Here is a 72089-nt window from a genome sequence, read left to right as displayed (position 1 = left end):
ATCATAGTAAGCATATTCCTTACATCCACAACGAAATCTTCCACTGCCCATAACCTCAAGCAAATCTGACCAAGCCCACCTCACACTCCGATGACCTCTTTTTTAGAGCTTTGCGGGCTATTCCCTTTATACAGAACATATTGTGCATCCCCACTCAATGTGGGACAAAAGATTGTAAAATTCAAGCTCCCATAAAAGTGTTTTACGATGCGTACAAGTTATTCTAGTGCTCGACATCCTTCTCTAATCCTGACAAGGTTTTCTTGACATCGTATTACAAATTCCACCCATGCAGAGCACATTCCGGCATCACATTATCATCTCCATCCCCTGCTGTGGTACATTTCAGTGAATAGCGTATAAACTTCTGACCTCGACAAATTTGAAATCTTGCACCTGCTGTTTTATAACTCTGGCAACATTTTTTTCATAAAACCTCCAGCATTTTTGCTTGATGCCACGTGGCCTGTGATTCAGTGGCCATGTCCACGGTCCTCCAGCAATTTTCCATGCAGTCAGTGCCAACTTAGTAGTACACAAGGACCAAGTCAAAGTGCCATGCTGTCTACCACACAATCATATATGCAACCAAAGACACGTCAGTAGGAATCCCTATCAGCGATGCATCATCCCTCAATGACACGTCAGCAGCTTGATGCAGGAGCATCTAGAGGTATAAGGGCAATCCTATGTCACCCAAAAAAATTGTACCTAGACATAGTTTCTATTTCATGTGTTTTCATTTATGGATACCCATTTGGGTCAAATAAAGGTTCCAACTCTCACAGTTCCACTATCAGTGTTCTGGGTTAGAGTATTTAAGTACCTTGGGATACGTGTAAATGCCAAAAAAATAGGACTATGTCATTGAGCCATAATTATGGTGAATTAGAAGGTGTAAATTGGAGGGAGGATTAAAATTGTAATTTAGAACATTCTAGAAAAAAATCAGGTCAAAGGGTTGCATGGTTTGAAAGTTATCACAATTTTTTGGTTTCTAGAGACCTCCTAAGGATGCTTCAAAGTCAGGTTTGAGGCATTAAATGACCTCGTACAGGGCCGAAAAATGGGCAATGAACGAAGCTGGTCCATAAGGCTATAGAGCACTCTGAGAGCTTTCCAAAAATGTAAACGGTTTGTCGATTGGAGCTACGATTCAAAAGTTATACCTCTCGGAAGTTCGAATACCATTTCTAGATTCTTCTAATTTTGCACCGACTTCTAAAGCGACTTCTGGAGCCTTCTATTTTGGTGGTGGATGCCAATTAGCACTTTCTAGAATGTATTCCTAATCCTTAACCCTTTGGGGTCTATTCAAGGACATTTCTAGCATTGTAAAAGGCAGTTCAGAGTGGAGTTTGAGAGAAGGTGCTGGGAGAAGAAATTATCTCCAGATTTATGCTATTGTAAGCCCATAAGGCATGTTTTGGAGTTTGTTCTCTCTACATTAAGTGTACTAGCATATTCTCATAGTTAATAAAGTTTTCCCTTTCTTGTTGTGTCCATTCTGTGCTTGGGTGGTGTCTCCATCACAGCTTGACACGTAGGCATATTGCCACGTTAGCAGGCCCAGTGTTCGAACACGTGTCATAATGTTGTACTATCGTACAGCCACGTTAGCCCCAGTGGTTGTTTTTTGCTGATGTCAACCGAGCATAGGAAAAAATTTGATGACCACCTAATCGTCATTCCTAGGCCTTTTTCAACTACAACGATAGTCGTTTGACTGTCAAATTTAATCAAACAATTTTCCTACCAGATCCCTCTCTAGATTTCTTTTTGATTTGGTAGCCTGACTTTGCGAGCCCATAACTTGGCCATCCAGACTTTGATTCAGGTGTGATTTTTTTTTGAAATTGGGTAGAATTTCCTGAACTTTCTAGTGGCGGTGTTCTTTTCTGGTTTTAGTGCAAGGATTTTGTAGAAATTTCATTTTTGGCAACTATACCTACATAATCCTACATTTTGCAACTTCAAACACTCTGTACAGGCACATCTGGTCACTTTTTTAGGTTCTATTTTTTTGAAAGTGCATTACTTTTTGTCTAGTTTCTAGATCTGTAGTTAGATTCTAGGGTCATTGTAAAGCTTTGAGTGCTTTTTAGAATTGTTGTACATCTAAGCTATAATGCTTAGTGACAGATTTGGGCCTCAAAAGATAGTTGCAAAAGAAAAATCAGAAAGTCCACTTTGTTCATTTTGACAAGTGGCCCATTCTACATGCACTACTTATAAAATGTCAAATCATCTTTTTTTTTTTTTTGGGGGGGGGGGTTGGGGGGTGTTCTTTGATTCTTTGGAGGTTACATTGATTAGTCCATCATGGAAGAGGAAAATTTGATTTATTTGACCCTAGACAACTATTAGGAATGGAGTCAAATTGTTATCAAATTTCTCAATCAGCACAATGCACTACCATATGTGAGAGGACTTGAATACGATCCTAAGACTTCTTCCCTCATTGGTACTATTCTCTTTCTATATACAAATTATGAGGTTTTGGATTCACTTACTGACCTTAACAAATCTGATCATTATGATAATTGGATGTATCTTTGGAAGACATATGGAGATCCAAACATTCCTCCATTCTCAAAAGATCGCATACCTCTAGTTGCAACTGACTCCTCTTCAGATGAGATCACACCTCCAGCTGTTGTTGCTCCTACTGATCTTGTTCTAGCCACAGATGCTTCATATTCGGTGCAATAGGACCCTTTATGTCTTCCTACTTTACCTTCATGCAGTGACTTCCTACCAAACATTGCAGGCTTGTTTATGGAGTCTCACATTGCAGATGTGGGAGACACTATTGATGATATTCATCTTCTCTTTGAAGTGAATACTTCATCCTTTGCCGCAGTGATAGATTCATGTACTTCTGCATAGTAGGGTACACTTTGTCTTCCAGGTGATGACTTCTTGTCTGATATTTCAGCTTTGTTCTTGGAGTTACACACAATAGATTTGGAAGACTTATTTGATGATCTACCACTTCTCTTTGATGAGGATGATCCTTCTATAATTGTTGTGAGGGCCCACTCTGACCCTCATGTCCATTCTCTACATGATCAATCTTTCTGGGCTGATGTGATTGTGGATACCTATGTATAGCATCTGTAGGACGTCTCTTTGTCATTTGAGAAGACTATTGGTTTTTTGAAATAGGTTGTACATCACTCCTTGTTTGATCTACACTTCTTCTCAGCAATTTTGGAGGAAGCCACTATTAGCATCGACACAAGGACACTTGAACAAGTTCAAGAGATACTGTTCATCTTAGAGATTCCTTCTCCATACAGGGGATGCATCTCTTTTGTATCCTTACATTTGTTTCTTCCAAAGGGGAGGAACATCATTCAATGGTCATGGATCAACTTCTACATTGGATCATTTCTCATTGGTCGACACACTACCTTTAGGGGGGGGGGGACTACCTCATCTCCTTCTTCTCCTTTTTTTTGGGGGGGGGGGGGGGGGGGGGGACTTTTTCCTCTTAAGGATTTTTTGTCCTCCTTCAATTTTTCACTTGTATATACTCGATGTATGTCATAATAGGGGGGTCTTGATTACTCCATCCATCCATGCATCCCTTTTCATCTCTCTTTTTGGGGGAGGGTTTTTCCCATGAGGTTTTCCCTCTTTCTCTGCTTTATGAGAGATTGCATTGCATTTCATTATGTACATGGGTACCTAACATGGTCTAGTAGTTGGGACCCATCTTGCATTTCATCCTAGTTTTCATAAGCTTAAGGGCATTCCCCTAAGTTGCACTTAAGGGGGGGTGTTGGTGTAAATAAGTATTTACTATTTACACTTACTTAAGTTTACTTAGGTTAATGCGTATTTTTTATTATTTATTAGCCACCTAGGAGTATGCGTACTCTTGTGAGTTTTCATGTTGACAACACAAGAGTCCACACCTTTTTTATGCACATGGTGTCTACAACACAGGAGTTAGCACACTAATTAAGCACATGGTGTCTATAACCTTGTCATTCTTATCCACTCATCTAGAATGATGGATAAGGCACGTGCTTAGTTTTCATGATGCTTATCTTATCTCCTAGTTCTTTCTAGAGACATTCTAGGTGCTTCTTGAGAGGCCTTTATATACAATCACTCTTAGTGTGTACATTTATCATATACTGAATAGAGCAATGTATTAGGACATACTCTGATTAATTGATCATATCCATTTTTGGTCTACAATTGTGCTTGTGTTTGAGTTCTTAGTTCTTGGGTGAATTTTTCCCTAAGGAAAATTCTTACACCAAGCATAATGTGAAACAAAAACCATGATCATGATACAATGCAATACAACAGGTTACTTATCAAACACTCTATGGGATAACTATGTAGGGACTTTAGTGGAGTGTAATCACTTGGTATCAAAAAGTCCAAGCTATATGTGGTATGGATGAACTACATTAGGAGGCCATATACATGGCATGGTTCAACTCCAATAGGAGGCTACATACCATGCCCTTGCACCAACTTCTATAAAAGGCTAGAGACATACAACCACTTCACCCTTGCAAAGGCTCCCTTAGGATTATCATAGATATACATATGTTTACTTATCTTATCATTAAGGTTTAATTACCTTATATATTAGTTTCAATTATTACTTGATTAAACATCTTCACATTACCTTATTGACCACTTCCAGGTCAAGGCACACAAGAGAAGATACTCCACACGTCACCCTATATGCCCATGCTCATCATGTAATGAGTGCCCATGGGCAATGCAAATTCTCAACCCAACTCAAAATGCACAATACCTTGACTGAATTATGTTTGGTAGCTTGGGTCTCCTAAGATCTCATCATACGCATGTGCACGTGTTCATGTGTGGACACAACCAACTTCGTGACTATAATCACATATTACCAAAGAAAGTTTTGGACAAGAGTGCTGATAAATAACAAGTACAAATACATTTAACTAGGCATATAGATTTGACACAAATCCCAATGAATGAAAAGTAAAACTGTGGTCAAATTGGGAACCTAACATACATTCCAAATCCTTGACCAAAACATGCACCAAGAAATACCCAAGAAATATGGGTGACACACAAAATGAGGTGACATAAAAATTGCTCAAAATTAAAGTTGTCAAAATCGAACAAAATTGGAAACCCACTTCCCAAAATGGGGTCAAACACCCAAATCATAAATAAATTTTGAGCTACAAGATCATATGCAAATTTCAATAGCCTATCTCTTCAAAAATTCAAATTAAAACCACATAAAACCTTCAAATGTTCATACCTATCCAACCAAGTCAAAGAAAAGCATGGAAATGAAGGGGAACACTAGTTCTCATCCTCCCAACATTTAGCAACAAGAAACGAAAGCTAGAATGAAGAAAAACTTTAAAAACAAGAAGGCCCTACCTCGTAGCCAAAAGGGAAAAATGGGAAATGCAATAAAAAAAATAAAGACAACACCGAATTTGATGAAATGCTTGGCAAATAGAGATTTCTCCTCCACAAATCCAACGAAACCGACCTCGCAGAAATCCTCCAAGCCAAAATCACACAACGAGAAAATGAAGATTTTGCCACAAGAGGGTTTTAACGATTTCCTCTCCAAAACATAAAATGGAAAGTGAATCCTCAACATCAAAGTTCTAATTCATCGATATAAGAAAGTTTTCAAAGTGACTTAAAACTTAAGTTATTAAAATAACTTAATAACCATTGGCCTCTTTTTCCAAATAAATTAGGAAATTCCAATTGCTTGGAATTAAACTACGACAAATCAGCTAGTAAATAAAATAAATTACAACAATATAAAATTTTCCTTTGGATTAAATCACAATAAATTAAAATTTTCCATAGTCAACTGCAGAGTCCTAAATGCACAACATGCTCGTAGGTCTAGACATACATGCTTAAGGAATCCAATTTTTACCAATTAATGAGAGGGATTATTAATTTATTTAAAATAGATACGTCACCCATACAAGGATGATATTGATTTAATATGAACGGTCAAACCACTAACTCCATGTACCATTACTAGGGATATAAGTCCCATACGACAAAAAAACAACATCAAGCGTAGATGCACAATATATGTAGCTGAAGCAACAACTGCACAAAATCACGTAATAGAGAATTTAATTAAATTCATTAAATATATATTTAAATAACCCATTAAAAATCATTACAAAAGTTGACTATAAGAACAAGATAATATTCATAGTGCATTCACATTTGCAATAAATCCAACAATATCCATCATATGATCATAAATAGAAAACCATGTCCAAATACAAAATAACCAAATATCATAATAAGGCATCATGTGATATCACAAGCAACATCATCTAGTTATGATCTGACTAAACAATATAACATCTAACAACTATCAACTATGATACTGGCAAACCAAAATAATTAAAAGTCATCAAAGCATCTCAAATGCAAATATATAGGTACACATAAAAGTAGATCATTAATCAAAATAGGTCATTGAACATAATGCAAACATAAGGGGCACCAAATCCTCCCCCACTAGGAATAGGCTTAGTTATGGAAGCCTATAAAAATATAAGGGTACAAATCTTTCACTATGTGGCATCCTCCCAAGTAGTTGAATTCTCATCACTTAGATCCCATTGGACCCTTACCTTCACCATATCCCAACCTCTGAGGGTTAACCTTTGATGCTATAGAAGATACCTGGGCTCTAAGTAAAGTTGTGCATCCTCTACATATAAGGCATCCCAATCCAATATATGGGTCACATCATGAATATACTATCTCAAAAGATAAACATGAAAAACATCATGGATGCATGATAGGTTAGGTGACAAGGTTGGGCGATAAGAAACAAGACCAATCCACTCTAGTATCTTAAAAGGTCCAATAAAATGTGGTGCTAACTTAGAGCCTTTCCCATAATAGATGGGGCTATTGTGCGATCAAACTCTCAAAAACACCCGGTCACCAACTAAAAAGTGACGATCCAACCTATGAGCATCTGCATACTTCTTTTGTCAATCCTGGGATGTAATCAAATGCTCTTTAATATGAACAACATATTGCTTCATATCTTGAAGAATTTTATGACCCAAAACTACTTAGTCCTCCAAATGATGCCAACTCAAAGGGGTATGACATGGTCTAATGTACAAGGCTTGAAATTGTGACATGCAAAGAAAACTATGATACCCATTGTTTGAAGAAAACTCCACTAAGTACATATAGTCCTCCCACTTCACTTGCTAGTCCATTAAATACATGCAAAGCATGTCCTCCAAAACCCAATTCACTCTTGAGTTTCTCCATCTGTCTCTAGGTGATAGGCCAAAATGAAATTGAGCTACATGCCCAAAGAATGCCGAAGAGATGTGAAATTGAGTTGCACACCCAAAGAATGTTGAAGAGACATCTAAAATGCTGAAGTAAACATTGCATCTCTATCTGAAATGATCCTACAAGAAATTCGATGCAACTAAACAATATCTTCTAAGAAATGATGAGCTACTGAAGCAGTTGTATAAGATGCTCTCATGGGTGAAAAGTGTGCGACCTTGGACAACTTGTCCATTGCCAGCATAATAGCATTGGGACGATGTGATGACATAGGAAACCATGTGATAAAATCTATAGATATTGTGTCCCACTTCCACTCTAGAGTGGAATGTGACTGAAAAAGACCCATAGGATGTTGATGCTCTACTTTCACCCTCTAGCAGTCAAGAAATCAACCAACAAAATTGGCAATATCGCGCCTCATCCCTGCCCAATAGTACATTAGTCCAAGGTTGGCATGCATCTTCTTGACATTGAGATGTGTGGAATATGGTACATGGTTTTCCCTTGACAAAATCAAAGAAAAAATATCCTCTAACAATTGAAAATAAATGTGCTCTGAGTTTTTCAATAGTCCATCACACTCTAAATAGTAACATGAAAACTGCCCCTAAAGGGTATGTCTAGACTCAATCTCTTCTATAGCCTCTAGATACCAAGTGTCACTAGGCAGAGCTTGTAGAATATGGCTATATAAATCCACTCCCAATGACAACATTGTTACCTTAAGCGTTCTCCTTCTCAAGGCATCTACAATAACATTCTCCTTACCATTGATGTAATAAACATAAAAATCAAACTCACACAAAAACTCCATCCAATGACACTATTGTGCATTTAGGTTTGGCTGAGTAAAAATATATCACAAGCTACGATGATTGTTTTCGAGCTCAAACCTGTGTTCCAAAAGGAAATGTGTCTAGTGCACAAGAACATACACAAGCACCACTAACTCCAAATCATGAGTGGGGTAGTTCAACTCATGGACCTTGAGCTTTCTAGACTCATATCAAATCATTTGACCATCCTACATCAACACTTCCACTACACCCTCTACTAATGCATCTATGCACACCATGGAATCACTTGCATGACTAGGCACTACAAGGATAGGTGTACTTGTCAGTTGCTCCTTAAGAGCCTCTAATACTAACTCACACTGCTTAATCGAGACATACTTCTTCACTTTCTATTGAAGAGAAGTGATAGGATGAGCCATTTGAGATAAATCCTCCATGAATCAATGATAGTAACCCACTAATCCAATGAAGCTACAAACCTTCGGAATACCAGTAGGTGTTGGCCAATCCATGATCACTTGGATCTTAGCAGGATCTACTACAATACCATCACCTATAATGATGTACCTAGAATACTTCACCTTAGACTAGAAGAACCCACACTTGCCCAAGTTTCTATACAATTGATGGTCACATAAACACTGCAAAACCTAGCATAAATGGACCTCATGTTCCTCTATAGTCTCTGAATAAACTAGTATGTCATCCAAAAATAAAAGGACAAATCAATCAAGGTATGTGTAGAACACTCTATTCATCAAACTCATGAACACTGATGGCTCATTGGTCAACCCAAAAGGTAAGATTGTGAACTCATAATGCCCATAGTATATATAAAAAGTTGCATGATGAATATCAACCTCATGGATCCAAAGTTGATGGTATCCCGAATTAAGGTCAATCTTTGAGAACACTCTCACTCCCTTTTGTTACTCCTAATTACAATAGTTTTCTCATTAGTGCAAAGCTATGTCATAATGGATTGAAGAGTTAAGTCAGTAAGAGGAAAGACAGGTTTGCAAAGAAAGTAAGAATAATAAGAAGTCATTCGGTGAATACAAGACAAAACAAGTCAGTGAACAATGTTACTAAGTAGAAAGATTACCAAACATGAAAGGTTATTGAGTAGCATCCTAACCAAGCATTTAATGATAATGAGTACAATGGTTACCAAGAACAAGATGTACCAAGTAGATGAACAAAGGAAACTAAGAGACACAAGATGAACCTAAATATTTGAGAATCTACAAAATATTAAATGATTGGAATCTACTGAGAAGGAAAATGGCTTACAGAGATCGAGGAAAATGTTAGGTAACATTTATTGGGAATGAAACCAAATTGTATATGATTCCAATGTAAGTATTGAACCAATGATATTAAAGAATACGTTTATTGGAAGGTGGAAATAAATTTGGTCCAAGCATTCTAGAAAGATCTAAATCCTAATTATGTTAAGTACAAAGGAAGCTATAGAGCAGTATATAAGTATTGATTGAACATAGGTTAGACTGAGTATGAGGAAAAATGGAGAGATGGAGCAAACAATTCTACTAAGCAATGGAGGAAAATGGATTTGTTCATTTAATTAAGTGAAAGGCGAAGAAACAATATAAAGCATAGAGGACATGATCAAGCACAAATGTAGATGCACTATACGAGTTCATACATTTGAAGGAATACATTTTGTTTACTATATTCATAAATCCCAAAGTGTGGGTAGGCCTTTGTTAGAAGCATGAATGCTGATGATACTTCTATGGGGGAGTACTGTAGAAACATGATTAGATCATTATCATGATGATATGTTACATTCCTGATAGTTTTTGTCATTGATGTCAACATAGCAATTTTCTGTGGTATCTGACAGAAGAACAATGATAAAGATCAAGTTGGTACATACAACTAGTTGAGCATTTTCACTAAGCGAGGTTAAAGGGAGATTATACTAAGTGTCTAGTATATGCAACTATCCTCAAAAGCATAAGATATTAAGTTCGGAAGAAGTTATGCAAGTTTCAATGAAGACTGTTCTGAGATAGAGTTTACAAAGGCATCTTCTAGTAAACTTGTTATATCTCTTAACAGAGTTGTTATTCTGAGAAGCTGAAGTTAAGATATGAAGAAGACATTCTAGAGATGACATAGCTAAGCTCACTCATCATAATGTTATATTTATGGAAAGTTATTCAAGTTACAAGGTGGAAGATTAATGTTATTGCTAAGTGTAAGGTGTTCTTAATGAGGTCCTATAATAATTAAATGAGAAGGTGTAATATCTGACTCAGGGAATTATTTTATGAATTCAGTATAAAGGAAGAACATTTTCCTTTATCATGGATGAGATGTACAAATGATTGCAAGAAGCATGAAGAGCAGAATGCGAAGATAAACAGAGCAGAGTGAATGTGAAGGAAACTTCATTGCTAAGGTTTTATTGTGTGATCCAAAGTTTGATACTTGGATCTAAGGTTTGTGACCTGATTTACAAGGTCTAAAAATTATTGGTCCGGTTGACAGGACAAAGGAAAGAAGTTAAAGAATAGTACAAACAATTATTCTACAACAAATTGTTGAAAGATTAGTTGAACAATGAGTTCGGCCATCTTGCCCTAGAAGTTGTTTAGATAGTGGGTCCTATCTTCTACAACTCCTAATAGGGTTGGAATCTCCAAAAAGGGATTCAAAGTCTCCTAATAGGGACTCATGTACTAAATGTTGTAATAGACTCTTACTAGGGTTCATCCTCTAACAAGGAATATTTATATTAGTACATCATCTTTTGGGTATCATTCCCACTGGCATTTTCCCTCTGATCAAGGGTTTCCCTAGTTAACATATCTAGTGTAATTGTGTATGTGCATCTTTGTATGGTTGATGTTTACTTTGATTGAAAGGTTAAGATTATTTAAGGTTGATAATTAATGTATAACTGATTCACAACCACCCCCCCCCCCCCCCCCCCCCTCTTAGTTATACTTGTGGACTATTGTTTTTAACAATTGGTATCAGAGCATCTAGTCTTTGAAGATAAAATTTAACAACTTTGGGAGATCCATGGAAAAAATATGTAGAAATGATAGTTCAGAGTTTGATGGAACAAATTATGACAGTTGGAAGGAAAAGATGAAGGCACATATACTATGTATGGGTCTAGATATTGGATCTTATTGAAAAAATTAGAAAAGACAATCATTGCTGAAAAAGATTTGGAATCTTGTACGGAGGAAGAAAGGGAACTTTTCATGTGCAACATGGGAGCTAGAGATGCACCATTGTCTGCACTTCCTAAAATTGAGTATAACCAGGTAAAATCACTTAATACTTCTCATGAGACTTGAAAAGCTTTGGAAACTAGTTTTGAAGGTGATGAATATTCTAGAAAATTGAGGTTACAAAGATGGATTTGTGCATTTCAAGATGCTAAGATGATGAAAGATGAAACTATAAGAACATTTGTAGGAAGGATATTAGAAATTACTATAGGTATCAAATCTCAAGGAGGAACCAAGCAAGATGATGAGGTGATCTGGAAGATATTGAAGAGCTTAATGCCATCATTTAAGTAAGCAGTTCAAATGATATAGTTATTAATCTCTTGTACCAAAGATTTCATAAAAGAAACATTACTTGGGAGACTTGAACCAGTTGAGAATGAGCTTAGATAATCCAGAGAATCAACTAGAACAGAAACAACTTTTGGTGACCTAAATATTTGACCTAACTTATCGAGGAGCACAAGTGCTAGAGGAGACTTTGCTAGCAGTAGCAGATCTGACAAGGACAAAAAGATAGAAGGAGTAGCCCTTTTGGTAAGATAAGAAAAGGTTGGCAAGAATTTTTTTAAATGTTGGACTTGTAATGAGTTTGGTCATTATGCATCTAAGTATCCTAAAAGAGAGAAAAGTATAAAGGAAATTTCAAACCTAGAAGAGATAGAGAGTGTTTATATGCAAATGAAGAAGATGATTCTAATGAACATACAGTAAGTGATAGTGATGATGAAATAGGATTTTTAGCTATTAAAGAAGAAAGTCTAGAGGAGATGGCTTTGGTATCATAGGTTGAAAAGAAATATGACTAGATAATTGATAGTGGTTGTTTACATCATATAACTAGTGACATGAACAAGTTTGCTGACTTCAAAAGTCACGATGGAGGCATTGTTAGCGTTGGAAACAATGCAACTTGCCATGTTAAAGGTATTGGATCTATAACTCTTGATGGTAAGACTAACACCGAGGATGTATATTTTGTTGATGGTTTAAAAAACTATCTTCTAAGTGTTGGACAACTAGTGGATAAAGGTTATCAGTTAGAGTTCATAGTTAAGACATGCATGATCATAGACAAAGATGGAAAGGTAAATGGAATAGGAAACTAGATCTAGAGGTAATGTATTTCAGTTGAATCCAACTGAAATGACATGTTTGGATGCTAAGGTAGATGATAGTTGGTTATGGCATAAGAGATTTTGTCATATAAACTTTGACAGTATTGTAAAAACTATAGTATGGTTGTAGTTAGAGATTTAAATTTCTTATGCAGCACATAAGAAATTCAAAGTGTATTAGATGGATGTCAAGTCAGCATTTCTAAATGGATAACTTGAAGAAGAGGTATACATAGAACAACTTGAAGGTTGTCCTTTAATAGATGACAAGGAGATAGTATGTAGATTGAAGAAAGCATTGTATGGCTTGAAGAAAGAACCCAAGACTTGATATGCAAGGTTGGACAAGTATTTAACAAAGCTTGGATTTGGCAAAGGTATGATAGATAGTAATCCATACTAGAAAGAAATAGATGATGGATTGATGATTTTGGTAATATTTGTTGATGATATCATATTTGGAGGAAATGATGATGAAAGTGACAAGTTTGCAGAGGAAATGAAGAAGGAATTTGAAATGAGCATGATAGGAGAAATAAAATGTTTCCTAGGATTATAGATTGTACAAGATAAAGAAGGAATCTTTATTTCTTAGACTAAGAATTTGAAAGATCTACTGAAAATGATTGGTTTGGATTGGTTTGGAAACATTTAAACCAATTGGAACACATATGGTAACTAAACACAAGTTATCTACAAAGGATGAGACATCTACTATTGACCAAAAGAAGTACAGATCTATGATTGGGGGGTTGCAATATCTAACTCAGACAAGGTCAGGTTTAGCAAATGCAGTTGGAATTGTTGTGAGATTTCAAGCTGATCCTAGCGAAGCACATTATGCAATAGTCAAAAGGATATTTAGATATCTTAAAGGAACACTAGAGTTCAGATTGTGGTCTAGCAATTCTAATGATTTTACTTTATATGCTTATACTAATGCTGATTGGGCAAGTAGTATGGATAACAGAGAGAGCACCAGTAGTGGAGCCTTCTTTCTTGGAGTAAAATTGGTTTCTTGGTTAAGCAAGAAGTAGGACTATACCTCACAAAGTACAACTGAAGTAGAATATGTTATAACAACAAACAATTGTAATTAAGTTGTTTGCATAAAGCAGATGCTGAAGGATATAAGGATAGAACTTAGTAAACCTATTGTCATACATTGTCATACGATATGGACGGGGGTGTTTCTATCTCTTTAGCTTCAACTTGATGACCATCATTTCTGAAACTAGATTGTTAGTACTTACACCATCAATGATCACATCACAACACTACCTTCTATTCTATGATATGTCCTTCCTTGGCACTGGAAACATTCAAATGCTCTATGCCCTTTTCTCCGCAGTGAAAAAATTTCCCACGGAAGCCTCCTCTTTTAGATCCTTGTCCTCTACCTCTTCCTCTTTGATCTCTATTGTTTTGATCATGGAAATGATTGGAATTGCTTCCCCTCTAGTTTTGAATGCTACTTCCCGCCTTATCCTTTTTCTTCTGATCATCATTATGGCCTCCATAAGATTGTCTGCTAAATCTTCTACCATGATCTCTTTCGCTATTCTTGTTGTCAAACTTCTTGCTCAGTTTCTCCTCAACTTTTAGGGAAAATTGGTATGCCTCCTCAATATTGTTCATTCAAACTAGACTCAGCTCATCTTGAATGCTTGGCCTTAACTCATAAAGATAACGAGCCACTTTCTCATCAGCTTCTGCATAGCTTGTTTTAATGAGAACTCGGTAGAACTCTTTGGTATACTCTTAAATAGATTTTTCCACTTGCTTCAACCCTTGCATTTTCTTCAATAGATCAAGCTCATAATCCACGAGAATGAATTGTCTCTTCAGTTTAGCTACCATCTATTCCCATCTGGTGATTTTGTCCTTTCCCTTTCTATTTTTCTCCAACTGAACCTCTTGCCACCAGATCTTTGCATGTCCCTTGAGTTCTTCCTTAAAAAACTTGACCCTATAAGGATCCTCAATATCTTCATACTTAAAGTACTCCTCCAGTTCATTAATCCAATCGATCAACTCCTCTAGCTTAAGATTTCCCAAAAATGTGGGAACCTCAAACTTAGGTCTTTTTCCAATCTTGGAGATGGCCCTAAAAAGCCTCTCTTCCTCTGGGTTTAGAACTGCCTCTACTTCATCCTCTTCCTCATCCTCACTTTCATTTTTTATAGAAATATTTATTCCTTTACGCATTTGTTCTTTCAATGCTTGCATTTGTCTTTGGAGGGCTAGGAAAACCTCAGGTGTAACACCTACATCTCTTCTGCTATGCTCTCTCCATGGAGGCATTTTTGCACTTCCGCTGAAACCCTAGTGCAAACTGCCTCACAATCGGCAATTTGTCTACACACTCAGCCCAAACCATGGTCCTAGTGTGAATTGCCTCACAATCAACGATCTACCCACACACTCAAGAACTCTAGCTCTGATACCACTTGATGAGGGGTGCTCTCCTTAAAACCATAAACTCATAATATAAACAAAGAAATAACAATAAATGCAAGAACAAAATATGGAATTCTAATTTGCCCCACAAATGTGGAATTACTAAATTCACAAGTACAATATGGTAACCCACATGGGCACCTTCATTATAGTAATTTGCAAGGCTAAGCTACGAACTACCACCCAGAGCTGTTCTACACTATTTGGGCCTTTCTTAAATAGGCAATTTTGTGCCACCCAGGAAGGTTCTAGGCATCAAAACTTAATACATAGGGCTAACAGACCCTAACAATACATATAGAGTCAGCCAAATACATCTTTGACAATTATTTTAGATATTTCGAGTAGCCCAACTTTGAAAGGCCATAACTCACAAACTATTGCTCTGATTGGCTATTATAACCACATTTCAGAAACACCAGCTCTTGATCTATAGGCTCAAAATAATGCAAGAACCCTTCCATTGAGTTTTCGTACCTCATCTGTGCACTTTAAGGCCTCCAACAGTGAGCTTGAAGATTTCTTTGCAAATATTTCCATCAAAAATCTGCAATAACTTCTCTGAAACTTACGTTGGAGCAATGCGATTTTTATGGTAGGCTTATAACTCTAAAATGAATGTTCATGTAGAAATTGAGAACATTTTGACCTCGTATGAAAAACTTACTAAAAATAACAAGTTCTCATAAATAGTAACCACCCTGTCTACTAGTCCTTATTAAAATATAAAAGACTGAAAAGAAAATATTTTTGGGTGATGCAAGATTGCTCTTACACCTAGGATGCTCCTGCATCACAATAGTGCAGACAATAGTGCCTCTCTAGCTCTCATGTTTCACATGAAAAGTTCTCTCTCATCCTTGGTACAAGTTTCAAACACACTTTCAACAATAATTCTCTTTTCTGACTTTGTCAAGATCCAATATCTCGGACCCATACACAACATATGTATTTTCATCTTTTCCTTCCAGCTATCATAATTTGTTCCATCAAACTTTGGATTATTCTTTCTAAATATGTTCGCCATGGATCTCTTAAAGTTGTTAAACTTTGTCTTCAAGGACCTGATGCTTTCATACCAATTGTTAGAAATAATAGTCCACCAAGATAACTGAAAAGGGAGGGGGAGTGAATGAGTTATCCAATTAAAACATTTATCAACCTTAATTGATCTTAACCATTCAATCAAAGTAAACAACAACTATAACAAGATGCACATGCACAATTACAAAAATTTTGTTAACTAGGGAAACCCTTGATCAAAGGGAAAACCCTAGTGGGAATGATGCCCACAAAGATATACTGATACATATATTCCTTATTAGAGGATGAACCATGTTCAGAGTCTATAAACACATTTAGTACATAAGAGTCCTTGTTAGGAGACTTTGAATCCTTGTTAGGAGATTCCAACCCTACTAGGAGTTGTGCCAATCCTATTAGGAGTTGTGCCAATCCTATTAGGAGTTGTAAAAGGTAGAAGAACCCACTATCCAAACAAATTTTGGGGCAAGACTACTGAACTTCATCGTCCAACTGATCTCTCAACTATTCCTTGTAGAATACTTGTTTGTAATGTGCTTTAATCATTTTTCCTCTATCCTATCAACTAGACCAATCATTGTTAGACCTTGTAGACTAGTTTATGAACCTTAGATCCAAATATCAAACCTTGGATCTTAGAATAAAACCTTGGCAACAAAGTTCTCTCCAACTTCGCTCTGCTTTTCTTATCTTCGCATATCAACTTTCTTTTTTTCTATTTCACTCTTCATACTTCTTGCAATCACTTATTTCATTCATACATAACAAAGGAAAATGCCCTTCCTTTATACTAAATCCATAAAACAATTTCATAAGTCGGCCATTACACCTTCTCCATTAATTATTATAGGACCTCATTAAGAATACGTTATACTTAGTGATAACATTAATCTGCCATGTTGTAACTTGAATAACTTTTCGTACGTGTAATATTATGACAAGCGAGCTTAGCCAAGTCATCTCTAACATGTCTTCTACACGTCTTTAACCTTTCTTCTTAGAATAACAAGTTTACCAAAACATGCTTCTGTAAACTCTATCTCAGAATAGTCTTTACCAAAACTTGCATAACTTCTTCCAAACTCAATATCTTATGCTTCTGAGGTTAGCTGCATATACTAGACACTTAGTAGTATCTCCCTTGAACCTCGCTTAGTGAAAATACTCAACAACCTATATGTACCAACTTGATCTTTAGCATTGTTCTTTTGTTAGATACCATAGAAAATTGCTATGTTGACATCAATGACAAATACAGTCATGAATGAAACATATAATCATGAAAATGATCTAATCATGTTTCTACAATACTCCCCCATAGGATTATCATCAACATTCATGCTTCCAATAGTTATCACCCCTTAGGATAAAAACTTATACCTCATATATTCGTATCTTATTATTTTGTCTATGTTATATTTGTATATTGACTAACTAGCCTTGTAAATACACTTTAAGTTTGTGTCTCGATTCCTTTTCCACCATCTATTTATTGACCCTTTCTCCAAAGTCCTAAAGTTACCAATTGCCAATAGTTATAAAAGAATCATCACAATATCAAATTAGGAGATGAAGTTAGAATGTGTCAAGCTATGATATTGCGAGGATCCACCATATGTCTAGCCTAGTCCAACTTAGTTTGAAGGAAAGAGTGTGTACTACAATAATGTAAGGGGTCATGATGTACTTGGTTCTTATCTTGTAGTGTTGTGACATGATGCCACATGGTATGGTGAAATAGGACACACTTTCATCAACATTTTATCTCAATATTGTAGCTATCTTCTTTGACATCTTATCAACATTTTAGGTTTGCATTAAGTTGTTCAATCTAAAATAAAAATCAATCCAAAAACCTTCTATTTAAATGCACATTGCAAAGATTCCTAGTTGCACTGCATTTGTCCAATCACACACCAAATTCTTGCATCAATAGTCTAAATTCAAATTGGCAGCCCAAATTTTAATTTCAATGGTTGTGACATATTTTCCATTGTGTAAGGGAAATAAATGAATGCAAAGCTACCTCCAATGAATCTTCTGCAAATTAATCAACTCCACACAATGCTATAACTACTCCTAGTCTTTGCATAAGCAATCCAAGTGCTTCCCATTCCCATTTATTGTTTACAAATGAATTTTACTCCAATAGATGCACAATCACACCATATCAATTGCAAAGCCATACTTAAGGTTTTTATCTCTTCTTAGTTGCAGGGACATTCATTGGGTTGCTTCATGTCCCTTCCAAGTATAAAATTACATGCCAAAGTTCAAATTTTGATTTGATTTGTATGACCTATCCTTCTACAACCTAACCATAGTATGGGTAGGGTTTGTACTTCCATGATGCAATTTGAATTATGTTAGCTCTTAAAAAAAAAGCTTGTATCATATTTTTGGATCTTTTCCCATTTCTTTATAAAATTCTATGAAATTTTTATTTTAAGTACTTCCTTGCCTTGTGTAAATAAAAAAATATTTTTAATATCTTTCGAAGTCCAAATAGTTTGTGCAAATCATCTTGCCTTTTTTTGGATGCATTTTCTCAATTTCTAGATTGCATGTTTGCATTAACACAATTAATAGATTTTGTTTGTGAATGTTTAGGTTCCTTGTAATTTCTTATTAAGCCCTAACATTCATATGGATGCATTCCTTCTTCCATTTTCCCTAAAATTTGTAAGGGTAGGTTAGCAGTAGGTTTTCACATGTTAGATTGGTTTAGCACAATATGTTAATTTTTTTAACAAGACAAGTTGCTCCAATTCAAACTAACAATTTGGGTTGGTTCAACATTGTACCATAATTAAAAGGAAGTTGACCTTCTTTGAAGATCCAACCTCACTTATGCAAGGTCACACACTTGTAGGTAGTTTACATATTTCACAAGGTTTCTTGGGGGTCAATTTCCAAGCAAGGATGCAAGCATTTATGACAAAAATAAATATATCCTCTTGTCCTATGGATAACCCTAAAGCTTATCCCCTTGCACTTGTGCCTTGTAGTGTCTAAAATAACCCTACCATTGAATCTATGTCTTACAAGCCCCTATGGATATGTCTTATCTTGCGGGAGTACCCACCCTTGCTAGAGCCCCTATCCTCCTATTAGATCAACTTTGTGAGGAACTAATAGCTCTCCTAAAAGGAATTTGTTCCTCCCTCTTATATATCAACATTTTTTCTTGGACGTTGTTATCTAGAACCTTACATGTTTAGTCAACACTCTCTTATGCACCAACCCTCCTATCCTCCTCTAGCTCCCTATACTTGATTACTCTTCAATTGGGCCAACTCTAAAGAATCACTATTGGTAAGATAATCAATCTCTTGGTATAATTTCTCTTGGGTGCCTCATATGATCCCTCTTCACAACAAATGTTTCTCTCAACTAACATATTCTCCATCTCTTGTTGGATCATATATCTCTATATTCCTTGGTAGTATCCCTCTTCATCCTTAATTTATCTCTCTTATAATAATCCATACCTCTCACATTATAGGCTATCATGATGATGTATTAGTGTATCCCTCTTCATTATTGCATCCATGTGACTTTAATCTAATCTTGTGAGAGACTCCTATAAGAATGTTACCTAACTTGTGACCATTGACCCTTGTCTGGCAGGCAAATCAAAAGTTTCCTTTAAATTTTGCCTCTAACCCTCACCTACCCTAGGTGGGGATAATGATACCTATGCTTGGACGTGTAGTAGTTCCTAAGGACCCTCATTAATATCCATAACTATGGGCTCCTATTGTAGCACCTCTACATGATTCCTTTGTCTGTATACATCACCCCTATATCCCTCAACTCTCCCTCCCTCTATTTGATGTATCCATCTTCATACACCACCCATGTCTCACTCACCATATCCTCCTTCATCCATCTTCTTAGGATATTGCGTTGCTTCCCTTTCACTCTATACAACTGCTATGACCCTCATCCTTTGCAAAGGTTAATACATCCCCACCTTCTACCTACTAATATTGCCTCCCTTTGTTGCACACTTAATGCTTTCAACTTCAATCTCCCCAATGGCATTGACTCCTCCCTCCACCACATTTCATATATTAGTGTCACTCCTAGATTTGAAGGTCCTCTTTAAGGATTCCATTTTATTGGTGCTAGAATGGTCACTGTTGTAAAATATCTCTCCTATCTTATGGGTACTATCTTATGGGTACCCAATCTCTCTAACTCTTTCCTATATGATGTGCTAGAAGCTATGCTTAGGCTCTAGAAAACCACCTCAAGACTTTGTCAAGTCTATACCTCTCCACCATAATCTCCCACAACCTTGTAATAAAAATTGGTGTAGCCATGAAGGGTATATGTATCCAATCCTTGTCCACCTAACTATCCCCATAAATGGGCAACATATGATGCCCTTCCTCAAACTATCCTCATAGTGCACTCTTGGTCCTCCCTACATGTTAACCAATGACTCATCCACCCTCATCTTGTTCTTCCCAATCATTTGCATGACTAAAATATGCTCCCACACCCATACCTATAGTAGCAATAGATATCAAAAGATCCATCCTTTATGACACACAATCTCAAACAACTCCTAGTATAATTTTGCCAACAATGTACCCCACACCATAGGTCTCCCTCTATCAAATCCATCAATCACCATAGGAAAAATCACTAGTGTAATCCTCATAATCCTTATCTAGAAAAAGGCATCCATCAGCCAATCCACACACACGGAGGTAAATCCATCTATCTATGAGTACCTAATCAATGACCTTGTCCAATGTTGATTATCCATGGCATAGTGGAATGTCATAACCACCTAACCTCTATACCTATCTATTAAACCACTACTTGTGGGACACAAATAGGTAACCTCAATACCTTGTAAGTGTCTTGAATAGTAATGTGATCTCCTTTGTTAGATTATGTAATCTTAATGTCTCACTCCTCCATCCTTCAAAAACGCAATCACCATGCCCATGTATGTCCTAATATGTGGCATCCTCACTAAGTACCCTAGCCTAATGTGGTATTTTTGCATCTGATTCTTCTCTCAAAACTAATATCTAACCCTCAATATAGATGCATGATGCTCCCAACTTACCATTATACGAATTAACCATTACAACCAAATTTACAAGACATGTCAATTATGGTTACCTCATTTCCCCCACTCATATTTCCTAACTATTTCTCCCTTTAAGTTCCTTCCTTTTTCTTCTTCATAGCATTCCCTTTATTTCTAGTGGCTTTCCCACAATTTCTCTTGTCGATGATATTATTTCTAATCCTTGCTATGATCCCATAGAATTTAACCCTCCCATATCCAACAAGAATGTATTCCAATTTATTCTTATCAACACACCTTGCGAGAATGTACTCCAATAAATCCTTACCATGTGTGACCATTACATTCTCACTAGTCCATTTATCATTCTCACTTATCCAATAATGTAGTCCAACAAACCCTTTGGATCATACCTGGAAACCTACATAGCCTACCCCATTGGTGACCATTGAGAATACGTTCCCTTCAGTTTTGTGTGCAAACCCATTGGATAGGACCTTGTATACATGCTCCTAAAAATCCCTTCTAAGATAATAAATGCATGAAATTGAAAGCAAAGGGAAGCTTTATTGATATCACATTTTGGTTCTCCTAAGATATGAATATAGAGATATATTATTTAATTCCCTAAGAGCATACACAATATGAAATTAATTTATAAGTTAAATTATTATGATGCAACCACTGCCAACAAATTTAGGCCACAAAAATCCTACCCATTAACAATGCGCCAACTAATTTTTAAAATGGAAACATGTCAAACATAGATTTAAATGTTGGCATCTTTTCCTTTATATAGTGGATTACAATATTTTGAGTAAGCGTACATCTAAACAACTGAACTCATTTGGCTAAGTAGCCATGCACAAGGGGATCTAGTTTGTCAAATTCACTTAGGGGTGGAACCTAACTCACACATCCACCCAAAGATTCAAACTTTGGTGGATGGCTTCTTATATCTTATACCATCATCCTTACTTGTTATGCTCAAGCAATTGAACTTAACCCCTTTTAATCATTGTATAATATATTAAACTAATACCCATTATACAAATCATCAAATCTAATATTATATTCCTTTTAAAACAAAAACAAAACAAAAAAACTAAAATGTGATTACCGATTTGGTCTGAAGCAACAATAAGGGTTGTAATTCTTTTTGGTTTATGCTTTTTGGTTTATTTTTATGGTACATCTGAAAATTGTGAAATAATAACATATTTTATGTTAATTCTACATTCCTTACTAGGTCTTTGTAAAGACTCATTTATTTTGACATTGCCTCGTAGTTAACAACAATCATAAAGGTGGATGAAAGTATATTCACGAGGCTTCTAAAAGATGCAAAATATCTCCTTCGTGACTTGATACGAAGGATGCTAACTAGGCACCTGATGATGCTGCTGACAGCTAGACTGTTCCCAACCTGCCTGCCAATCCTAAGGATGACTAGGGATTTCATGATTGGGATGAACCATCCCCCTCAAATGGCATTGCTTTAGTTGCCTAAGGGTTTCTTCTTATATGCTTTTTTTATTATGAATAGTTGTTGATTCTGGCTTCATTTGTGTGAACTCTCGTAGGGTGATCTTGTATCCCTCAACCTTTTTTCTTGAATTGTAAGTTTAGTATATTATTTATTAATTAGAAAAGAACTATTCATAATAAAAAAAGATGTAAAATCTAAATTTGAAAGAAATAATGTGGTGTTTGGGTTCACAACTATGAAGGAAAAGGATGATTTCAATGCTTCACTAGATGCATTCATCGGGCATCCAAAGGAAAGTAAAGAAAGTCCACTTCAGCTTTGGAGTGACTATCTATGATGAAGAAGAGCTTGAAAATATATTTCCTTCTAGGCAACAAATCTCTCTGTGCACCACACACACTAGTGCATTTAACCCTAAATTTTGATCAACTCTTTTAAATGGGTTGGTTGGTCGATTTATAAAGCAAACTTTTTTTTTCTTTATAACATGCCCATGTTGATCGTAATTGCAACCAATTATTTTGGTCTCAATTGTGACACACATGGCAGCATAAAGACAAAAAAAAGGGCAAAAATCACATTTCATTTGAGCAAGTCGGTGTCCAGGGTTCCAGAGCATTCCAACATTTCGCATGAGGGCATAGTGTCTTCAAGGGGGGTTCTCAAAGAGAGGACTCGCGTCAAGCGCATATGTTGATATAGCCTTCACCAAGGAGGACCAAATGCTGAAGAGTTGGACAATATAAATGTAGGTGTTTGGCTAGAATCAAAAAGCTTCAATGATGCTGGTTTTCCACCGGTACCAAGTTGCTTTAAAGGAATGTTTCAAATGGGACCTGACTTCGATACCAACCATTATAACAGGTAAAATTTTAGTCTATATCAATTGGGTTTTTAGCCAACTGTTGATAATTTTCTTGGATATTACAAAATAGTGGAGATTTTATACAATACGTGTTGCTATTTGTTGTATGTTTCAAAGATAGTGTATAGTCTTTCTCTAGTAGGGGTTTCCCCTACAATGTAAATATGATTGGGGTCTGGCAACTCGTGCAACTAACTTCATCCTTCACTTTTCCTTCTTGAGCTAATAAAATTGGAAGAGGGTTTTATGGCAGATTGAGGGCATCAGGTTGTGATGGTTTGAAATCTTTGCTTTTTGTGGGTTCTTCATTTGCCCTACCTGCTCTTTCATATACAGTTTAGTTTTGGTGAAAGAGAATTCAAAATTAGCTAGAGGTCTGACATCAATGCTTGGCTATAAGAAATTGAATGATAGAATTTACAAAATTACTTCAATAAGTCTAGGAATACTAAATGTGTGTCGACTACTCAAGTCTCTATCTTGGCATTTGACTCATCCTCTATTACTTTCAACTTTGCAATTTTCTTATCCAGTTCAACCAAGGTATCATCTTGAACTGACATTTTTTTCCTAGTTGCATCTAGATCATCCTTGGCATTGCTCTTAGACAATAATCTTTTCAATGAGTGTCAAAATATTATATATCCTTTTGGCATCATTTTCTTCCCTATAATTCATTTATTTTATTTTCCAACTCATCAGACTTTACACTATTTGTTCCTAATCTTCTATTCATTAACCTATATTTTTTGTTCTTTTCATTGGTGTTCCACTACTATATTTTTCATTTTAAATGTTTTCCTTGTGTTGCAGAAGCACTTGAGAGATAAAGGAACATTATGGGATCACCTGATGTTCCAATAGAAAATATAGTTTAATATGACCTATAAGGTCATTCTATAATGTAATTATAGTGATCAACTCCATATGAATGTAATTTGAGTCAAAAAAATGTTTAACAAAGGCTAATAGAGGGTTGGTGGGGTAAACTAAGAAATAGTCAGCAAAATGTGTTCCTTTTATTGTGAAACAATCATTTGGATATAATTTGCCAGTATTCATATGCAAAGGAAATTTAATTTGTTATCAACTTGACATAATAAACATAATGTAATAGACTGAAAAAATAAGTAGTTTGTGGTCAGTTCAGGGGTAGTTACAGTTGGTTGTCAATTTTAGGAGTTAGTATAAGTTTATAAAATTTGCAATGATCGATGACATGAGGAGAATGAATGCAAACCTGTTTTGAACAAATAAAGTATTGAATTTCCTACATAATTCCTATATATTGACATTTTTGACAGTCTAATTCTTTTCTCATAGTTTTGTATTGTGTTGCTAAAGATCCATTAGTATAGAGGTGGAGTATTGAATATCCATTGCTTTGGCATTTGTAGGGATTAAGACCCTGTGATATTTGCGGAGATCAAATCATTTTCCTAGGAATTGTCAAAACCTTAATATAGGTTAAGTAAGAACATTACGAAATGTATTTTAACATTATCTTACATGCAATAAGACCTAACATTTGGAAAATAATATGGGGAAAGGTATATAATATCTACCCACAAGCATGCAGGATGTCATGCACAAAGAAACATGTGCAAAAGGTGCAAGAAGGGTCTAAGAAAATCATTTTACTACTAAGAGGATGGAGACAAGAGTGAGTAGATGTGGATTTGTCCATACAAGACAATAGGGAAGCATTGTGACGGGTATCAAAAGAAGAATGTGGAGTCTAGAAGATGTCCAAATATATGTGTATATTCAAATCATGTTTGGTTCAAAGACTATTTGGAGGAGTAATCAACTACTTGTTTTGATAATAAAGAACATTCAACATTGTTCTTGGGTGAGAGATTTGTGATAGAGTAGGTTAATAAACATTGAGGTTAGTGTGGAAAAAGTCTTGAAGTTGCAAGGATTGAGTTCCCAAGGGCAAGGGGAAGAATACTATCTATGAGGATTAAAGGGCATAAGATCACAATTATTCAATATATCAACAGTTGATGCATTATCTAAAGAATTTTCTTTTGTGTGACCTTGTTTAGGATGATGATAAATATTTCTTTGAAGTGTATGACATTATGGTGGTTGCCACTACTTGTAAATCTATTCTTTGTTTAGTTAAGCCTATGCGAGATCAATCAAATGCAACTCTACTTGCCTAGTTCTCTTGACTAAGATTGCAAAATCCAATATGGCAATTGGCCATGGACAAAATGGGAGCTTGAGAAGCTTAAGCCTATGCCAAGTCAATTAGATGCAGCATCACTTCTTCTAGTTTCTTGGCTGAGATTTCAAAATTCAATAGTGCAAACAAATTGGCCATGGCCAAAGTGGGAGCTTTAGATGATTTATCCAAGTATCCATCCTTAGGTCCTCAGGATGTAGTAGATGAGGCTGCGATAGGATTTAGGGTCTGGGGTACTATGATTAAAGAAATAAGTGCTATTGTCAAGTTCAGAAGGCATAATCACCTGTACAAAATTAATATGGTCAGTGATCAATTGGAAGGCATAATCTCCATTTTCTCATTGGAATCTAGATACATGTTAACTATAGAACTTAGAAGGCATTAAGCTAGTATCTAAATTTCAAATTCATATAGGCATCAAATTTAATGAACTTTGACTACAAACCATCTTTGGGAAGGATCTCCAATAAATATATCTTAGAGAATTAGTACTGCAGTGTAATGTCCCAAGGTGATGTATTAGCTTATTTTGCCAAATTTTTGGAAATAGAATACAAATGATAACACATTTTTTTGGTTTTGATCATTGAGATCCCAATATGAGAAAGTTGAGAATATACAGTAGCTAGGATGTGAATAGTAAACAATTTATTTCACTTACCTAGTTTGAACAAGTTAAGAGTGCATGGTAGATGGGGTGTAAACAAGAAGCAATTTATTTTGCTTATTAGTGTTAAGCTGCATAGTATATAGGCTAATCTAGAGAGTCAGAGACAATTGGTGGTGCACTAAAAATGTTGAAGTTATGATAATGCAAGAAATAAACTAGAGTTGTCTCTCTCTCATTTTTTAGAAAAAGTTTGTCCACACATGCTTAGAAGAGAAATAGTTCATTAATTAGTGTGTAGTTTATAGGTAATCAACATAAATATATGGGTGGGAAAAGGCAATGAATGAGAGAAATAAGAATGTTAAATGATTACTGAAGATCATAATGATGCAGTAAACAAAATGCAATGGCCTTTCACAATTTATACACTTAGTGTATTTATATATCTTTATATACAAGTACAGACCAAAACCTGATGCTATCATAGAACTAGGCTATGGAAAGTAGGGGTTTCCCCTGTAGTAACAAAGAGCAAGCTATCACACACACACACACACACACACACACACACAGTTAGTTAGTTAGTTTCCAGCATCACCATGGATATATCTGGTTTCTTTCATCAAACAGTGGATGTTTAATATAGCCATCGACAATATACAAGTATGAATTAGTATAATAAAAGTGATGAATAAATATTGGAGAATATTATGATGCATAAAACAATTGCAGTCAAATCTCATCAAACAATTTTCCTTGTCTAAGTGTGCAGGCATGCACAATGCACACACATGATGACACAATTTTGTGAGAGATGACTGTAGTTTGTTTTATGCATCATCGCGATCTTTAATGTTCAATCAAATTTTTATTGCATTCACAAATGTCTTAATGCTTATTTATTATTGATAACTCCATTCTTATAACCAACCATTATTTGGTAAACTGCTACATTTTCGAAAACATAACTAGGCAATAGGCATAGACTTTCTTGATAGAAGACTATGCACATTACAACATTCTCATGTATTGATGAAACTTTCTTTCCTTAGGCACATGTTGTAGGTTACATTGGTTATTAGTTTTATGTATTATACATATTTATGCATAATTGTTGGTAGTTTATATTATATATTTCATAATAAGTTATCAATTGTTGATAGTCTACACATCTTATAAACCACTCATTTTTTGAGCCATTTCTCTTGTTGAAGCATTCTAAGGAAATAATGATAGACTTTCTTGAGGCAAGACTTTGCATATTATAAAATTTTCTTTTGATCTTTTAAATTTGAGCCTAAGGATTGATGACTTTGCTCTTCTTAGGTACATCAAGTAGGTTTAGTTGACTATTATGTTTATATGCACTTTTAAGGTGGTTTTGTGATACATTTTTTTAACTTATAATCATTGATAGTTTGAACATGTATGTGTAGACTATCAAATTTGGAAGCACCATGCAAAATAGATCACATAAATTTTCTAAAAATATGCATATAAAGATGTATGAGACAATCAATTATTGATCAAATAGAAGTAAGATGTCAAGAAAATTGTTATTTTAAGGACAACATTTTTAGGTAAACTTCAACAACATAATAGGCATTTGTAAAAAAAAAGTGAGGTTTTCAAGTCACTGATAAGAGAGATTCATGACATTGACTGCAATATCAGGAAGTATTGATGGCATCATTCTTAGAGTGACAACTAACACTAAAATAAAAAAGTGTATTTGAACCCTAATTGAATCTGAACACAAAAAAATTCAACAAAAATTATAAGCCTAGGGCTACAATAGGGTTTGGTATCATCTCTTGAAGTTTTTACTACTGATTGGTGAAGGGTTTTATATTGTTGAATATTATTTCTATATTGTATCAATCAAATATAGAACTTTAAATCAATCTAAAAGTAATATGCTCATCACTATTTCTGATGTTCATCAATTTTGTGTATGTGATGATCCACTTTTTATCCAAATGATGGCTTGATATAATGACCAGTCTGAAGTTTTTTTATCGCTATTTCTGATATTTAATCTTATTTCTTATGTGATGTTCTTGTTAAGATCATCCTCTCTAAGTGAGGCTATATGCACATGCAATCTTTATTTCTTACCAGTGGTGGATTACTTCCACCCTCCTTGGTTGCTGTAAGTCTCTTGGAGTCCTCAGTATGCTACTAAAATAAGGTTTGATAACTAAGTCCAAATATTCATGTTACTTTGGGTTTCAATTCAAATGTTTCAAAATTTTTCAAGAATTAATGGAAGTTTCTAAAGACAATTTGTTTATGGCCATTTAAACTCGTTCTATTTTATGTTAATATTAGGATTAAATGGAATTTATAGAAGCAAAAAGTACCATCTAACTTTGTGTTTGTTTGTTTGTTTTGAAGTGTAACTTTCATTTCTTGGAAGTTTTCCACAACATAGATCTCCTTCAACAAAATTATCTAGGCTGGGCAATTGGTAACTTCTTTTCTTTCTATGGAAGATTGTAATTGACAAAATTTAAGACCTTTATAAATACTGTAATGAAGCTTTTAATGATATGATTGCTCATTGGATAAGTGGATTATTGAAACAAAAGACCAAAATATTGTGTGTTTTCATTTGGGTGGCTTTGAAGATTAAATGTTATTTTAAAAATAACAACCTTATTTCTTAACAAGATTATGTATTTAACCATTAAAAATATCTGGAACTATATCTTGGATTATAACTAAAATTAACATTTACATCTTCTTCTATTTCAAAATTTCGAACTATAATATATGATTTTGATATCCTTCACAATTAATGAATACCATAAATTTGTCTTCAACTCAATCTGGACTATTACTATACTTTCGTTCTACTTCTTTTTACATCAACTTATCGTGGAAATTATTATCAAATATTGATGGTTTCTTTTTTATATAACTTGGATAAGTGGCATTGGTGGAAGTTAAATAATCAACAACTCTTTTCTTTGCAAAATAGAGTTCAAGCTTCATTGCATCAAAGTCTACTTAAATAATAGAAGCTAAGAAACTGAAGATAGTACCTATGCCTTTCAAAGTCAAGTTGCACTATAGAATTTGACATATAATACCAAATTGAGCATATTGATATTTTGACTAGTCACTATAATTCTTTGTATCAAAATGTGTCACAGACCTAGTAAGCATTCTATTTCTTTTAGAAAGTGAAATTCTCTTACCATATGCAACAAGACATCACCTTTGAATTGATTTCTCTAATGAATGGTCTTTAGAACCTTCTTGTTAAATTCAACCAAATCTAAGTTAATTTTTTTGGGTATTCTACTATCTTCATTACTTTTGAAGAACAAATGTTAGTTTTGTTCAAGGTTAAGTGAGTTTTATTTGCCTCCAAGTTTGTAAAATTATCATCCATGTGAAGTATGTGAAAAATACTTTGTTTGTGCTGGATGCTTCCCTATAATGTTTGGATTTTTAGGTTCTCTAAGCCATATCAAAGTGGTTGTTTGATGTTACAAGTGATTTTAGATCTCATATATTACTTAAAGCATTGACTATTCCATACACTCCTTTGGTTCTGATTGTTCCAACATAGTGACCTTCAAAATGACTAAAAAATCATGAGCTTACAAAGCAACTACACTCTATTTGTATCCTTATCACTCCAAATCATCAATAGAGTCATGATCAATCTCATCTATGAAGCATATTAAAAGCTAAGGATTTGGAGTGACTCTGTCATTTCATTATTTTCCACATCTTGTTCAAACCATATAATGCAATCTCATCTATGAAGTGTATTAAAAGCTAAGGATTTGGAGTGACTCATATACAATTCATTTTTTGTCATTCATTATATGGTTTGAAAAATTGTGGAAAAAAATCAGATTTTTATTATGAATTTTTTGTTCACCAATCTATGTTAAACTAATCGGCAAAGATTTGGTCCTCTGAGTTGCAACGATTTTGAGAAAAAAACCTAACTTTTAATCACTATATCTTAAATGAATTTTCACATTGAGGTGATCTAAGTTTGATCAATTATTATCAATTAAAGTTGGTGTCGAGTTTCCTTTTTATTATTTTGCAGATCTGTTGCTATTTATTTAATGTGCAATTATGGAGAACTTTTAAGATTATCGACTTTTGTGTTTCTGAGGTTTTCTTACAAGTAAGAAATATTACTTGATTGAAAAGTTCACAATGTCTTTTAGACTCCTGTGGGGTAGATGTTACACATCCACACCCTGGAGAAGATTCTAGTCCATCAATAGTGGCAATAGGTTTTCAATATAGATCATTGTTTGTTGTTGTTCTGGTTCACACAATTCATATGAGAAATGCTTATCTTAATATTTTGGGTTTGGTGCAAATGTTAGGGGGTTGCATCTCAAGATTGGCCTGAAGTCACAAAGAATTAACTTGGGGAAAACTTTTACAACTTCACACACCATGGATTAGGGTTGTGTTCTGAATTACTAAATGATGAAGAGGCAAAAACCCTCTAGAGCACAATTTTTGCCTTGATTATTATGCATTTTATCAACACTGAACCAACCAATGAAATTGAAAATTCTTAGACAAGTTACTACTTTCAAAATTAAAAATATGATTTTTGGAAATTCAGCTGCTACTCGAAATTTAAAGTATGATATTAGGAAATTCGAATGATTATTTCACTTTGATTCTTTGCAGGGAGCTACTAATTTCTTTTCGTAGAGAAACAAGACAAAAGCCTCTGGGAATCATATTTTATAGGTATTTTATTTCATTTTGATTGGTTTTTGTGGTGAGATTTAGTTCTGCATTTCTTATGTCTCCTTAGTGACAGCTTTGGTATTTATTTAGAGATGGTGTAAGTGAAGGACAGTTTTACCAAGTTCTACTTTATGAACTGGATGCTATTCACAAGGTCAATTTCCCAATACTCACTATAGTACTTGTTATTCAATTGAGATAGACACGGCTCATTAGTTTGTTTGTATTCTCTTTGAATTTTGTTAAAGAAGACAACTGAATGCTATATGAACTAAAAGTTCTGTGGTGTCAACAGGTTTGTGCATCTCTTGAGCCAAATTACTAGCCCCAGTGACATTTGTTGTTGTTCAAAAGCGACACCATACTAGACTATTTGCAAACAACCATGCAGATAGGCATTCTATAGATAGAAGTGGGAACATCTTGCCAAGTCTTCAGTACATAATAAAGCAACTGAATTTCATAAATTGTTTTTTTGATAGTTGATTTTTTTAAATATTGCCCATCAAAAATTACTTAGTACATCTCATCTTTTTTCTGCACAGGAGCTTGCAGTTCTGAAGAATCTGAAGAAGATATTGTAGAAAAGGTATATTTGGTGTTCTTTTTTAAGTGAAAATGTGACTAGAAATTTTGTATATTCTCATATTTCACATGTAGAAAGGTCAAATTGTAAATAGAGGTGAAGCCGTATGGATTTAAGTTTCTTCTTCATTATTTATAATGCTCTCGATTCCTCCTTTGTAGCTATTAAAATACTTGTTTATTTTCACCTTTCTAGATACCCTTTACCAGGTTCTTGAAGATTCTAAAATATCTTGGGCTGACCCCACTCTAGCATGTCCTAACTTCTACTTGGTTCATAGACCTAATTCCTTTCCTTTTTCTCCAAGTTTTGGCTTTACTACTATGGTAAAGAAAGGGGTGTTTTTCACCTTGAGGTTCTTCAAAAACTCCTTCTCTCCAACCATCATCACACTAGATGCATGTTGGATCTCCTTCCTATCTTTTGGCAGTGGTCTCATGGTGTATTCCTTCCCATTTTTGGCTTAGAATTGACATAAAATTGCAAGGGCTTGCCTAACAATAGGTGACAAGCATCCATTTCTACAACATCACGGACAATCTTGTCTTTGCACTCCCCTATTTGAAATTGAACATGAATTTGTTCATTTACTATGACCTGTTGCTCCTTATTTAGCCATGAAACCTTATAAGGGTTAGGATGAGGCAACTTCTTCAATCTAAGCTTCTCTACCATTTCTACTGAGGCTATACTATCAATTAAACCAGAATCTACAATAACTTTGCATACCTTACCTCTTACCTTGTAGAGAGTTCTGAAAAATGTATTTCTTTGGGGAGGTTCTTGCTCTGTGACAATCTTTAGCAGGGTTCTATTGAACATTAGAGACTCCTCTCTCTGGATCAACATTTCCTCTTGCCCCTTGGTCACTTTGTGCATCCTCCTCTTGAGCCAAATGGACTCTGCTATTCCCTTCTTGGCTGTTGGTGCCCATTTTCTCAGGAAGTGCTTGTATGTAGTAAGTGCAATATGTAGAGGTAGAGTTATGGAAGGTCAACTAAGTATTTCTTTCTTTTCATTTTTTATAATTCTTTATCTCTTTATCAATCTATCTCTTTATCTATACCTCTTTATATCCGTCTCACTTTAGTATTCATTTCTATATGTGTCTTCCTCTTACTACTCCATCTGCAGGTTGCAAACAAATCATCCTTCTTCCACCAACGAGTCATTCCATTCAAGAAAGACCATGTCTGACGATATCAACGCACAAAAAAATAGGGAGACAATTGCTAGACTGTGATCTAACTTAAAAAGAACATGTGATGGAAAATGTTATTGTCCTTGCAAAATTTGTAAGGGCTTAAAGACTCAAAGATATTTAATCACAACAGTTGAGCAACATTGTAGGCAACATGGTCATATTAAAGGGGGAAATGAATATCGTCCATTGGTATGCATTTTAATAGTTTATAAATTACATAAGTCATGATTTGATGATGACATCATGGTCATGGTTAATATAAGGTCATCATTTTCATATAGGTCAACATCCCTGAGTTTCATGTTATGGACCATGACAATTCAGAGAATGCAGATTTCCAAATGAGGGAACATGGAGGTGTGAATATTGAAGTAGAAGGTAATGATACCATAGAAGAAGACCATGATGATGAAGATCACGATGATCAAAATGATCACAATGATCAAGATGATGATGATGATGATGATGATGATGATGATGATGAAGATGTTGACGCAAAGCTTGATGTACCTATACTTGAGAAGGCACACAAGTTCCTATATGAAGGCTCCAAAACAACTCTTCTTGCCGTTGTATTGTTGTTGGTGAACTTGAAGGTTATGAATGGTTTATCCAATGTAGCAATGACACATATGTTAAGATATGCCATCTTCTTTCATTATTTTACTCGTAGTTCCCTTATAATTAACATTGGGTTTGTGTAGCAATTAATATTCTTTAAATTAACAAATTATATTTTTGGTCGTAGGTTGATAGGTGAGTGTTTGTTACCAACATCAAACATTCTACCTCACTCATACCGAGAATTATCTACCATCATGAAAGATATTGGAATGGAGTATCAAACAATACATGCATGTCCGAACGATCATATTATATATCATAAACAACATGAATTTGCAACACAATGCCCTATTTGTCTTTTATATAGTTTGATGATATTTTTATAATGATCATGTAAATGTAAGAGACATTTGTTTGTTGGTGCAGTGCTCAAGGCTTATCCTATCAATTTGATTCTTGGCCTCTCAATGGTAAATCATTTGGAGAGCTTGGGTATAGCAAGACATTTCAAACATGAGATAAAAGAGGTTTTAGATGATGTCTATAGGTAATTGGGAGATATTTTTTCTAACTAATTGTAGTACATTTTATGAATTGATTTGCATATTGTTTGAAATAAATGTTCTTCTTGGGTAGATTTTGGATAGAGAATGAAATGGGTGAAGGAATGCCATCAACATCAGACATAATAACCATTTCTAATAGTTAAGTCTTAATTTCACATAATTCTTGTTTCTAGTATATTTTATTCTATTTTTTAAGTTGTTAAGAATTCTTTTTTATTTGTATAGAATTAGGTTTTTTCGGTAAAGTCAATTAGATTACTTCTTATTTATTTTCTTAGTTTATATATATAATATGAATTATGTTCAATTTAGAAGAAATATCTTTTATAAAATTGAACAACTACTTTAGAGAGTTATAAATTGTGTTATGTATTGGTATTTAAGATTGAGTGTTTTGATTGTGAAGGAGAAAGAGAAAGGTGAACATTATGTACAGATTCATACTTAGTGTCTAGACACAACCTAAAACCTTATTATCTTCAATAGTGTTTTAGGATACTATTCTTAGAGAAATACTCAATGTCTAGATTCTTAGATAAGAATAGTGTGAACATCATGTGCAAATTCATACTCAGTGTCTAGATTCATAATATTCCTAACATCCTAAAACCTTGTTATCTTACTCATGAATTCTCTAGGAAGGTGGTGTAGTGCAGGGTCCTTGTGGAATGCCTCATGATGACCTTGAGTACACAAAGCTATATCACTAAGCTTGGATACATGTACTAGTCCATCCATGAGAGCTCCAAAATCAACAAAAGTGCCAAATGACTATATTCTTCTCACTATCCCTATAAAAGTTGCACCATGAACTAAATCTTCATTTGGCACTCTTCAATTCCCATTCCTGTTAATATTTCTAGTGCGTACTAACTGTCTTGAACTGGAAGGATCTTCAACAACAAGTGATTCAATTTCTGATAATGAGCCAGACACATATGATTTATCGCCTTCTAATGGCTTATCTAAATCTCCACTTTGTCTAAGAGCATCAATATTTGGCTCCTCAAGTGTCACTTCATTCCCAACTGATGCTGAAATTTTGTGTAGTAGCAAACCATGTCTTCTGTTGGAATATATCTCTTTCTGATAAAAAGTTAAATTATTTGAAAATGATCTGAAAGGTAGTGATTTATTTGCTATTGTAGAATCTATAAAATTTTGGGAAGATAATGTTCTTTTTTAATACTTCCTAGTCCTTGTGTTACAACCCTTCCTGGCATGTACTAGATAAACCCAATGGGACAAATAATTGCAAATACCATGATTATGTGACTCCTTAAAGTAACTAAGGTCTAGCTTGGAACCTATAGAGACTTCACCCCTGAGACCAAGCTTGTGTAAATGATTGGTAAAATAGTAAATATATACAAACCTTGGAAATGGTAAAATAGTAAAATAGTAAATAGCTTGGAAGCTATAGAGACTTGACCCCTGAGACCATGCATGTGTAAATGATTGGTAAAATAGTAAAAATACAGACATCATACATGTTGGGATTTGGACATTTGAATATATTTATATATTTCTTGCATAGAAAGGGTCCTTTATTATAGGAAAGCAGATTATTTTATAAATATAATAATTTTTATAAAAGATGGCTTAAAAGTTCATATCAAGTTCTTTAAATCTTACAATCAATATATATTATTTCAATTAACAACTTGAAATAATTTTCTTAGGGATGAGGCTTCTGATGATAAATTTCAAAGTTTTCTGCTTTAGGAGATGCATATTGGTCATGACACTGAATTCAGGATCATTAAATTAACATTATCATCTTAATTAAATCTAAAATCAACATAGATTCCAAATCTAGTGTAATGCCCATATCTCAGGAATTTCTTTGGAATTCATATCCCTACACGTTGCCAAAGATCTAGAGCAATTACTAAAGATGAAAACAAAACCATAAAATTTTAACATAGTTAATTTCACTTGTAGCTAAATGTACCATAGTCTTAAAAAATTCATGGCAGCTAGTGGCCCTAATGATAATTTACCATCCTTGATGCTTCACCTAGTTAAAATGGCTTTCTATAATTTTGTGAACTTTTGGGTAAAGTTGAGTGTAGATGTGAGAATTACTCCAGTGTGCTAGAAATAGGCATTTTGAACAAAAAAGATCGGACCTGTATCTGGCTGATGTGAAGGCATAGGCCTTGGTTTTATTAACTCCACTTTTTGTACGAGCCATCATCCAAGAGGCAATCTGTGATTATGTAATATTTTAGATTTTGATTGTTGCAACAGAAATGATCTTCAAAGTACAGGGACGAATTTTGTTTGGATGGTAATAATATTCAGTATCTTGGGCTAATATTTGGGACTTTAAATTCCTTTCTTTGGCGATTGTTTATCAAAGCAAGGTATTTTGATTTGTGTTACATGTGGATATCTAGTTGTTTGCTTCTCACAGAAAGTTTTTCTAGGTATTCATCTTCAATAACAGACATAATCCTAGCTATCTAAAATCAATAGGCATAATTAGTGTGACAAGGAAATTTAAGGAACTTATTGGAAGCTCAAATGTGGGAACAAATTTATGTGTGTCCCAGATGGAGAATTTTTTCAATGGTAGGATTCTAGGTTAAAGAAAATGTGATGTAACTGGAACACCAAGAGCCAAAGCATACAAGATAGAAAGTTTGATCCAAAAAATTATTTTAAAATTTTTAACCATTTAATTCTAGTTTTTTGGTTGACATCCATTTCTTAAAGGAATGTGTCATTTCTAATGTTTTTTCTTCAGACAAAATTTGCCTCGATAATGATCAAACAAGAGACCTAAAAGTCAAATAACTTAAAATCATAATTGAAAAATTGGATGCAGGTAGGAGAATTTTCATTCAGAAATTCTAAGACATTGTCAAGATGACATTTTTCATTCATTTTATCATTTGTGTGCTGAATACCTTAACTTTAGGAGGCTATGGAGCAAGAGTTATTTTGTTGGATTAGGCAGGTCAAATTCTTTGTAGGAGTATGATTTTCTGCAAAAAATGACAAAAAGAGAAGGATTCGAGTAATGGACATAATGATACTGTCTTGTTTCCAAGTTCTAACAATTATCTAAAGACCATGGGGTGGTTGCAATGGAAAAACCACCTTTGCTCACTTCAAATGATCTTTAGATGTAAGATCACCACATGGATGCTCGATTCCAGTAAATCCTAGCAATGTTTTTTTGCTGAGAATAACTATTGTTAAGATATATGTTTGGTAAATTTTTCATAGTGATTTTGGTATGCTCATTTTTTGAGGGATGGGGAAGGATGTAACTTATATTAATTACCCTAGAGATAAATGATTCATCTTTTAAATGAGGTGAGCATAATGATTACAAGGATCACCTCAGAAAGGGAAGAAATTACCCAGTCCAGCCCCTCCATGAATAAAGAAAGCCAAATCTTGTCTAAAATGGTGCAACCCTATTTATATGGAGTAGGAAGGTGACTTTTTGAGAATATCTTTATAACTTGTTACAATGGAAGTAATAATGTCAACCAAATTGAAAGCTATTTAATTTGTTGTTTATTTTGTGTACTTCTATTTCTAGAACCCTAAAAGCTACTTGATCTCTTGGAAGATGGTAGATAACTCAAGCAACTAAAGGGATTTATCTTCTTCCAGCTTTGTCAGTGTCTTGGGAAAAGCAATTCAGGGTTTACTTTGACCAAACTACTAATATTTTGAGGATACATTTAATCATCCTTGATTCCTTTGAATGAGATGGCAGTAAGTTTATGATCCTTCATTTTGTAGACAACTAGCATGTGTCCAATGCTATGTTGCAAGTTTCAATCATCTATTCCATTCTCGTCTCATTTAGAGGTAAGAAGAAGATAAATTGTGGAAGGTGAACTGATTATTGAGCTTCATGCACTTGGACATGTTATCATGTTCATATACATTTCATTCTTAATGTTACAATCCACTTAGATTTGTTGCAAAAAACAACAAAAAATGTAATGTAATGTGGAGTACAAGAATATATGTCTATGTTTTGACATCAAGGCGAAGCTGAATGAACATTGAAAAAATAAATAGAATAGTGGGGATAAGGGCTCAAAAATGAGGCAATAAGATAGACTTTTGGCTAATCCAGTGAGCTTGTCTCAGTATCGCTATGCTGTCTCTAAGTTGAAATTCCTAAAAAAGTGATTAGGTGGAATGTCCTTGTCTAATATGATAAATGCCAAATCTTGCTTGTCAATGTTCTCTGCTCTCAAACCTCTTTTTGTATGCAGTGAAGCCCTACAAAGGAAATGCCCTACTATTCTTCAGTCTATACCTAGATGCTACAACCAATGATACTAGTCTGCATGGTAGTTACCCTATTATATGTCGATGAAAACTAACTTTTTGCTCAATATATATTTGTTTAATAGTCATGGAATTTAGCTTTATACCCAAAGATTGCATTAGTTTGAAAGATTCTAAAGCCTTTTTATAAATGTGTAAACTAAATATTAATGTTATGTAGTCCCTATATAGGTATGTGTATATGTGTAGATTTAAGACAACGAGCTTTGTATTTTTTTAAAAATACCATGTTAAAAATAAAGGAGAAAGAGATTCAATTTTAAAAATTTTAATGTACAGTTTTAATTAATACTCCAAATTTAACATGCATATTTTACAAATATAACATATTCAACTACTTCTCAAGCATTTGGGCTGCAATTCTATTCTCACTTCTCCAACTTATAGTTTCAGTTTATATGCAAGTATTTTTTGATTTCACAGATCGTATAAACTATCAGTGTTGGAGCTCTATTTCTCATGACAGATTTTGAGTTTTTGATCTCTTCATGTATAAATCTTTCAGGCTCTGAAGAAATTTCTAGATGGAGATGCCATATTAATGTTAGATCCAAAAATAAACAGAAACCCTGCTGCAAACTTGGTGATAGAGAAAGTGCTATTAAGGAGTGGTTAAAAGGCTTGGCAGTGATTTGGTTTTGATCAATCAGGTATGCTTCATGTGTCTAGACTTTGTCTACTCAGAATTTAGCTCTTGTTTATGGCCTATTATTATTATGAGCTTTATAAGTTTATATAGTTCATTTCTCTGTTAAAAATTGCTATTACATTTTGGTTTTCTTTGTGTTGTACATAATCGAAATTAAACCCATTTATTTCTTATTACAAGGCCGCATCTGTTTTATGCTCGAAAAAAGAAGAGGAAGCCTCATGTTATAAGATTAGAACCACAAGAGCCATAGGAGAATGTCAAAGATAGTTACCATGAGCAATAGGCACATCGTGATTATCTTCGGCTAATAAGCACATCATGACTATCTTTGGCATTCTTCAATCAAGAATTCTCTTTCAGTTGAGCTTGCAAGGGAGATCAACTAGTGAAGATGCTCTATTAGCGCCTTCAAAATCAGCAGGAAAGTGGGGTGTGGGACCTCCTCTAGATAATGGTACCATTGGATCAAATCCAACATTAAGCAATCAAGGTTTAGAACCAGCTCCAAGGTAGTTCATCATATTAGAATATGGCAAATGGTGCCTTGTACTACATTTTTATGTTTATCACTTACCTATCTGCAACTCCACAATCGATATTGACAGTCTCTTGCCCTCACCGTGCAACCGAACTGTGTTACTTTTATTGATGCAACTGAACTACGAGTGCCTTTTGTGTTCTTGACAAATCGTAAGCTTTCAACTTTTGTGAAGCCACTACGGATGCAAATGAACTACAACTGGTGAGGTGTCAATTTTAAGGCAATTTTTGTTTCTATAACGTATAGTTCAATTGCTAGAAATATTTCCTCTAGAGGTGTCAGTTGACAGATTATTAACTTTTCATGTCATTTTCTACTTTGGTTGGGTAGTTCTCCTTGCATTTGTAAATCTTGTTGTAGTCTTTAGCCTAATGATAGTTTGGTATTACATCATCCAGGGCGATAACATAGTTGACTTAAAACTTTGCATTAAAGAAAACATCAAGGGATAATATTTGAATTGTGGATATTTGTAAATTATGTTGGTTTTGGACATAGTTATAGTTATAGTTATAGTTATATATGCGCTCTTATGATGATGTGATTGGGACTGTAAGTTTTTTTTGTCACATTTATCTGTTTGAAGTGAAATTATTGGCTTTCATTCCTGATAAATAATTCTTTCCTAATTTTATTTCTCCCTGCAGTTTTCACAAGCAATGATGTCTCAAGAACCAAAATTTAGAAGGGTTGTGCCAATTATTACAAAGGTTTTGCTCTCATAGGAGCCTTTTAAACTCCACAAAATTTGAGTTGTAAAGCATAATTGCTCGGTGGAGACTTAGGATATTGTGCACATTTCTTCCTCCTTCCCATTGTTTTGTATGAAATAAATCATGTGATGAACAAAACAATGGTGTGGAGGTAGAAATGTGCACAATACCTTGACTCTCATGCACTGAGCAATTACGCTTTAGAATCAAATTTTGTGTAGTTTAGAAGGCTCTTATGAGAGCAAAGCTTTTACAATAATTGGCACAGCTCGTCTAAATTTCTACCTAGTGTTGGTCGAAATTTCGACGCACATGTATTCCCTTTGAGATCGAATGTATCGCATCGATGTAGAAAATTAAGGGGCGTCGGTCGCAATTTTGACACAAAATTGGCCATTTAGCTGTCACAAGGGAAGGGGTTTATGTCGAAATTTCGACTAGCGACGCCCGCAAATGGGAAAATAATAGTTCAGGTTGGACTAAGGAAATCGAAAAAATTCGCATTGGTAACTCCACCTTTATGAAGTTGAAATTTCAATGCAAAATGTCTGCATCGAAAAAATGACTAAAAAAGATCGACAACAAGTTTAGTCACCAATTCGACCAACTCTAATTGCAATTTCGATCTTTTCACGTCGAAATTTAGGCCTAAATTTACTAGAGACAGTTTGATTCATCTGATGCAAATGGATCTCCCTCTATTGATTGATAGTGATTTTATGACTATGTCATAATTTTTTCTTATATCCTTCATCAATCTCTCAAAATGTTTAGTGGTGGTAGCTCCTTAAGTGGCAAATCCTTATGCTTATTATGTTGATTCAATGATGTAATTTATTTAATGAACTCTTTGAAACACTTGATGTACTATTTTTGCCTATCTTATACTTAATTAAAAAAATTACTAAAATCTACTTGATTAATAAATATATTTTGAATAACCATCTTGAAAAATAACTTCAACGCCATAAATTAAACTTCTTTACGATTCTAAATATAAATAGAAAATTGAATCCCATTAATTTTTAAAAATTAACTTTCTTAACATTTAATTTCTACAAAAATATATATCATACAATTCTCCTTTCTTCCTTAGCTATCACCAATAGGTTGTCGGTTTCTTTCTTATACCTTCCATAATAAAATATATTTTATAAACTGTAAGCCTTTACTAAATAGCTTTTTGATGGTTTTCTTGGACTCTTATAATATTAATATAGTCCCATCTAAGGGGCATGCGCTTCTCTATTGTGGCCCCCTGCTATCAATATTTTATTTATTAATATTTAATAATTTTACAGTCAATATTTAAAGATAAAACTCCATGCAACCAAGTAGTCCCCAAACGTGAAAATTTAATTTGCATCTAACAAGCCAAAGGTTGACAAACCGTATTAATATATCTTTTGCTTTAAGCTCCAAAAATGGAGGTTGAAGGGTGGTGGTAGATTTTGAGGCTATGTAACATAATTTAATGGTTTGTGAGGGACTGTTTGTTGGATGAAACGTTTTATACAATTTGTTTCCCTCAAAACGTGCTCTCATATTTGATGAAATGGTTTACATAACATTGTAATTCGACGTCGCACCAGACGTAGAGTAACAAGTTTTGTAGCCCACCAACAGTTATATTTTGCTTCTGACGTTTTCCTTTTGATTTATTATTGTTACCCAACAAACTCTTGTCGGACATTTTATTGAGAGTTACGTATGTGACTTACTTTCTGCTGTGTATAAAGGACAAGGAGGCGAGCTTTGATGCTTCACTTCACTTCTGTTAATGAGGAGATAAACTAAGAAAGATAAGAAAGAAAAGTTTGAGAAATAAATGGGAAGAGCAATGAACTCAGTGCTGTTAACAGTGGTAGTCTTTCTTGTGGTTCTTTCAATTTCAGTCTGGACAGTGGAGGGAAACACCAGGCATTATAACTTTGATGTAAGTTTTCTTGAGTTATAGGGATTTTGAGTACATTTAGTTTTGAGAAAAACCAGGGATTGTAACTTCGATGTAAGTTTTCTTGATTTATAGGGATTTCAAACTCATTTAGTTTTGAGCAAAACCAGGCATTATAACTTTGATGTAAGTTTTCTTGATTTATAGAGATTTTAGATACATTTTGCTTAAGGATGTTTTATGCGATTCAAAGTTATCAGTGTTTGATCTGTTCAGATATTTTTCTAAGTTAGATTATGGAAGTCTTTTTCATATCATATTTCATGATCTGTCGTTATGATTTTTCATGTGTTTGTTTATCTTGACGATGGATCATATTATGCCAGTAGAAATATTGATGAAGAAGAAAGCTTGTATTCTCTTATTTAACACATATTGCAGTGTGATCTAAATTTTTTTAATATTATAATACGATTACCTGGTCCAATTCAAAAATATTTATGCTAAAATGGTGGAAATTTTATGTCATCAAGTGTTTGATCTTCGAATTTTAATCATTAGTTTGGTCTTTCAATGCCTTAACTCTGTTGGTACAGCATAAAATTCTTAGGAAATTTAATTTAATTTTTTGCATAGATTCGTATTCCAAAGTATTTGGTTTCAAATTCTATTTCATCAAAATCATCTGAAATCTGAAGCTAGCATGGGCTATAATTTTCCTTCTCATTATATGCACTCTCTCATTCTGATGATGGATGATGGAAAAAAACTCCGCACAATCAAATTTAAAAACAACAAAATTAAAAAGAAATCTCGTGTCATTAATGAGCTATATCTTTCGAAGTCCCAGTGTCTACCAGTTGTCTTGATCTTTCTATGAATAGCTTTGGAATTTGGTGGTGCAGATACAATTGAAGAATGTTAGCAGACTGTGTCATACAAAGCCCATTGTGACAGCGAATGGGCAGTTCCCTGGTCCAACTATATATGCTAGGGAGGGTGACACAGTGCTCATCAACCTCACCAATCATGTCAAATACAATCTCTCCATTCATTGGTATGGTCTAAAGCATTAATACCACTGATTTTAGCTTTATAAATACTTTGTAATTTGTATGAGGAATTATGGTTGGAATTGTCATTGCAGGCACGGTATAAGGCAGCTGAGGACAGGGTGGGCTGATGGGCCTGCTTATATCACTCAATGCCCTATTCAAACTGGGCGGTCTTATACTTACAACTTTACTATCACTGGACAAAGAGGGACGCTCTTCTGGCATGCCCATATTCTCTGGCTGAGAGCAACAGTCTATGGAGCCCTTGTTATTTTACCCAAACTGAATGTGCCTTATCCATTCCCCAAACCCCATAAGGAAATCACACTGATTTTAGGTCAGTGAAAGGGTTGATCAACTGTTTGATTGTAATTGATTTGATTTCATGATTAGTTATGACATGTAACACTAGTAGTGAGTTACGGTTTTTTGTGGATGTAGGGGAGTGGTGGAACTCAGATGTGGAAGCTGTAATAAATGCAGCACTTCAATCAGGAGGAGCACCCAATGTGTCTGATACTCACACCATTAATGGTAAACCAGGCCCATTAGGCACCTTCACATGTTCTATCAAAGGTAAGCAAGCAATCAGCTTCAAGCAATTGAGATACCCAACAGTCTCTTTTTGTGATTAGATCTTTTTGTTTTGATTAGATTAGTACGTGGAAGCATCTAGACCCATCACAATTCATAACAGAAACTAATCTCATGAGAAATGAGATTGATAAAAAAAGACAGGAACACTTAGAGACTTAACAGACAAAGAAGCAGTAAAAGATATTTTAATCAAATGTGTATTTCAATGTTAGCAGATTTCTACAATCTATGATATATTTATATGTTTGTTTGAGTGTGATTGTATTGTTTTTATCATCAACATTTCAGATCATACTCAATGATCCATCATCAATACACAATCACACCCAAACAAACATTTATACACGTCTATTCCAGTCATTATATTAATGACAATTTTTCTATAAGTAATTGAGACTTACCATGCAGGCAAAGTTGACAATATTAAACATCCATTAATATAATAAAAAAATGATAAATCTGTAGATTCGTACCTTTTATAATCTTTTCATTGTGAAAGATCACCTTAAGCAACTTTTAGATTGTGAAATGATTGAAACAGTTAAACAGATGTCATGAGATCTGTTTCAAAGATTTAGACTTCTCACCCTTCAGATTCGTTCACCTGGTCAAAGATCTTAGAATACATAAGTTGTTAATACAGTGATTACAAAGTAGCTTATGATTTAGGCTTCTCACCCTCCTCATCCTTTATTAAAGTTAAAAAAAATGAGATCTATTAATTAGTTAGTGTAGTTTACAGTACTAACCTTTTCACCCTTTAAAGCCCTTTTTATTCAATAGGTGAATGTAATTTACTACCGTAAGGTTGTGATGTACTTGATTCTTTTTCATTCTCAATTTATTATCAGCAACTATTTCCAAGTCGTCATCTATCATAAGATAGAATAGCTATTTCATCCTGATAGATCTAAAATATGATTCAAAAATCAAAATATATTTACATAATCAAATATAATAGAGTACGTTATCATCGCCAACTGTGTATATCATGAACTGTGTTCAACTTCTTGTGAAGTTCAGGCTCTTACTCTAATCTATAATTAAGATTTATGTCACAACTCTCACTAAATAGCAAATAGTGTTTGTTATGACTGATGAAACCTTATAACAGAGAATTGCTGTTTCCCTTGCATTACAGATACATTTGTGCTTCCAGTTGAGCAGGGCAAAACATACCTGCTGAGAATAATCAACGCTGCACTGAATGATGAGCTCTTCTTCGATGTGGCAAGTCACCACCTCAAAGTGGTGGAGGTCGATGCAGTATACACCAAGCCCTTTGAGACCAAATCTGTGGTAATTGCTCCGGGACAAACCACAAACGTTTTACTTCAAACAAACAAAACCCCTGGCAGGTATTTCATGGCCGCTCGCCCCTTCATGGATGCCCCTGTTCCTGTAGACAACAGAACCGCCACTGCAATCTTACAATACATCAATGCACCCAATTCATCTTTTTCCTCCAACATGATTGTGATGCCCCAAATCCCATCGCCAAATGATACCACATTTGCCACCAACTTTAGCAACTCCATCAGAAGCCTAAATTCTGCCCAATACCCTGCAAAAGTCCCACAGTCAGTAGACCGCAATCTCTTGTTCACAGTAGGGCTTGCATTGGATAAATGCTCAACTTGTGTTAATGGCAGCCGTACATCTGCTTCAGTAAACAATGTAAGCTTCGTCATGCCCACAATTGCCCTTCTCCAAGCGCATTATAATAACATCAATGGGGTTTTCACCAAAGATTTCCCAGACAACCCTCCCAATCCTTTCAATTACACGGGCACACCGCCAAAGAATCCCTTCACATCGAAAGGAACAAGACTCACTCGTCTCTCATACAATTCAAAAGTGCAGTTGATTCTTCAGGACACGAGCGTGCTGACCGTGGATAACCATCCAATTCATCTCCATGGCTTCAATTTCTTCATAGTTCGTTCAGGGTTTGGTAACTATAACCCTAATAAAGACCCGGCAAACTTCAATTTAGTGGATCCTCCAGAGCGAAACACGGTGGGAGTTCCAACAGGCGGATGGACTGCCATTCGATTTACAGCTGACAATCCAGGTGGGTATAAACCCCATTCTTTCTTTTTGCCCTCATCTCCTTCACATTTTGCATATAATTATGTCATCTGATTGTTGGTATGTTTTTGCAGGGGTATGGTTCATGCATTGTCATCTAGAAGTGCATACAACATGGGGATTGAAGATGGCTTTCGTGGTAGAGAATGGGAAAGGGCCAAATGAATTCATATTGCCTCCCCCAAAAGACCTTCCCAAATGCTAGGGCTACTGTGCTTCGGCTGTTAACTGGGTTTAGCTTCAATTGTTTCTGAGTAGCAATGGTAGTGATATCATAGATGTCTTGCAATTCGCCACTCAACCGAAATCAAGACACCGGAAATTGTAATATTGTGTTTTCAGTTCGGTTTGATTGAATAAAAAATCGGAGGTGTTTGAGCATGACCATTAGCATGTAATTTTTTCTTCTTGAGTTCTTATTTAAAAATTTCTTGCATAAAGAAGTAATCTTAAGTTATGAAGTGTTTTATTAGGAGGGTTTTAATATGGACCTATTCAAATGTAGTTATTTGATGCATTTAGATGTTTTTCAGTTTAAATTTCATCATTAAAAAATTAAAATTAAAAAATTATAGGTATGAGATATTTCTTATAAGAGTAGAGTTTGGTATTGAATCTTTTTTATTAAGATTTAAGTTGCTAATCTATGTAATTATTTGATGCATTTAGATGTTTTTGAATTTTAATTTCATTAATAAAAAATTAAAATTAAAAAATTGTAAGAATGAGATATTTCTTATAAGAGTAGAGTCTGGTATTGAATCTTTTTTACTAAGATTTAAGTTGCTTTAAGATATTCATTCATCTTTTTTGACATTCGTGATAATCTATTTTTTTTAATATTAAGGTGTAATCATTAAAAATCATCCAACTACACTAACTAGGGATCTATTGACCAAGTTCTAATTAATGCCCATAGGCATTCTACAATCGAAAAATGGGGGAGATGATGCGAGCTTGTTAATGTTAACTTTTATTCTTCTAGGTTAAAATTGACAACCATCTACATGTCAAAAGTTTAAATCTTATTATAAATAGAATATACTTTTAGAATAATTTAATAAATACAACATACAATATCTGTTTAAATTATAATATTTGGAGATCATCCATTTTCTAAGAAATTCAAATAAAAAGCTTAATTAGTAAAAACTTAAATAAATGGAGATAAAGGAAATATAATTTTAGATGTAATAAATTAAATTATAATTATTTTGTAGTGGATATTTATTAGCATTTCTTTAGGTAGATTTATTTAAGATATTTATACTAGTTTAAAAAATATGATAAAAACTATTATGTTCATTAGCATAAGTATTAGTTAAAGGCAATTGACACAATTGCAAAAAAATAATTTAAATTTTAGGAGCATATTATTATAATTGATAAGTCTTTAGTTGTTTATTTTCTAAATAAATAGATATAAAAAAAAAATTAATTAACTAGCACTCACAAGCTTTTGTGCTTGCAACGATGAGCTCATAGGTGTTTAATTTAAGTAAAATAAAATTTAATTTTGTAATAAATAAAATAAATTACATTTATTTATTTAATTTATTATATACTAATAAATTATCATCTAAAAAATATTTCCATAAAAATGTATTATAAAAAACTAATAAGAGAATAATATGAAAGAAATAACACGTATAAAGTGAAGCAAAAAATATAAACTGAAATAATGATAAAAACTAAAAAATTAAACTAATCCTGGTGCTTCACCTTGTGAGGCATCACCTAGATTAATGATTGCTAAGTGTTCTATTTATTATCACGAGAGATAGATTCTTGTAAATTACTTCTCATTAAACATGAGTCAATGAGTTTGACTCAAAAACTACATACTTAAACCCTTGTAACAATATCACAATTTAACTTGATGTGGAGAAATATCTTTAAAAATTAGTATGAGAAATATAAAAAGATATAGTAAAAATTTAGGAACTTCTCCCACAAATATCCTATTGGCTAAACTAAAAATTAATATTTAAAGTAAAAAAAAACTAAACTAATTAAAATAATTTAAAAACTAAAACTTCAAATTAAAAAAATTAAAATTAAATAAAAAGAAAGAAAAACATAGGTTAAAAGTGGAGATAACAACTAATTAATTTCCTAAATAAATAGAAAAAAAAAGAATTAAAAGTATAGATAAATTAATTTATAAATTAAATACAAGAGTTAAAAATGGAGATAAATAAATAAGGAAAAAAAAGTTAATAGTGTAGATAATAGCTAATTAAATTAAATAAATTGGAAAAAAAGAGAGTTAAAGTTGGAGTTAGATAAGATTGGTTGAAAAAATTAACGGCAAGGGTTCATAGTTTTCTAGTCATAGGCTGATAATTTTTCGGCCAAAAAAGTAATTTTACAGTTCCCTCATATAGCCTATCGGTTAAATTAATAGAGATATAAATAAAATTGAAGATAATTTTTTTTTTCAAATTAGAAATCAAAGTTGATAAGTAGGAGATAATTTCTACAGCAAGTCAAATTGTGATATTGCTATCAAGATTTTAACTATGTGATTTTAAGTCAAACTCATTGACCCATGTTTCATGAGTAGGGATTCAACATGAATCCATCTCTCATGAGAATAAATGGAACACTTAGCACTCATTGGATCTAGGTGATACTCACAAGGGTGAAGCATCGAGACTTCATGGAAGGTCTAAGTGCGCTTAACTATGGAGTTTCCTCCATGGTTAAACCCAAAGCTTGCAACCCCATTTGCAAAACCTTCACCAAGTGTTGTAACCATTCATTAGAAATCCCCTTAAGCTCATCAATTCATAAGTAGGAGATAATTTCCATAGCAAGTCAAATTGTGATATTTCTATCTAGATTTTAACTGTTTGATTTTGAGTCAAACTCATTGACCCATGTTTCATGAGTAGTGATTCAACATGAATCCATCTCATGCGAATAAATGGAACACTTGGAACTCATTGGATCTAGGTGATGTTTATAGGGGTGAAGCACCGAGACTTCCCAGAAGGTCACCCACCCTAGTACTACTCCAGCCTGGGTGCGCTTAACTATGAAGTTTCCTCCATGGTTAAACCCAAAGCTTGCAACCCCATTTGCAAAACCTTCACCAAGTGTTGTGCCTTATGAACCATTCATTAGAAAGCCCCTTAAGGTCATCAATTGATAAGTAGGAGATAATTTCCATAGCAAGTCAAATTGTGATATTGCTATCAGGATTTTAACTATGTGATTTTGAGTCAAACTCATTGACCCATGTTTCATGAGTAGTGATTCAACATGAATCCATATCTCATGAGAATAAATGGAACAATTAGCACTCATTGAATCTAGGTGATTCTCACAGGGGTGAAGCACTGAGACTTCCTAGGAGGTCACCATTCCAGTACTACTCCAGCCTGAGCACGCTCAACTACAGAGTTTCCTCCATGGTTAAACCCAAAGCTTGCAACCCCATTTGCAAAACCTTCACCAAGTGTTGTGCCTTGTGAACCATTCATTAGAAAGCCCCTTAAGCTCATCAATTGATAAGTAGGAGATAATTTCCATAGCAAGTCAAATTGTGATATTGCTATCAGGATTTTAACTATGTGATTTTGAGTCAAACTCATTGACCCATGTTTCATGAGTAGTGATTCAACATGAATCCATCTCTCATGAGAATAAATGGAACAATCAGAACTCATTAGATCTAGGTGATTCTTATAGGGGTGAAGCACCGAGACTTCTTGAGAGATCACCCATCCCAGTACTACTCCAGCCTGAGAGTGCTTAACTATGGAGTTTCCTCCATAGTTAAACCCAAATCTTGCAAACCCATTTGTAAAACATTCACCAAGTGTTGTGCCTTATGAACCATTCATTAGAAATCTCCTTAAGCTCATCAATTGATAAGTAGGAGATAATTTCCACAACATGTCAAATTGTGATATTGCTATCAGGATTTTAACTATGTGATTTTGAGTCAAACTCATTGACTCATGTTACATGAGTAGTGATTCAACATGAATCCATATCTCATGAGAATAAATGGAACACAGAACTCATTGGATCTAGGTGATGCTCACAGGGGTGAAGCACCGAGACTTCCTGGGAGGTCACCCATCCTAGTACTACTCCAGCCTGAGCGTACTTAACTACAGAGTTTCCTCCATGGTTAAAAAAAAATCTTGCAACCCCATTTACAAAACCTCCACCAAGTGTTGTACCTTATGAACCATTAATTAGAAAGCCCCTGAAGTGCACTCAGGTTGGAGTAGTACTAAAATGGGTGACCTTCCAAGAAGTCTCAATGTTTCACCCCTATGAGCGTCACCTAGATCCAATGAGTGCTAAGTGTTCCATTTATTCTCATGAGACATGAATTCATGTTGAATCACTACTCAAGAAACATGGGTCAATGAGTTTGACTCAAAATCATAGTTAAAATCTTAATAGCAATATCACAATAATCAAAGTTGTCACAATCATTTTTCATGAGAAATAAGTAAAATTTTCAACTTTTATTTGCACATTTCAATTAGTTCTTTAAATTTAAATAGAAGGATATAATATATCTTGTTTTAACAATATTACTAAAAGATATTGAATGATAGTACTACTTGTTCACTTTTGTGAATCTTTTTTTCCTTGTCTTTAAATTTGAGGTTACTTTTTGCTGGGTTCGAATCACTTTTACAAAAAAATTATTGGCTAATGAAAGTTAGATTAAATGATGTTTTTTTCCACATAAAACCTATTTGGAAGTGGAGATTTGAGATGAAACAAAATTAATAGAGGATCATTTTACTTAAAATAGGAATATTATCCATTGAACCTTAATTACGATGACCCTTGAAGAATTACATGTGTTTCAATTAAGAGTTGTAGGCCTTCTTTATGCACTTGTTTTAGTAACAAGGGGGGGTGGGGGTGAATTAGTTATTCAAGGTCCAATAAAACTTTTTCACTTATTCTAGTGAGCCCATTTAACATTCATGCATCCAAGCTAATCATCTAAACTTGCAAGTTACTGATTAATCATCATGCAACAATAAAACATGAAAGATCAACACATAACACAATGATTTACGTGGAAACCCAATTTGGGAAAAAACACTAGTAACATGTTACCTCTTTTCTCACTCTTCTGAAGTGATGTCCTATGAAAGGCTAACCCTATTAAAGGTTACAACACACACTATTAAATGTGACCCAGTTAAGGGATTTCAATCACTCTGTTAGAAGTGAGCCTGGTTAAAGGACTTTAGGACATTCACTTGGAATGCCACCCTATTAAAGGATTTTCCAATGACTGTTAAGTCAACCTTAGTCCAAAGGATTTTAACCTAATTGATACAATTGCTAGAGAGTAACAATAAGGGCTTTAGATCTGATATGAGTTACAACTTAACTTGTTGGTTTCAGATCACAATTCGGTTCCCAATTTTGCGTGGCATTCAGTCTCTTCGACATTGACAGCTTGTTCACTCTTCAAGCTTCTATCTCCTTAAGCTTCTTTCTTATTGTACCAATGTAGTCACTATAGTGGTCCTTTGACGAAGTAGAGCATCTGTACTCTATTCTTCCTAAGTCTTCTCTGACCTTCACATGCCTTCTTGATACCACACTCTCCAGCTACTAGCCACTTACTTTGCCTTATGACCAAACATTCCTTAAATAAGAATTTAGAATACTTTTCTTGCTCTAATTTCCATCATCCAAATTAGGGTTTAGATGGATTAGGTAAGATATAATGTATCTGTCCCTTATCTTGTTTCTTCTAGAAACTTCATGTAGAATCTGCTTGAAATCACCTAAAAGCTATTAACCTAAAATTTTGTACCACCAACTCATTGTCCTTATCTTCCACTTGGTTCACAAAATTCAAGGTAACAAACTTATCAGCTTAGATCTAGAGAATCTTTGACTTTTCAAATAATGTAGCAGCTCAGCATTATTAACCTTCTAATTCTCAACACATATTGTGTCAGTTGGCACCTGTTACATTTTCACTTGGCATCAACTACATTTTACTGATGCTTGACACCTATTGCATTTTTCTCTGCACCAACTACGTTACTTGACACATACTATAATTTTTCTTTTACTCGACACCAACCAATAATCTACTCTGCATGAACTAACTTTTCTCAGCTCCTACTAACAACTTTAGTCAAGCTTTGCAAATAGTCTTAGTATAACCTATTCTTCTAAGTGTAGCCAACATTTGTGTCTTCAAGTATATTATCAATACGTTATTTCTCCATTGCCTTAACTGAAGGTTGTACTTCATTGCAAAATCATAACTCAACCTTTCCTCTACATATTGTTGTTACATCTCATTGATTAAATCCTCTTCATTAATCAACTAAGTGATAGTACTTGGATCTTATAAGGAATTGTCTTTCTAGCAAATAAAAGGTTTGACATCAGTGACAATACAATGATTGAAACATACTTCTTCAAAAATCTCTCTATCTCTTGACAATGATCTTTTCAATGCCAAAAAGAAATTTTGTTGACAAGATTTATTTTTCATCAGCAGCTTCCAACTTCTTGTGACTCCCTCTATATTGATACACTATCTCTTTTGATCTACTCCTTCTTAGATTTTTCATCCTGATTGATTTCTTGCTACTCCTTCTTAGCTGCTCTTTCTCTCTTTCTTTCATTTATGTTGTTTCTCCATTTTTCTAATTCTTCAAATAATTTGGTCAATTTCTACTTCTTTCTCCCTTGATAAGTTTTATTCTCCCTTGATTAGTTTTTCTATTTCTCTTTTGATCAGTTTCTGCTCTTTCTCCCTCTTTGACAACAATGCCAAAGACACAACATTTTAGCATCTTTAATATGCAAATATAGATTTTGCAGCTCCAATTTCTCCCTCTGTCACCTTGATTGTGACTGATTTGGAATTTCAATACTTTAATTACTTCAGGCAAGACCTAAAGTAAGAACCACTACATCAATTTATATCAGTCAACAATAGCCTATTTGATGCAGGGCAGTTCTACTGTTGCTCAAACAACCTTTGATAGGGGTATCACCCTTAACTTACTTCTTAGATAGTCAAATGCATCTTTAGGTAAAGGTTTTGTGAAGATGTCAGCAACTTGTTCCTTTGAATTGACATATTCCATCTTCACCTCTTTATCTTCCACTAGTTCTCTTATATAATGATACTTAATTGCAATGTGCTTTGTCTTAGCATGCATCACAAGATTCTTTGATATGTTGACGACACTGGTATTGTCACAATAAAGTATCACAAGTTTTGTTATCTCTTCCTTCATACCTTTGAGTAGATGCTTGATCCAAACAATGTTTATATAGTTTATGGCAGCAACAACATATTCAACTTTAGCTGTGGATTGTGAGGTACAACTTTTTTTCTAGTCCAAGTAACTAGTCTTCTGCCTAAAAAGAGAGCTCTTCCACTAGTGCTTTTTGTGTTATATATATTACCTCCCCAATCAGCATCAATGTAGGCTCTTAAATCAAACTTTTCAGTCTTCTTATAGTATAAGCCAAAATCCTTTGTTCCCTTCAAGTACCTCAAAATTCTTTTTACTGCCATAAGATGATTTTCTCTTGGATTTGCAGAAAATCTTGTAACTATTCCAAAAGACAATGAAATGTTAATTTTTTTGTTTACAACATATTGTAACTTTCCAATCATTGATCTATATAGTGTCTGATTCACTTTAGCTGACTCATCATTCTTTGATAACTTATGTCCTGTTATCATTGGTGGTGTACTAACTAGTTGTGAGTCTACTAGTCCAAATGTTTTTATTATCTCTTTGATGTATTTTGATTGGGTAGAAAATAAGCCATACTTTAGTTGGTAAACTTGCAATCCAACAAAGAATTTGATTTCACCAAACATTGACATCTCAAACTCATGTTTCATCTGATCAACAAAATCTTTGCACAAAGCATCCTTTCCTCCAAATATTATATCATCAACAAATATTTTAGATATCAGAATGTCTTTACCTTTTTCTATCTTGATATACAGATTGTTGTTGTCATCTGTTTTATTTCAAATCCAATCTTTACAAGATATCTGTGAAGTCTTTCATACCATGCTCTTGGTGCTTGTTTCAAACCATAGAGTGCTTTGTGCAGTTTGCATACCATATCCTTGTTGTTGTCATCAACAAATCCCTCGAGTTGTTCTATGTAGACTTCTTCTTCTAGTATACCATTCAGAAATGCATATTTAACATCCATCTAGTAGACTTTAAATCCTTTGTAAGTAGCATATGCAAGTAGAGTTCTTTTTGCTTCCATTCTTGTAATAGGGGCAAATGTTTCCTCATAGTCTAGTCCTTCTTCTTGGGCATAACCTTTACAAACTAGTCTGGCTTTGTTTCTTGTGATCTCACCATTCTCATCTAGCTTGTTCCTAAAAACCCACTTGGTACCAATCACATTATTTCTCAATTTGTCTTGGAACTAAGTTCCAAGTTTTGTTCTTTTCTATCTGCTCAATTTCCTCTTCCATAGCTTTGTACCAACCATCATCTTCTAGTGCATCTCTCACCGTCTTGGGTTCTATCTTACTTAACAAACATGATTCATTCCTTAGTTTGTTTCTTGTCATTGGTCTGGCATCCTTGTTTCCAATGGTTTGTTTAGCAGGGTGATGTCTTCTAACATACTTGGATAGTCTTGGTTTAGTCCTTGTTTCTACATTTGGTCTTTCAACTTCTAAATCATTATGCATGTCTCTTTCAGGTAACTCAACATATCTGTCATGTTTGCTAATTTTAGAATCAAAATGTGCATTTTCTTCATTCTGCAACTCAACATCTAAATGTAACTCAACATTCATTGGATGTGACTTGGTAGTTACTAAAACTTGCTGTTGGATCTCAATTTGATTGGCAACATCTTCCTCAGTAGTCATTCCCTCATAGAAGTATACAAATGATCTATATTCTTCTGATCTTTTGATGGGTTCAACATCATGAGCTTCTGTGTATTCATCAAAATTTACATTTTCACTCTCCAAAATTTTGTTAGTGTTAGTATTTAAACACTTTATGCTTTACTTTTAGTGGAGTAGCCAAGGAATATACCTTCATCACTTTTTGAATCAAACTTTCCATTTCTATAATATTTAAGAATATAGCATTTCCTACCAAATACTTTGAAATGTTTTACATTAGGTGAGTGACCATACCATAATTCAAAAGGTGTTGTATTTGTACCCTTTTGATTTGTACTCGATTCAAGGTGTAGACCATTGTACTTGTAGCTTCTCTCTAGTACTTTAGAGCAACATTCTTTTCCATCATGAGTGTTCTGGCACAATCCATCACTAATCTATTTCTTCTCTCAGCAATTCCATTCTGTGGAGGGGTTCTAGGTGCTGATGTTTGTCTTTTGATCCCTTTATCATTATAGAACATCTCAAATTCTCTTGATGTGAATTCTCCTCCTTTGTCTGATCTCAAAAATTTCAGACTCTTACCCGTTTCTTTTTAAACCCTTGCCAAAAAAACCACTTAAACATTTGAAAGGCATCAAAATTTTTCTTTAAGAACATGGTTGTCATCATCCAAAAGTAGTCATCTACAAACAACATTATATATCTGTCTCCTTTGTAACTTTGTACTTCTATGGGTCTACATAAGTCAGTATGAACAATCTCTAACACTTCTTTAGAGGTAAAGGTTTTAATTTTGAAACTTGACTTGGTCATCTTGCCTAGTTGACATTGTTTGCACATTATATTGTCAGGCCTTTTTAGCTTAAGAAAACCTCTTACTTTCTTCATGTTGTTGATACTAATCAAGTTATCAAAGTTGACATGACATAGCCTTTTATGCCATAGCCACACATCATCAAATTTAACAATATGACAAGTATCATCTTCTATGTCAAGGTAAAATAGATTACTCCTAGTTTGGTCTCCCTTTCCTATCAGATTTCCATTTGTGTCATAAATCTTGATAGTTTTGTTTCCAAATTCAACTTTACATCCTATATTACTTAGTTGTGATACACTCAGTAGATTGCAATTCAATCCTTCAACATAATATGCATTATCACATGAGATCTTCTTTGTGAGCTTAATGAAACCTTTTCCTTTTATCAAACATGGAGCATCATTACCAAATCTAACACTGTTTCCATCATAATGAGTAAATGAAGTGAGCTTACCTTTATCTCATGTCATGTGGTGAGAGCACCCGCTATCAATGATCCATTTTCCATTCTTGTTCACACATGTTACAAGTGCAATTGTTTCATCTTCATATGACTCATCCTTCATTGCAACATAGACTACCTCATCATCATTTTCATCTGAATCATCTCCTTCTACAATATAGCACTTTTAACCTTTGTCTTTATACTCTCTACTATCTTCACTTCTTCTGCCTTTGTATTTTTCATTTCCTTTGTAGTTACTCTTTTCTGGACACCTAGCAGCAATATGTTTGACTTCATTGCAATTAAAACAAATAATGGGTAGCTTACCTTTACATTTTCCTTTTTCGCTGTGGAATCTTCTTGCCAATAATTCTTCCAATTGTTCAACATCTTCCTCTTCCATGTCACTATCACTAGACACATGTTTTATCCTTCTCTTCTTCCTTTGCTTCTTTTCATCAGAATCTTTCAGTAGTAGCTTAGACTTGAAAGTAGATTCAAGACTTTCTAGCTTATAGTTGTCAAAGTTGGATAACTCAAATGTAGTGATTCTTCCCACTAGACCTTCAAGAGTTAAATTGTTCCCTGGAATGCATCTTAGTTCATGTATAATAGATAGTCTAATAGCATAGAAAGGAAGTAATGTTCTTAAGACTCTAATTAGAACAATATCATCATCAATATGACTAGTTGCTCCTTTAATTGCACTAATAACCTCTTTAATTCTAGCAATATATTGAGAAATTTTCTAACCCTCTTCCATTTTCATATCGTCAAACTTACCTCTAAGGCTTTCTGACTTGGCTCTTTATACATTCGTATCTCCTCCATAGATGGTTTGCAAGGCTTCCCACATCTCATATGTAGTGTTACATCCCTTGATATCATCGAATTCAACATAGCTGAGGGCAGAGGCAATCTCCAACATTTCCTAATTGTGCTCCTTTTTCTTCATATCTTTAGCAGCAGGCACACCAACTAGGTCACCATGTTCTACTATGATTGAGGATTGTGCATGAAAACCTATTCCTCCAAGATGCAATCTCATTAGACTTTTCCATGCAGGGAAGTTGTCTCTGTTGAGCTTGGGTACTTCTCTCTTGGACATCTTGATCTTTTTCCTTCTAGTACCTTTAAACTAGTTGAATCAGCAAATAGCTCTGATACCAATTGTTAGAATTCTTTAGAATAATTGAGAGAGGGGGTGAATCAGTTATTTAAGGTCCAATAAAACCATTAATGCATCCAAGATAATCATCTAAATTTGCAAGTTACTGATAAATAATCATGCAGCCATAAAACATGAAAGATCAACACATAACACAGTGATTTATGTGGAAACCCAATTTGGGGAAAACCACTAGTAACATGCTACCTCTTTTCTCACTCTTTTGAAGTGATGCCTTGTGAAAGGCCAACCTTGTTAAAGTTTACAACACACACTGTTAAATGTGATAATCACCTTGTTAGAAGTGAGCTTGGTTAGAAATTTAGGACATTCACTTGGAATGCCACCCTATTAAAGGATTTTCCAATGATTGTTAAGTCAATCTTAGTCCAAAGGATTTTACCATAACTAATACAATTGCTAGAGAGTAACAATAAGGGCTTTTGATCTAATATGAATTACAACTTAGCTTATTGGTTTCAAATCACAATTTGGTTCCCAATTCTGCTTGGCATTCAGTCTCTGTAGCACTGACAGCTTGTTCACTCTTCAAGCTTCTATCTCCTTAAGCTTCTTGCTTGTTGTACCAATGCAGTCACTCCAATAGTCCTTTGATGAAGCAAAGCATATGTACTTTGTGTAGACACCTAAAAAACCTTTAGAAAATTAAGTATTTTTATTTTCTAAAAAATTCCTGATGACATCATCATTAATTAATTAATTTTTATGCCATTAAATCCCTTTATCTTAATTAAAAATATTTAATTAAGGAATCCCTCCCAAAAATGTTTAAATCTTATTTAAACATTATTTCCTTATTTATTAATTATTTAATTAATAAATTGACCAAAAATCCTAAAATAAATAAAAAATTTATTTTTTGCCCAAAACTTGGCCAATTTCCTTATGACCAATAACCTCTTCCAAAATCTTCTAATCCTTCTTTAATTTCAATTAAAGGCTAATCCCATCATTTCCTACCCCTAATCCCAACTCAAAATATTTAATTAAGATTAAATATTAATCCTTATGTTTATTGAAAAAGTTTTAATAAATATCTCCTCAACCCAAACCCTTGAAATAAATAAAACTTTATTTATTTACTAAAAATCTAATTTATCCTCATCCTAAGAAGTTCTAGACTCTTCTAGAAAGTCTTCATCCTCATCCTAGGAAATTCTAGACTATTCTAGAAAGTCTTTATCCTCATCCAAAGTCTAGACTCTTCTAGAAGATGTCTTTAAACCTAATCCTAATCCCCTCCTAACCTTGTCACATTCTCTAAACATGGGTTAAAACTTACTAACCCAAGCCAAAGTTAACAAATATCTCCTCCTTCACCCACCCTCATTAAATGCCATCCACTTGCCTATCCCTAAGCTAATCCTAAACCATCCTAATCCATCCTCTAATCATTTTCACAAGCCTAAACAAGCTTAAAACCTTCCTAATCAAGTCCAAGTCGAAATTGCTCTCATCACCCTCAAAATATCTCAACCATAAAACTTTATGAAGTCCACTAGGTCATAAATGACTCTTACAAGTCATTATGAGGGTCTTTATGAAGATTTTATCCCTTGAGCCTCCTTTGTTGACTCATCCTTCCCCTTTCCTCCATCCTCTCACCATGTGACATGTGTCACTCCTTGATTGGCTATAAGGAAGCACAATCCATGTGCTCTCTTCTCATGCAATCTGAGCCCTCCATGAGCTTTTTCCCATCCTTGCATCTTAGCCCTCAATCCCTCAAGCCTCTTGCCTATAAATTGGATCCTTCCTCTTTGCAAAATAGCACAATCCATAAAGTAATGCCATTTTAAGAAGCCATTTTACATCAAAACCATACACTCACACCCAAATTCCAACTCCATTTGAAGCCCTTTTTAAAGCATAAGCTTGAGCATACATCCTATCTATTTAGACAAAGCCACCCAACAAAAGAGCTTCTCATTGAGAGAGCCCATTAATGGCTCATATTCTCAATTGAGAGCTCATCTTAGTCTATCTTGAAGTTTATGAATTTTTTTTAGTTTGTAGAAGCTTTATTTAAATTTGGTTTCTATTAGCATACTAACATTGCTCATATACACTTTGTTCTTCCTAGATCTTCTCTAACCTTCACAATGCCTTCTTCTTAACACTACACTTTCTAGCTACTAACAACTTACTTTGCCTTATGACCAAAAATTCCTTAAATAGGAATTTAGAATACTTTTCCTGCTCTAATTTCTATCATCCAAATCAGGGTTTAAATGGATTAGGTAAGATACAATGTATCTTTCCCTTATCTTGTTTCTTCTAGAAAATTCATGTAGAATCCACTTGAAATTGCCTTAAAATAGTTAATCTAAAATTTTGTACTACTAGCTCATTGTCTTTATCTTCCACCTAGTTCACAAAATTCAAGGTAACAAAATTATTGGCTTAGATCTGGAAAATCTTTGACTTTTCAAATGATGCAACAACTTGGCATTATTAACCTTCTGATGCTCGACGCATACTATGTTACTTAGCACCTGTTACATTTTCACTCGGCATCAACTACATTTTACTAATGCTCGGCACCTATTGCATTTTGCTGGGCACCAACTAAGTTACTCGACACATACTAGAATTTTGCTTTTACTCGGCACCAACCACTAATCTGCTCGGCATGAACTAGCTTTGCTCGGCTCCTACTAACAACTTTAGTCAAGCTTTATAGATAGTCTTAGTATAACCTATTCTTCTAAGTGTAGCCAACCTTTGTGTCTTCAAGTATATTATCAATACATTATTTCACCATTGTCTTAGTTGATCCTTGTACTTCATTACAAAATCATAACTCAACCTTTCCTCTAGGTGCTATTGTTACATCTCATTGATTAAATCTTCTTCATTAATCAACTAAGTGATAGTACTTGGATCTTATAAGCAATTGTATTTATAGCAAATAGCAGGTTTAACATTAGTGACAAAACAATGATTGAAACATACTTCTTCAACAATCTCTCTATCTCAACAATGATCTTTTCAATTAGATTTCAATAGCATGATGATTCAAGGGAATGAAATAATTCCTAAAAAATATGTGTTTAATTTTTAAGTGGTAGATATGTTTAGGATATAACTCATTTCTATTACCTAAGTTTGATGAGTTGTAATTTTAGTGAAGGTGATTGATCTTCCAATTTAGCAGTGTAATATAAAATATCTCTAAATGATAATTTCATGACTGATAATGAAAGAGTGTGAAATTTTTCTACTTTTTTAGAATATGCATTCCATCTTTAAGTACTGAACAAATAGGCAAAATCATTATGTCAATATCTCTATTTGAGAAGATACAACACAAAAAGTAAATGCAACTATAGTAAATAAAGGTTTATTCACTTCTTTGGAAGATTCCACGTATTGGAATATATATTGTGAAATAGTTTTGACATAAATTTCTCTCTTCTTTCTTTCATCCATATCTTCCTCCTTAGCCAAATCCTCATTGGTTTTACTTGCTTTGACAAACATGGATTTTTTAAAGGGGGCCTTTTGTTTAGCTACAAAAGTGTCAAACAAAGTTTCCTCAAAGGAAACAACAAGATGGGTTATCACATTACCAAATGTTTATCTAGCCTTGGACTCCTTCTTGGGTTTAGAAGTAGGATTTGGTTTTTCATTTAAGGTTTCACTGCTCTCTCACAAAACTTTGGGCAAGGTTATCTAACTGTGGGTAATTAAGACCCTTGTAGAAGATGCATGACTAAAAATATGTTGGTACATGACATAGATAAGGCCTTGGTGAAGGGGAGATATTTCACCTTTTTTATACTTTTACTAAGAGACGAGAATAAGTAAAAAGGGAAATTTATCTTATCCCCATGAAAGATGTGGTTGAGAATTGGAAAATGATAGTCATGATATGAAGTAAGGTGACATAAGGTAAAATAAAATCATAACATACAACCAAACAAGAGAAAAAGGGGGAGTGAGAGGAGATCTACATACCTATTTTTAGAAGGGACCACAATAAGCTTTTCTCCCTTCTCAAAGAGCTTATTGTATATTTTACAATCTCTTTCTCCCTTGCATTCAACATGATAACTCTTGAATTATAAACATGAGGCTTTAGGAATAAACTTAGGCATAAAAAAATAAATAGATATTGCCTATGGAAACTTGGACTTGGTGCCAAGAATTGACAAACTTGAGGGAAAATGCATTATTAAAACCTTTAATTGAAAGGATGTGGGTAGAAAGTACAACCTTTTCAAATAGTTCTTATAGATCTTAAATTTGGACCATATTGGTGCAATCCTAAGGCTCCTTGTTCCTCAAAAGCCTCCCCATGACTCTAATGTCATGAAAGCTTCGTTATGATTCATAATTCAACATATCTAGGGTCATTCCCTTATGAAAATAATGACATCCCAAGAAACCATTACCACTAGAAAAACCTAAGAAGCTTAAAGAGTAAACAACCATGATAATTGTGAGATAATGTGATATAAATCATTTGATTGGGGAAAAGGAAACCTCAATACTCTTTGATAAGAAAAATTTCTAATAAATGAATTTTTTCATCTATTGAGGGATTTTGCAACATGTGGCCAGTGGTTCCCTTCATTAATTTCAATAAATTAATGTACTTATGGTCCTTACATTTAATAATCTACATAAAAAAAATTATCCATCTTATCTTTAATTTCTGACTTATTATCATGATTGTACCATTCAAATATCATATCTCCTTTACCATTTTTGAAATTTTATCCCCCTTTCTAAAATTGTCTAATAAATTAGAGGCATCATCAGAAGGATTGTTATGTCTCTCTTCTTTAGCTAAATTTAAAGGCTTACCAAAATCATCATCAATTATAGTCCTATTTTTCTACCCATAGGGAAACATCACTTAAATATTTTTATGCCTTTGAAAGATTACATATTAAAATCTATTTTCAAATCCAAACTAACTAACAAGAGAAAGAGGAAAATAGTCCTCCTCATAAACAACCAAACACTCCCATTTCTCCAAAAAATAATTTATTTCATTTGCAAGAATAACTTTTAAGCCCAGATGGCTATTGTTGAAACTTATTAGAGTTAATTCCTAAAACCTCAACCCCCTAGCTAGCTAATAAATGCACATCATTTTTTCCATCACACAAGGTATGGAAAATAAAATCTTTGTCAAAGGATCTTAAAATTCTCTTATAGTCATTCATAGGACTAAAATTTTTCCAAGGACAAGTAGAATTATTCAGAATAATTATCGATAAGTTGGAGTCCCCTTTTAGCACAACTTTTTGAGCCCCTGTACCTTTAATAATTTTGATGACATACCACATGTTTATAGCTTCAATGAAGTTGTTAGTATTTATGCCTAGTTATTTCCCAAACCATAGTCATAACACCTTTTCAATTCTTAATTAAACTCCTCAAAGTAGAGATACTAGGATTACTATTCGACAATCATTTATGTTATATTTGGTGTGGATCCTTCTTCTGGAGGATTCCATCTTGTCTACTTCCTTCTCCATTTTATTTTTCAATCAAATTTTCTTATTTTATGAAGGATATTCTATTGTTGTTTCAGCCTAAGATTCTCTAGAAAAGGGAACATATTCCCTACTTTATAGTTAGCAACATTCATGTTCACATTCACCTTCTATTTTATAATCTAGAAGATATATAAAGGAGGTTTTTCAAGCTCTCTTGATCTTATATTATTTTGTTCCTTCCACATATTCCAAGATGTAGCTTGAATAATATAGTGCTTTTGAGTCTATAAGGATCAAATGGTTGTGAGGTCTATTATGCCACTAAGATAGCATCAATTTGATAAAATTCAGCATCCAGTCCATTTACAGTGAACAAAAAAAAGCTAAGACTGAACTTCATTATTAAATAATGAATGAACATTTTTTTTATGGATTTAGAGTCTTCTTTGTAGAGGATACATGTGTTTGTTTTTTGATTGGTAAGAGGCCGAAGCCAAGATTTATTATTATGTGTTTTTATTAATTATTGTTATTTATTAAGCTTGAGTGCGAGTAGATTTGAATCCAATACCTCTTTAATAAGAGGCTCACAATTTACTATTGTGTTGTAGGCTCTTTCATATAGAGGATATATATGTTAACAATTTGGAAGCTCTTTTTTATCAGGTTATCAACAATCATAATTCTACCATCAATAACCACCCACAAAAGCAGTTAATCTTTCAAATCATCATGGGATTCAAAATATAATTCCACAGTTTCTCAAAGTATTTGTTCCCCTCAAGGATAGTGAAGGATGACTTGATTGTAAAAAATCCTATTTTGTTATGTCTCCATATATTTCTCTATTTTCTTGGGTGAAAAGATCACAATCTAAGAGCATGTTGGTAAGTTCATTAATATGCCCCCTTTTGATATTAGGGTTGCCTTGGGCAACTCTATTGTCTTTCCAAAGGGATATTGATTCCATCCAAGCATATTTCCCATTTAGCTAGGTGAGATAGTTTTCCACCTTATCCCCCCAATCTACCAATGAGTTATTCCTTAACACAAGAACTAGGGTTGATATCCCAAAGGAAAAATAAATATGCTATAGATATGGCCAAATTTTCTTCTTCTTATCATTCCCTGTTATCCTTCTTCTCACACAACAAATGGTGTTTTTATACTTATGACTATTTTTCCTTGAAGGAGGGCCTTTAGATAACCTCATAGCATTAAGGGATCCTCACTTCTATAATGTACAAGTACTTGAATTTCTAAATTTTAATACATTCTTTCTTTCCATCCATAAGGTTCCAAAATCAACTTTAGAAATAAGTGCTTTGCTTATTATTCTTATTCTTTTGATGCCAAGTCCCCTAAATTTCTTAGGGGAGCACACCTTCTCCCATATATCTAAGGAAATGTGAGTTTTTTTCAGTCGTTGAACAAATAAATTTTCTTTGAAGCTTCTCAATAAAGTTTATAACTAAGGCGAAGATGAGGTAAAGGGAGAGGAAAACATAGGAATACTCTGGATGCAAGATTTTAGTAGCTAGATTTTACCTCTAAGACTTAGGAGTTTCCCTTTCCATCCAACCAAATTCCTTTGAAATATTTATATTAGGCCATTCTAGAATTTCTAGGAAGGGAACCTTGAAGTAAGATGGTGGCCCAAATAAGTATCTAAGAGAGAAGTAATACCACAACAATGGATTCTTGAGATTTTATTTTGGATAGCCACCTCAATATTGAAGAAGTAGAGCTTTCTCTTTTCATATATGATATGTTGACCTTAGATAGAAAAATATTGGCTTAAGATCTCCTTTCATAACTTAAATTTTAAAACATAAGCCTCCCCAAAAACTATTGTTTCATCCAAAAACTGTTGGTGAGTGGAGGGAGGGATTTGTGAGGAAACACAAAACCTCCTAAGAGCATTAAACTCCTTCAATCTAAGAATACTTCTCCCAAGAACCTCCACCACTAGAATGAAAAGATAAGGAGAAAGGGAAGCCCTTGTCTAAGAGCTTTCCTAAAGGAAAACAACTTTGAAGGGGATCCATTCACTAGAATAGAGTATTTAGTAGTGATATTACAACTTAACATTATATCTAGAAACTTTCCTTTAAATTCAAATCTTCTAAGAAAAACTTCTAATAATTTCTAGTTTGCCCTATCATAGGCTTTATATATTTTAAATTTCAACATCATCCCATCATTTTTGTTGGAGTCCAGTGAGTGGACTAGCTCATGGGTAGAAATGAAAACATCCAAGATGTTTATTCTTTCAACAAAACATTATTTGGTTCTATGAGATAAGTTTATCCAAAACTCCTTCAGCATATTAATCATAACCTTAGAGATGATTTTATACATCACATAATAGGTATTGATGGGGTAAACATCTGACATAAACTTGGTATCCTTAATTTTAGGGATGAGGGAATGTAGGTAGGATTTAGCATCTTAGCTATCTCTCCTACCCTAAAATAGCCACAAATAGGCTAAAAAATGTCCTCTCCAACAATATCCCATAATTCTTGGAAGAAGGCTAGGGGGGACCCATTAGGCCTAGAGGCCTTATAAGTATTGAGGAAGAAAACAACTTCCTCGACTTCCATGAATCTAACTTTATCAAATAGGGCATTGCAATCATCAATCATCATTAGTTTGGGGATAATCTCTAGGAGACCTAATAGATTAGAGAAAGTATCTATAAATGCACCTCGTTCCTCCATAAAAAAATAACAATAGCACTAAAACTATCCTCTTCCTCTATAGCCATAGAGTCATCCTATAGGAGAAGGGATCTAATTCTAATGTTCTTCAATGTAGACTAATGAAACAATTAATTATTCTTATCTCCCTTATGAAGCCATTAAATATGAGATTTCTACTTCCAAACAAAATCTTCTTTCCTATTAAGGATAAGCCATCATTCCCTTAAGTTTATTTCATCCTAGTGGGTTAATAGGTCATGATCACCATACTTCGTGATCTCATAGATATTTCCAATTTTATTTATAAGAGTGTTTTTCCTTTCAAAAATGTTACCAAAAGAGATTATATTCCAACCCTTAACTTTATCTTCAATGATTTTAACTTTTTACCTATTTCAATCACATGAGAGACAATCACAAGTATTCTCCATTAATGGTTAACTAGTCTTCTCAAATCAGGATGGGTTAGCCACATCATTTCAATCTAAATAGATCCACATGTTTCTTCTCTTTATTCCAACTTAAAAGAAAAATAGTATGATCTGATCCTTGTATGAGGGATAGATTCCAAGTATAAATTGACCAAATTATTCTAGTTGGAGGAAAGGAATAATCTATCTAGTCTTACCCAGATCATACTCTTACCTTTTCTTCTATTGGTCCAAGTTAAATTGGTCCCATAAAGGTCAATATCAAGAAGAAAAACAAAGGAAAAGAATTCCCTTAGATCCAACATATTGGCGATGTAGTCTTCCTACCCTCCATCTTTCTCAAAGGGACAAATGGGAGAGTTAAAATCTCCTCCTACCATCCATTCCTTATAGGTTGTACCCCCAAAAAGACTAACAATAGAGTCCCATAATAATTTCCTTGAGCTTATAGCATTAGGAGCATAAATGTTTAACAAATTCTATGGAATACTAGATAATATATCATTACAAGAAATTATAACAATACTATCAAAATAATGTAGAAGGTTACCAACCACTTTACCTAGATTCTAGAGAGTAGCAAGACTACTAGAAGCACCATTAGAGTGTGAGTCCTTATCATTCAACACCAAGCCAAGTTTTATTTGTAATCTTCTCAAACCTTTCATGATTTATTTTACTCTCTTTAACTAGAAAAATATCCACCTTATACTATTTGGATAGAACATTTAAGCATATATTATTTGGATGATCTATTTAATCCCCTTAAATTCTACCACATATTCTTAATAAAATGAGATAACAACTCTAAAGCCTATCATCTAGCCATGGATTTGTTTCCCTCCCCACTTGTAGGACCCTTTATTCTTTATTTCATGCATTTGAGTACCCATCCACTGTTCATTTTTTCTCACGTGTGTAGTGCCTCTCGTGTTTGCAGTTTGTACCTTATTTATTTTGATTCGAGAGATACTAGATACTCTTATTATTTGTACCTTATGAAGACTTGAGGGTCGGGTGTTATACTTTTATTCACTACCATAGATGCTTTACTGCTATATTATTCAATTTATCACATTTGCAAGTTGGTGTTAATTGAGATGACAATAGATCTATGATGATATCTGGTTATATGGTTTATTGGTCATAATTGTTGATTATGTTATGAGATGGATTTTATGCTATTGTTATTTACTTCATTCTTGTATTTTTACGCTTTCAATGAATGTGAGTGATGTAAATGGATTAATAAGGTATTTTATACATGTTGCTTCAGTTATGATATTATATTATATGCAATTGCACTTGATCATGTATTTTAGTGTGCAGGAACTATATCCCTGGCGGTGACACATGGAGTTAGTGATTCAACTATTCATATTTTACTAATATCATCCTTGTGTGCTTGACATATCCTTATTTTAATTATTTTTAATTAAAACCTTTCAATTGTTGGGACTCAAAATCGAAGCCTTGATTTTGAGTACCATTGAGAAAATTAAGCCCTATAAATGCTTTTTGATGCATGTGTACCCAACTATCCGTTTGAGGCGTAAGAGGTGTTTAATGTTTCTAACACCTTTAATTCAATGCATCTATGTGTTCCATGATGATAAATTGCCATTCTGAGCCATTTTGTGAAGTCCCGTTTTGAGCAATTTCCAAATTTGCATTTTTGCCTAAGTGTCAAACAGTGACAGAAGCTTGTGTTTGCAATTGAATATCTCGCACCCAATAATGTTTCATTAACGATGCTTTGGGAGTGTTTAGTATCCATACCCGAGAGCCTATGTTTCATATTTCAAGTCATTTTGAATCTGTTTGACTAGGTTTTGAAACCCTCAAAGTTGGTCATTTATTAATGTCATGTTGATGCAATTTGTTCTAAATTTTGGGAAGCCCTGTTTGACTTTTTCTAATTTTGACCCAATTAACTGAATTGAGAAAATTCCTTTTGTGTTACATTTTAGGGCTCAAAAAATTTCTATGTTTCAATTTTGAGCTTATGATGAATCTATTTGATTAGTTTTCAAAAATGATTCCAAGTGCAACTTGTAACTTTTTACCAGTGCCAAGAAGTGCAGATTTATCTTAATGCCTGTTGATGATGTCATATCTCAAAATCTATGATAGATGAGATCAAATGGATTGTACCACTATGTTGTACTCTAAAAACAATTTAAAAGTGTCAATTCTCAAATCTTGATGAATCCGTCTGCATGCTTTCCCAAGTCCATTCTATTTCCAAAAAATATTTTTTTGCTAGTGCTTCCACTCTACAAATCCTGAGTAACCCATTTTGATCGCTCTCCAATCTCTCCCAATTATTCATCATTAGCCCTAATCATAGATTTATGTTTTCCTCATGACAATGAACAAGTTCCCCAGTTTTTGTTTCCCCAAGTGTCAGTTTGCCTAGTTTTTGAAGCCAAATCCAAACACGATTTAGTATTTTCTAACATGTGTTCTTGCAGATAATTTTGAGAGAGCAATTTTGATAGTCAATATCTTTTGATTGAGAATTCTTCATGAGACAAGATTCAACAAGGTAAGAGTATGCGGAACAAAGAATCAGTATGTCAGATCTCATACCTCAGTCAGGTGTTTTTGTCAATTTTTAAGGCTAGTCAAAGTACCTCCTGACATGAAATTGAAAAGTTGCAGAAAGAGGTGAAATAAGTTTTAAAAAGTTAAAAAAATGATGCAAACTGATTGATTCTTGATTAAATCGGTATCAGATGTTCTATGGATCAATTTGATATGTCAGTTGTCCAAAAATGTTTTTTTTTTTTGGTTGGACCCACTTTGGGCTCGACTAATTGCATCAACTTGAATAGAAATGTGAGGGTATGAGCATTTTAAACAAAGCAATGGTTGGTTTGATTTATAAAAAGGTGAAGCCCATGGCAAGTCATCCAAGTGGTCTCCATGAGAGAGCATCAAAGCATACTTTTCAATGAACAATCCATGCAATTCTATGCAACAAGCATATAATGACATTTGACACACTATTCAACTTTGAATTGAGAAACTAAAATCAATATATCCAAGTTTTCATGACAATGAGGGAATGTCTAGTTTGAAAAATCATTTGATGCAACCTTTTAATGTGGAAACCCCAAGAATAGTGCTAGCTGAATGTTTCTTTTAGATTGTCAATTATATCAAATGCATATCAGTCCTCAATAATGCATGGTATCTCATAAATTCATACACAATTGTAATCACATTCAAGATACCTTCAATCCAATCCAAATCCTTACATCTTTTGGCTTGAAATGTTCTTTTAAAAGCTATTCTTGGATGCCTGAGATATTATTCTCGTATGCCTTTCTATTCTTGCATAAAAAGACATCACAACCACATTACAGTGTGCAGGTGATCGAAGGACATCAATGGGAAAGACAAAATCGGTGAAGGTCATTGGGTGGAATGTAGGTGCAGTGGGAAATGCTATTTGTAGAGGAGTAGTGGAAATGAGAAACCAGGTGTTAGTTGAATCCAACTCCCATATACCCACCAAAGTGTGCTCGATAAAATTGAAATGACCCCATACTGTGTCCACATTATAAGAATAGTCTTAAAAGACATTTATAAAAAAAACTTACATTATATGAGTAGCCTTAACCAAACTTATGCAATAAAAGTAGGAAAAGTCTTCTTACATAATAGTTCTTTAAAGGCTTCTCACACTTGAAAGACACTTACAAAGAAACATTCGTGACATACTATATAATATGATAGAGTAAGAAAGATATTTAGTTAGATTCACAATGGGATTGGATATCTAATTGTTAATAGAAACAAGGTAAATCAATGTGAATCAATGAGTTTTTCTAGGAGAACCAGACCCAACAGAAGGAGGCAGGAATCTCTTGGCTAGCAGGGAGCCATGTTTTAGAGGGCTGCCCATGGTAAGGGATGAAAAAACTAACTAAAAAGGAAAGAATGGCCTAAGAAACATGGGCATATGCTTGGAAAATAGGTAATACCTATAGAGAAACATGCAGCTAAAATTGATGCAGCAAGAGATGCTTTTTATAATTCAGATTTATTTTTTGTTGCAAGAACAAATGCTCAAGCAATATCAGCTAAAAGTGGGTTTGCCAATGCAACAACACGCATTAGCTTCTATATGGGGGCTAGAGTTGATGCCAATTTTGTTGAGGATCCTAGAAGTGATTATGAACTAAGGGAAATAGGGCTCAAAACCAAAGGCTATAGAGTTTGCAACAATGCTTGAAGGGGGAGTCATCCCCACACTCCATAAGAGCTTAAAGAGATGGGATTTCATTTGATTATGTGTCCTTTGAGAATATTATATGCTTTAGCTTGTGGCTTAATTGATATATGGAAGTCTCTGAAGGAAAAGGGCACAACAAGAGACCATCTTGATAAATTGGCATCTTTCAAAGAATTGAAAATGAAATATACTCCAATCAGTGAGTTATGTAAAACAAAAACTTAATGCATCACTATGTTATTTGAAGACCGTGTGAGGAGATGCCATCAATATGAAGAGGCCACAGTGTTTCATACTTTGATTTCAAAGGACAAAAGTGGCATGATGGAAATGGAGAATCCATGCACATAGGAGGAATTAAAACAAAATTGGTTCGCCTTTTTCTTATCCCACATTAACACCATCGGGGAATTTTATAGTGTTTAAATCAAAAAAAACACACCTACTAAGTGTCTTGAATGACACAGGCTTTTAGAAGCCACAGGTTGTGTGGTGGGCCTGTGGTCAGCCAGAGGACCTCAAAATTCTGGGAAGAAGATATATTTTGATCAAAACCAATGATGTTAGAAGGAGAGTTTTCGAAAAATGTTGCCAGAATCCGGTGGTCACTATTTTGCCACTGAAAAATGGGAGAATTTTCTAGCAAGTGACATGGAAAATTCCTAGAAAATGTAAAATCTAGTAGGAGGAGTTGTGGGGCTTGCACAATGTAGTCAACAAATCAGAGAATGACAAGTGGCATCCTAAGAATGAACCAGAGGAAGACACTTGGTGACATGATGTGATGTGGTGATCATATCTCACTGAGGCACAAGATGGTGACACATAAAAAATCTGACAGTGGTTGCCATGTCGCCAAAGGGAAGTTGCTAAACCATTAAGCAAGCGACATGGCAACCCAATCAAAAATTGAAATGTGGCAATGAGCTGGCAGTGAGGTGGACAAGTCAGAAATTGACACATGGTGGAGGCTTCAGATATGACACACTTCCCAAGTTGCTAATGTGGCAAAGAATGAGACATGTTGCAAGGTCATTATGTCATGATGACATGGTAGAATGTTGACTGGGATAACAACATAGCGAGCAATGACATGTCACAGTGACATGGTGTGATGAAGTGGAAAAGTAGGCAACCAATAAGATGGTGCCACATGGCATCCAAATGGAGGTTGTCAGGTGACTATGCAGGAAAAGAGCCAATCCGATGCTGACATGTGGCATGGAAGTCAAACTATGTTTGACCCAAATGAAAAAATAGAGGGAAATTCAAAAATTGCATTTAAAAAAAAAATTCTTCTTTGAAAATCATGTGCCTAGGAGGTTTTAAATAAAGTTTTTTTAATTCTATAGGCCAAACTTTGAAATTTTTTAAATTTTGCATAAATTTAAAATGAAATGCAATCTTGAAGCTTAATATGAGCCCAATCTTCAAATCAAGATTCTAGAAGTTTCTGATAAGTAGATATAAGCATATTATATATCGTCGAAACTGGGAGAAGAGAAAATCTCTGATTATGGAGTTTTTTTCTTGCACAGGAAGTCACTGGTTTGAGTTATAGGTAGAAATGTGAAATTTGGGCCTTCTTAGTGAAATTGGCAAAAATTGAAAATGTAGTTACAGGCATGGTAAAAACACATGGTAAAAGGTTTTTTGGGTTAATTTTAAGAATATTATGCCATTTTGGTATAATTTGGCTCCATTTTTTAGTTATGATAGATATTTGTTTTTCCAGTTGGGCTGATTTTCAGGATTGGTGTTGGATCATGATTGAAGAATCAGATCTTTTGTGAAATGAAAGAGAAAATGAAAATATTTTCTAGGTTAGGATTGAATTCTTTCATCCTATATATGTAATTTCTCTCTTTCATTTTAGAGGTTGGAAAATATTGGAAAGGTTCCTTGGAATTGAAAACTGAAGTAGAAATGGTTTCTCTGGAATTGATGAAATTTGAATGAAAAGCTCTGGGATGTGCTGGTTCTAGACCATGAGGCTTTGCTTTGGCTATAATACCCCCTTCTCATCCCATTAGTTTCTCATTTCAACCATTTTCTCTCTTGTATGACACCATATGTTTATTGTATAGTCTAGTTTATTAGGTACTTTGTGAGTCAATTTCATGCATTTTCATGTATTATTTTAAGGAAATCAATACAAA

The 72089-nt window shown here is 34.1% G+C and overlaps 1 protein-coding gene across 1 annotated transcript; it reads left to right on the top strand.

The window, feature by feature from the left end:
- Nucleotides 1–41892: 41892 nt before the first annotated feature.
- On the top strand, nt 41893–46156 carry LOC149560226 (laccase-11-like). The gene is made up of 6 exons (XM_089824550.1): nt 41893–42074; nt 42938–43089; nt 43180–43424; nt 43529–43663; nt 44826–45758; nt 45850–46156. The coding sequence occupies exons 1-6, from the start codon at nt 41967–41969 to the stop codon at nt 45978–45980; spliced, it is 1704 nt and encodes a 567-aa protein (XP_089680676.1). The 5' UTR covers nt 41893–41966; the 3' UTR covers nt 45981–46156.
- Nucleotides 46157–72089: the final 25933 nt, after the last annotated feature.

This window comes from Cupressus sempervirens, chromosome 4, assembly GCF_028749045.1.
Source record: "Cupressus sempervirens isolate cs-2001-9-10 chromosome 4, ASM2874904v1, whole genome shotgun sequence".
Taxonomy (NCBI): Eukaryota; Viridiplantae; Streptophyta; class Pinopsida; order Cupressales; family Cupressaceae; genus Cupressus; species Cupressus sempervirens.
Note: the sequence above shows the minus strand (reverse complement) of the source record. Positions and strands in the feature narration are given on the sequence as shown.

Excerpts from the sequence above, each read along its gene's own strand:
- LOC149560226 (XM_089824550.1), top strand. The coding sequence starts at position 41,967 with ATGGGAAGAGCAATGAACTCAGTGCTGTTAACAGTGGTAGTCTTTCTT. Across the intron at positions 43,664-44,825 it reads CTTCACATGTTCTATCAAAG|ATACATTTGTGCTTCCAGTT; the intron begins GTAAGCAAGCAA and ends CTTGCATTACAG. Across the intron at positions 45,759-45,849 it reads ATTTACAGCTGACAATCCAG|GGGTATGGTTCATGCATTGT; the intron begins GTGGGTATAAAC and ends ATGTTTTTGCAG.